The sequence below is a fragment of the Acipenser ruthenus genome, chromosome 4, assembly GCF_902713425.1.
Source record: "Acipenser ruthenus chromosome 4, fAciRut3.2 maternal haplotype, whole genome shotgun sequence".
NCBI classification, from domain to species: domain Eukaryota; kingdom Metazoa; phylum Chordata; class Actinopteri; order Acipenseriformes; family Acipenseridae; genus Acipenser; species Acipenser ruthenus.
Genome location: NC_081192.1, coordinates 93616235 through 93677182, shown reverse-complemented (window position 1 = coordinate 93677182; position 60948 = coordinate 93616235). Strand labels below are relative to the sequence as shown.

The 60948-nt window shown below is 37.5% G+C and overlaps 3 protein-coding genes across 3 annotated transcripts; all 3 read right to left on the bottom strand.

The window, feature by feature from the left end:
• Positions 1 to 1152: 1152 nt before the first annotated feature.
• Positions 1153 to 20635, bottom strand: LOC117400566 (inactive ubiquitin thioesterase OTULINL-like). The gene is made up of 8 exons (XM_034000711.3): positions 20395 to 20635; positions 12085 to 12241; positions 6526 to 6557; positions 6335 to 6426; positions 5589 to 5738; positions 5184 to 5312; positions 3731 to 4000; positions 1153 to 3135 (listed from the first exon to the last, which is right to left on the bottom strand). Exons 1-8 carry the CDS (start codon positions 20465 to 20467, stop codon positions 2956 to 2958), a joined length of 1083 nt encoding a protein of 360 aa, XP_033856602.1. The 5' UTR covers positions 20468 to 20635; the 3' UTR covers positions 1153 to 2955.
• Positions 20636 to 24472: 3837 nt separating this feature from the next.
• Positions 24473 to 39563, bottom strand: LOC117399284 (E3 ubiquitin-protein ligase MARCHF11-like). The gene is made up of 4 exons (XM_033998374.3): positions 38705 to 39563; positions 29962 to 30117; positions 28435 to 28627; positions 24473 to 25156 (listed from the first exon to the last, which is right to left on the bottom strand). The coding sequence occupies exons 1-4, from the start codon at positions 39077 to 39079 to the stop codon at positions 24831 to 24833; spliced, it is 1050 nt and encodes a 349-aa protein (XP_033854265.1). The 5' UTR covers positions 39080 to 39563; the 3' UTR covers positions 24473 to 24830.
• Positions 39564 to 52092: 12529 nt separating this feature from the next.
• On the bottom strand, positions 52093 to 58216 carry LOC117399517 (cytoplasmic 60S subunit biogenesis factor ZNF622-like). Its single transcript, XM_033998754.3, has 7 exons — positions 58066 to 58216; positions 55857 to 56462; positions 54557 to 54799; positions 53933 to 54095; positions 53614 to 53729; positions 53019 to 53162; positions 52093 to 52749 (listed from the first exon to the last, which is right to left on the bottom strand). The coding sequence occupies exons 2-7, from the start codon at positions 56458 to 56460 to the stop codon at positions 52616 to 52618; spliced, it is 1404 nt and encodes a 467-aa protein (XP_033854645.2). The 5' UTR covers positions 56461 to 56462; positions 58066 to 58216; the 3' UTR covers positions 52093 to 52615.
• Positions 58217 to 60948: the final 2732 nt, after the last annotated feature.

Here is a 60948-nt window from a genome sequence, read left to right as displayed (position 1 = left end):
AGGGTTTCCAAACCGAATGCAATTTGGAAGCACTGTATGTGGCTTTGGTGACCTACTTCAAAAAGCTCTACATCTAATTTTTTTTTTTTTTTGCATCAACAGTTTAATTTAAAGAACATAATCTGTTTTGCCCTTTATAAATTGCCCTAAGCTACTGTACAGTATTAAAACAGACCTTCTTATTAGTTTAAGACATGAACTCCAAAATTGCATTAATTAATAAAATCATATTGTTTCATGCAGTACAAACAGAGGCAACATACATATTTCCTTATCATGGCATTTACTACAAGTTGGAAAACTTGAAAAATAGAAAATGTGTTTTATTGGAAAGCCAAACACACATTTTCTATTATTATTATGACTATTATTACTACTACTCCAAGGGTACTCCCATCTGGTACATAATGTTGTATCTTAGGATACCAGAGGAAGGACATTTTAAAAACAACTACATCTTACATCAACATTGGGAAAATAAAGCAGACTTGAATCTTCCCATTGTTATCAATGGCTTTATTCCAGCCTTGTAAATGCTGGACTAAATCTGACACTACTGAACACAGGTACAGCACAGAATATCATGATATAAGTAAACCCCAGAAAGCATTATGAATGTCATAAGCATCTCCAGGTATTAAACGATAGAAGTCCTTTCAGGAACAGTACATTGCTTTAGAATTAATCACTTTGTATCTAAGAAATATGTAGCTGCCACAGTACCCTAGAATTCAATACCCAGGACCACTGCTGTGATAAGCTTCTAAAATTAAATGGAAATCTTGACGGCATATAAGATGTATTTCCCTGAAGGCTGAGATACCTTGCACCAGTATTTCATTATGTGTGACATGTGTTGCAGTTTTGGTGGATTCAAATTCATGGCATAATCCTGCTATGCTTGGTATAAATAGCATTGATTTACAGTTTACAGTTGAGGTTAGGGAATACTAATACCCAAACCCTTTCTCCAGGCTTCCCTGGTACTCAAATTGACATGATTTATTTCTGATAAGTTGTCAATAGAGAATGATGGTCTGTTTTTTTGTGGAATGCTGGGCTGTGTGTAAATAAGGTACTGCTTCTGCCACCAACATCATATGCCTTAGAGACAAACACTTGATGTGTTACTATTGAAAACACACACAGCAGTGAGCAATACAGCACACATTTATTCTGTTACCAAGCGTGAAAGCAAACAGTTGTAATATATTACATCTGATTAAATGCAGTTGGTAAAAAAAGAAACAATACAGTGACATGCACTATAGGAACATTTACATAAACATTCAAATGTGTGCTAACGTGTCAATAAAGGGTAAACATGGTTTTAATGTACACTAGTAAAAAAAAAAAAAAAAGTAAATGTATGTTTTGGTAATGTAGTAGATTTGGTCTCTAATGAGACAAAAATGTCATGGAGTGTATTTAATGAGCGATTTTTAGTTTCAGAAAAGCTGGAACTTTCAGTTTCTTTTTTTCTGACACAAGATGAAATTAGAAAATACATGAAAATAACTAAAATCATTAAAAAAAAAAAGAAAATCTTGAAAACAGTAGCAATTAGCTAATAAAAGACGTGCATTGTTGTAAATTATAAACCAGAATTATTTTTATGACCATCTGACCATCTGACATCGCAAGCCTGTAAAAATCTCTCAATTTGGCACTCTGTAGTTTAAGGCATGTGGGCATGTGGGCCTCACAGCCTCACAGGGCACCAAGACACACCCTTAATCGCAACAATGCACGCCATGTTGCGGTTTATATTTTTCATATTATTCCCTTATATGATTAAAATTAATTAACATTAAAAAAAGAAAACATTTTTTACAGAAAATAAAATAAAATACCATCCGCCACTTCCACAGTGCACAGAGTAAGCACTGGTCTATAACCCCAAGAAAATTTATGGGCTGATGAATTCCAATTAAAAGCTTCAAAGTCTATTAACCTGTCACTGGGATTAAATGCCTTGTGGCCCCTGAGATTTTTTTTTTTTTTTTTGCATATTTAAATGTAAAAGTCAAATATGGACCATTAACATTTATAAAGGGGATTGGAAGCTTTCCACCACAGAACTCTTCGAATAAAATCTCAAATAATATTCATGCGTGATGCAACATATTGGGCTCCATTCAAATGATCTAAATTGTGGCAGATCTACCGCTATCCATTAAACAACTAAATGCTGTGTGACCCTCCCTGCTATTGTACATATTTTTACAGACAGAGAAGCACATGCACTGTTAGCCGTTTGATTTTCAAAACTAATGTCAGTAACTTGAGTAGCAGTTTTTTAGATACGCCACTGTTTAGATAAATTGAATGGACCCAGTTGTCTAAAACTCCAATCATATATCCGACTGTTTTTCTCCCTCACTACAGCACCTAAGCAGGAGGCTGATAGGAAAGGTTAATTAGTACCTGTTCTTTATGGCTCTCTGAGTAGTGTGCCTCACACTATAATATACTGCATCACAGCAGACCTTCTGACCAAAAGATCATTCCCATTAGAGATGCTTTTAACAGCAAGGGCTTGGATTCAATGACACACTCACTGCTGGAGTATGTGACACTCAGTTGTAGTTATTAGATCAAAAAAAAGTTCAAATCAAATTGGACACTATTAATTTAGTATTACTACCCTTAACTCAAGTGCATCACCTGTGTTTTATTTAAAATATTTAACAATTTTTGTACACTCTCCTTTCCAAATATATACATTATAACTTCATAGTCCTATGAAGATTTGTCAAAAAAAGATTCATACATTATGTGGTTGCTACTGTACCTAGCAGGAAGTGCTGTCCCCAAGGAAATGTTTATAGAACCAGAATATTAAACAACTCAAAAAACAAACAGGGCTGTGACCCACTCCGACATGACTCAATATTGATTATCACCGGCACCAAACCTGACTTACTCAGAGGCTCTTGTGGTTTCAATTTCTACCTATTGGTGGGTAACAGGTATGTTATAATGTCTGTCATCCTCTGTCAGGAGGGTGATCTTGTGCCAGTCCCTCCCACATACATCAGTGAAACTAACTTCAAATTCCTCTGTGCCATACTTGTACAGTCTGAAGGTTTGGATTTGCAGCTCTAATGTGTATCCAAGAAGAAACATCTCAATCTGTAACAAAAAAAGGCCACATTCGCAACTTTAAACATTACATTAATAGATTTGAACATTGACATGTTTTTCAAGGGTTTTTTTTGTACTTTATAAAGACAGTGAGTTGGGGGGGGCAAATGGGTACAGCACCTGTTTCTAAGCAGCAAGGGTTAATGCTCTATACTGAGATTTCAATTGCGAGGACTGGCAGCTTTTTCATGATTTGATTGTAATAAAGTACATGAATTGTCGTGCATTTCAAGCAAGTGGAAGTAGTTTCCAATTTCACTGATGTTACCTTTCCAGGGATTGTGTAAACACTAGTCAGGTTTTAACTAAACAGGTCCTTTCAAATTTACATCGACAGAACGCAAACTTAGGTGAAGCCTTAGTGCTACAGCTGGAAATAAACCTTACTAACACATTTAAAGGTGAGTGTAAAAAAACATCCATACAGCCAAAAAATGTTATGATCCTATGAAACAAGAAAAACTGGTATTAATGAAGCTTTTAAAGTACAGTTAAACCCCAAAACAACTACCTGTATGCCAAGTCACTCAATCACTTTGGAATTATAAATGGATTTTCTGCCTTATTTCAAAGCTTAGTTTACCTGCTCAAGTCCACCAGAGTCACCAATGGTGTTCAAGTGGTTTAGCATGAAGCTAAAAGGGTCTAAAGATGTGTCCCTTGAGAAAAGGACTGCACAGAAATTGGGGACATCTTGCCCATGCCTCATCCCCTCAAACATCTCAATGGCCAGGTAGAGCATGAGGAATTTCACTGCCTCGTACATCTTGTACTCGCTTGCTTCATCCATGAACAGGAGGTTGCAGGCCTTTTCACGTGCCTTCTTATCCTTGAGTCCATAAATATCACCCCACTATGGAAATATTAAAACATTACAACAATCCCATGAAATATGTAGGGGAAATCCAGCTACATACAGGTAGTAACCCTTTCTTTGGATTTGAATCCCCCTTACAGGAAAATGTTCAACTAACATCATTTGTAAATGGGTGTTATTGTAAATGGGTTTTATTTCCCACTAATACAAAACAAAGCTGTATTTAGTAAACATATATTCTATATAGTTAAAATAAACAAAACAAAAAGCACACAACAATACATACATTGACTTCAACTTGCTGAAATGCAAATAAACTGAAAACACAAGTACACTTCTACAGTATGCATGTGCATTTCTGTGGAAGTGTCCAAAGATGCAGTAACATGTGAATCTATCTACAATGTAGTGTACATTTTACAAATAAAGTGCCTTAATTATCACAACTGCATGGGAAATGTAAAGTTACTTGCTACACTTGTGACTGTTTAGAACAACCGTTCAGTGTTTCTCAAGGACAAACCTTTTCAAAATATTTACACACAATAGGATTTGTCACAAAATAAACAATTCTTTGTAGATTTAACCATTTACTTCTAAAACAACAACAATGGTGATAGAGGGCTTGGTGAATGCCATGATGTCTTCCAGAACAGGGATTCTCAAACTGGGGCCCGGGGGATCCCTGTGGGTAGGCAAACATTACCCAGGGGGTTCCCAGAAAATTCTGGAAACTGCTTCTTTTGTACAAGAATATACAAATGTTCTCTCACTGTAGTCGTGAAAGACCAGCCTTGGGATTTTATGCAGAAGCTACTGAACACAAAACACAGACTTGAATTTTGTCAATTTATTGACTTTATTCTACAGTGGTCTGACTGTTGTGTAATATTGTCTGTTAGGCCTTATGACTCTAACAGACAATATTACACTCAAAACATTTAGATTCACTGCAGTTCAGTATGTCTTTCTTGTTTGTGATTAGCCTTGTCCTCAGTTTTCAGTTGGGGTCCCTCCCTATTCAAAATAGGTTTTAAAAAGGATGTCCCCTAAACAAAAACATTTGAGAGCCTCTACTGTAGACCATTAAATGTCTGAAAGGTATAGTTTCTGGTTGTCTCTATTTTAGAATGAGCTTAGTTTGCTTTAAATCTGTAACATTTGCTTTAAAACTGTAACACCTACCAACACAACTTTAGTAAAATGCCATATAGATTACCTGAAACTTCAACATGTCTACGCATTTACGTAGCTTATAAAAAGCTTTTGGTCCTGTGTATTTTTCTGGTCCGAAGCTGTACTGCTGTATCCAGTTGCATCCTTGTGAGTAAAACAGCTTCTCAGGGAGCTACACAGCACCAATAAAACACGAAAAAAGAAAAAACACTACAGTGAAAAAAGGAATACTTCATGCTAGCTACATTTTCATTAATGTCTCAGATAATAATTCCAAAAACTAAAGTTTGGTTGTGGTTGAAAAATGACAAAAAAATCAAATCAGAAACTGCTGTCCAAAATTATTCAAAACACATATAATAGTTATAAAAACAGGTATGAATAAAAAAATATATATAGGAATATGACTATGTACCAATGTACAGCCACCTCTATTTTAAAAAGGTACCTTTGTGATATCTTGCTCTTTCATCCAGGATGGAAAGGGTATGCCATTGCTGAGCACCTGAAACAGTGTCGCTCTCAATGCACAGTAGTTGTCTCCACGAACTCTGCAAATGTACCTAATATTATGTACCCTGTAGATTTCTCCATAGGCCTGAAAACAAATCATGGAAACCACAATGATAAACAAATGACCATGCATCTAAAGCTGTATTAAAGGGGTTCAATACAACAACAAGTTGCAGGAAATTCCCCAATGAATATGTCACGAATTACATTAACATGCATACTAACTGCTATACTAAGATTACTTCCAAGCACCACTGGAAAAATGCTCAAATGTTTGGTGAGTTCTTGTATTTATCATCGACTCCCTCAGATACATTTATGGTAAAAACACTGCCCCCATTCGCCCCTAATTAATTCCAGTTTGTGTTGGGTACTAAAGCCAAGTTGATATTGGGCTATTTTTTACTGTGGAAACTTAGGTTGACATCCCTGATTATTGACAAGAGACACGACTCATCTGAAAAATGTTAGTTACATTGTACTTGTTAAATAAACAAACTCCCCCATGAACGTTCATAGAGTGCTGTGTTTATACTACTGAAGATGTCCGTAAACAACTAACTCACCCGATTAATTGGCCATCCACATTCATGAAATAACAACAGTGAACTTTTAGATAGTAATGTATTTAATGGATTATAATTGAGTAGCATGGGGAGGATTCTGTAGGATTGTTTATACCTTCTTTATTTGATCAGCATGAGGTGTCAATCCTTTCCATTCCAGTTCACAGTATTCTAGTAGGTCCATTGCTGGGGTTACACTAAGACTTTCTGACACCAGAGGAGAGAAATAAAAAACACTAAAGTACTACACAGCATAAATGCAGACACAGATATACAATTCTGAATCATACATGAAAGAATTCTTACTTTTGGTCATCCCTGGGAAACATCCTTTGTAACTGAAATGAAAGAGGAAAGGCTAAGTCAATATATCCCCATACTTTAAAATGAACATACAATTTTTTGTGGTGAGCAAAGATGTTCTTGGACTTGGGTGGTTCGGGATAACACATTTTTTGGAGGTTCAGGACCCTGGCTTACTTAAGATATGTTGTGAAGTATCTTGTTTGGTTATAAAACATTGTATGTTTCCTGCCCTTGGTGTCTATTGTAATTAACTAAATAGCATCAGATATAACATATTTTAAAAATGTATTTGTACAACAAATATATACCAGTAATCTTACAGAGTACAGTGCCAATATGAAAACAGCAATCCCAGTAAATATTGCCAATTATGCACAAACACCCATCAAAACCCAAAAGGTCTATAAAAGGAATTTTGTTTTTTTAATTATGTCACTACAACGATTTGTTTTGCTTCATATATCATCCAGGATCTAAGAGGAATGGTCATAAAGTGGAATGTCGCAAGTAATAAAACACTGCTGTAAATGTTCAGTTTTTAATTTACTGCACTGAAATACCAGTGTTGTCTGTGACACAGCTCCCGAGTGCCTTCTGATAAATCCTAGTAGCACACACATAAGACATGGCAATAAATCAAAAGGAAATTTGTTGTGTATTGATGATGTTGTCTGGCTATGTGTTAGGATTAGGATCTACTGTAACATGTGGAATACATTATTAATGTAAAATAACAGGATTTAAGTTGCAGATATTAATTAAATGGAATAAAGTGTTCCCTCATTTGCCCTTGTCTACACAATTATTGAGTGCCAATAAATAACAACCAGACAGTGATTTAATTTAGAAACTCAAACTAATCAAACTAACTAAAACCACTCATATGATATACTGTGTATGTAACACTTCATTATACATTTATAGGAGAGGATGAGGTGTGTAAAGACCGTTTCCCAGACAAGCAGGGAGAATGGATGAGATGGGAGAGTGTGGAGCAACGCAAGATCAGCTGGCAAGACCTATGGTCAATGGAACAGAGCAGGATCAGTTTCATCATCAGATCAACATATGATGTTCTCCCATCACCACAGAACCTAAACCTCTGGGTGGATGAGGATCCCTCATGTCCTTTGTGTTCATCACCTGCAACATTAAGGCACATTTTGACAGGATGTAAGGTGGGTCTTAGCAAAGGACGGTTTACTTGGCGCCATGACCAGGTACTGCGATGCACTGGAAGACAAGCGTAACATGACCAATAAGTTTCCACCAGTTCCATCAAAGCATTACACACAGAAGACAATATTCCTCCGTCCAGGAGAGCAACCACCAAGAAAAGGTGTTAAAACCAAGCCTCGCCTAGGACAACTGGAAGCTGCTAGAGACTGGAAAATGCTGGCAGATGTTGGTCAACAGCTTATTTTTCCACCTGAGATTGCCACCACTAACCTTCAACCAGACATTGTCTTGTGGTCTGGATCAGCACACCTTGTTCATCTGATAGAGTTAACAGTGCCATTGGAGGATGCTGTGATTGAGGCATATGAGAGGAAGAAACTTCGGTATGCTCAACTAGCTGCTGAAGCGGAACAGCGAGGATGGAGTGTCCGGGTTTACCCAGTGGAGGTGGGTTGTTGAGCATTTGTGGCACGCTCTACAACCCGGTTTCTCAGAGATGTCGGGTTCAGTGGCCAAGAGTTGCGTTGCACAGTGAAGAACTTATCTGAAGCAGCAGAAAGAAGCAGCAACGGGTTGTGGTTGAGATGGAAAGATTCAGGCTGGGGATCTCAAGTACAATAGAAAGAAAGAAACGCTGATGTACGGGTAAGTGAGCTGGGCTGAGTTGAGTGGGGGATGGAGGGGGTGATGCTGGGACGCCAGAACCACTGTCGAGCCCTCTTGAGGTGTCATGGGCTAGTCGACGAAACACCGAGGATGGAAAGTGCCCACTTGAAGACCCCAGAGATGTAACCTACTTAGCTCAGTCCAGATGGTTGTCATGTTGCTGCGCTGGGGAGACAGCACCGTGGTTGATTCCCGGAGCCAGCATCGCAGCAGTTGTGTGTGCTGATGCGCTGGGGAGGCAAAATAAGCTGATCCCTGGAAACAGCATTACACTTCAGCCATCAACACCAGACAGAAGGATATCTACATCATCAGATGGAAAGAAACGCAAATGGATGGAGATGCAGATGGATCACATTAGTTTACTGTAAAGCTACGTCTTAGTTGATGCTTATCGTGGCGAGAGCCAAGTTCAAATCAGCATGAAGTTTTAACATCTACTCTCATGTAATGGAAATCATTTTATTAAGCTTTTAAAATTACAACAGAACACCCAAACCCAATACATAATTTGTTTACAGTTAATTGTTTGGTGAATTCCTCTAATCATGCATTTTCTCATTACATTACAAATACGTTAGGCAAAATCCACATCAATGATCTCGATCACATTAGGTATTCCATTCATGTCCGTGGCAATATCTTTTGAAAGCAAGCCCCATACTGCACTTTTTAACTATTAGATGAAATGTTTATAGAATACTTAACAACTGCTATTAGGACCATGCTGTATGACTTGTTTATTATTAATAGCGTTAAAATTTAACTATACCAAATCACGTTTTTATTTACAATGAAGGGAAAACATGTTTGGCTGATTTTATAAGTATTTGGGCAACACAGTATAGGTTGCCTTCATTGTAAATAAAAAACGTGATTTGGTATAAAGTAATGATAACGCTATTATTAATAAATTAATCATGATTATAGCAGCAGTTTTTAAGTATTCTGTAAATATTTTGTCTAATAGTTAAAAAGTACAATGTGGGGCTGTCAGGTCTTGTTTTCAAAAAAATATCAGCACAGACATTATATACAAACCAATGGAATACTGTGTGTATGTATGTATGTATTTAAGTATGTATGTTTAACAGAGAGAGAGAATACATGCATGTCTCCAGTCATATGTGGTGTTCACGGTCATGTCGTATTAAGTTCTAGCCAAAATTGTAGATAGTTATTACTGCCATAGCCTTATCTTTTCGCCTATTGATTCACACCATTGCCACTGTACTTTATGCATCCATGCATCCCTTCATGTGATGTCATCGGGCCGTGTGTTCAGGGCTTAAGGTTACAAATTGTTAAAACAAGTGAACAAATCTTATTCATAACCACGAGTATATAAAAGTCTAAAATATTTCCATAACTACAAATATTGAATTGTCTAGGTAGTCTCTGTATTGTCGGCGTCACAGACGCGGTCTGTTCAATTTAATTTTCAAGGTGAGTTATAGTCTTTCATTAATTAAAACCCTCCTTTTCCAAGTGCAGATTAACTCCTGATAAATGATGACAACTAACACGGATTTGGTTTTAAATTTCCACACAAGGAAAAGAAATAGTCGCAAGAAGCACGGCTCGTTAAGATATTAACATTATTTTGTAAATCAACATAATTTCAGAAATCACGTTAGCATAATTATTTAACAATGAGATAAGCATAAAGACTTCTTGAAAATGTCCAAATCAGTGCTACATAACTATTTGTTGATTAACACTGGAGTTATTATTTACAAACTTTTGAAAATCCTACCTATTATCTCTTAAAGTGATTGCAGCTTGAAACATAATTTCACAAATGTCCCCTTCAATGTACATCCATTCATCATATGGGGCTCAAATGGTAGTTTAGAATGAAATCTATATTTTAAACAAATGTACAGGTATTTTCATATTAAAACATGCTTTCCGGAAGTACAATAAGATAAATCAATCTCAGTTTGCAGCCTTGCTTTCTGATTGTCTTGCGCTTTTATAGTCATTTCACCTACAGTAACCAACCGCTGCTTTTCCTAATGACGGACAATGTTTTGCATCCAGTAAGATGCTTGACTCAAAGACACTGATGAGGTCAAACGACCCAGGAAGTACAAGTGTAACAGATTTCCCTAGAAGGGAAGACAAGCCAACTGAGAACTTATGTTTACCTACTGTAGTACCAGATGCTATACTTTAAAATGAAAATACAGGCTTGAGATATTATGTTTCTTTTGCATGACAGGTAAGATTTATTAAAGCATTTTGTTAGCTACAACCACTTTAAGGTAGTGCCAAGGAAAGGTCATGTATATGTAATGAATCATGCCACCACTAGCAGTGCAGCAGTAAAACTGTCAGCACCATAGATGAGAGGAAAATTTGTTTCCAAACGGGTTTTAATTCACTCAATGCTGAAGTTCATTGCCATGGATTGGTACTCTATTGTACAGATGAGGACAAACAAGAGAAAGGCAGCTATTCTTGTTGAGAAATAACACATTTTTAAAAGGCTTGTTTTGGTTTCATTGAATATTGCCATCAGAAAACATGGTAAAGGAAATTACTCATATTTTCCCAGTATCGGCACAGCTAACTATAATTTTTTTCTGCTTATGGATTCTTGTTGTACATGTAGCAATTTTGGGAATGTTCAAGAAAGTTATTTTCCTTAGTGCCATTTTCAGGCTAAACCCACTTTCACAAAACCATTTGAAACACATTTTATAAAACACTTTTTATACCAATTTCTCTAAAAGATTGCTGTGTAAATTTAGTACATTTCATGAGATAGCGACAACTTGTTCTTTTGATGAAGGGGTGACGTTGTTTATATTGGTATTTCCATAAATCCACTGATGCATGTTGAGATATACAATGTAAATAGAAAACAAATGTTGTGCTAAAATGCTCTTCTAATAAGAGACCCTGTGAATTTGAGAAAATGAAATTCAAACTAACTAAAAAGTATTGTTTTAAATGCCTCTAATTTCTTCTTGCAACAGGGAGAACCCTGTCGCTGGTTCTTGCGCAAATGTGTGCAGCTGGGATGCGGAATAGGAGACACGTTGCTAGGCGACCAATTGAGCAGTTAGGCTCGTCCAATGCTGAGCTGATCGGGAGGTCCAGATTGGCTGGGGGGGGGCGTGCCCAGGGGAGGCTGCATGCAGCTCAAAAGGCGTCTGCAGGATTAACTACTACGGAACCCTTCAACTGCAAGACGGTGCCTGTAAAGCCTCTGTCCAGCCAGGACCGTCGCAACGACCCGGAGTCATTGAGAGGCCGGGACTTTGGGAGCAACAGCAGTAGGTTAGTTTAGGGAATGTTGATCCCGACCAATACAGAGAGGGTTACCGTAGTGTAGCTGGTTCCTGGAGCGGTCTCTTTTAATGAGGCTAGCACTCGCCTTGTGTGGCAAACATTTATTTTTAGCTTTGTTTTCTTTTGTTTTCTTTATTAAATCTGACACTAGGGCTACCATTGCTGGTACCCTAGTGAGAGCCTGTGTGTTAAATAAAATCTGCGCGCTTGTGCGGCGTGTCAACACCCAGTGCTCTTGTCTGTCTCAGTATTATTCAGTGACGACCCACACATATCTAACACTTCCCCCGTTACACTCCTATTTCTCACCAAAGAATCAATGATATCTTGATATTATTTATATTTAAAAAAAAAACATTGTTAACATAAATCAGTCATAAAGGTAAGCCACCAATGAAAAACAAATGTACTTACTGTTTCAAAAACCGCCCTATGTAAACATATGGCTTTCGGATAAAAAACAGACCAAGTACAAATCCAACTCCTAGTATTAGCCGTCCTTCCAATGTCTGCCACAAAAATCCAGACAACCAGTAGACTGTTTGCCTCACGGACTGGAATCCACTTTTATCTAAAGTATTAAGGAAAGAAGGATCAGATTACAGGACTCTTACATATTACACATTATATTAATAGTCTATTTTTCACTGCATACATATAAATCTTGTTGGGTTATTTATTGCGGTGTCAATATATTCACTATTGAGTTTTTTACCATACCCCAGGGCCACTCTACTCCATGCCTGTGTTATAATGGCAGACTCATAAAACAGCAATTAACAAAAACAATGTGGAGAAAACTATGTGGAGAATGAATACAGTAAATGAACAGTAGGGTAGAAAATATGACCAAAGTCAGCCGCCTTTGATCAAATAATATGAAAAATCTGATCAGCCCACCTTTCTACGGGGGATCACCTCTCAATAAAGTCAAGAATCCACTCAGCCATATTGGGGGAATAGTGGTAGAGATAGAAAACCCTAAGATGGTTTCCATACAGCCAGATTAGATTGTAGGTCAAAGACAAGGGCACTCAAAACATTCCTCAATAAATAAAGTATCTGGTGACCTTTCCAGTCGCAAAGATCCATAATGTTAAAAGTACCTGATGCAGTGGGGAAACTGCTTTGTTTTTCACTGTATATGCCAAGTGGATTAGTTCAGCCTCTAAATACTCATCCAGCTTTTGTTCTCTCTTCAAAATCAAATATTTGTTTGAAATCCAGTAAATATCCATATTCAAAATACTACAGTAAATAAAAGAAAGCAGCATACTCCACCGGTAACCCAGCTTCTACCCAGGTTCAACTACTCTGTTCTTTACTGTCTGTTCTTGTATGCAAGCCACTCTAAATGTGTTTAATTAACTCAGCTCTTTGAATGTCTAATATTTGCCATCTAGGAGGATGGAGTTCCTGTTACACCCACGCATTTTTACAAAGAAATGAAATCAACAGCAGAATCTAGAAAATGGCAGCCCTTTTCCTCTTTATGTTGAATAAATGTGAACGTACAGTACACAGAGTTCCACATGCAATTGCAATGTCTTTCTGTAACTTATAATTAGGGCTCCTAGTTTTCGGTTTTTATTTCCATCTCTCTCCCTCCCTTTAAACCTTAATTAATAGTTGTTAAGCCTTAACTGAATATCAGATTGTTTAAATTAGCGACGAGCTACTAGAAACTAACGCAGTGGAAATTAATAAACTGAATTCGGCGATTAGAGCCAGAACGAAATGCAGGTTCAAATAGAATCAGGTGAGATCAATGCACATTGTTTGTTAACTCAATCAAGATATGAGGGTCAAAAGAAACAACTTCCTTTGGTAATTAGTGTTTGATTAGGAAAGCGAATCGGCTCAAAATATATTTAAAGGGACATCACATGACCGAAAATAAAACCCGAAAACTAGAAGCCCTACTTATAATGTGTACTGTGTTAGTCCTGCATAAATACTTTAACCCCAAATATGACATGAATATAAAGTGCATGTGTGAGCAGTAAGATGTTACAGTATGCATGGTGAAAGATAAAACACAATTATTCAACTTGATACATACTGAACATTATTCCCAACAATAGTTTCCAAACCCTTTTAGAAAACCACAAGGTGAAAGTGGTTTAAAATAATTGAAAAATTTTAAAATAATTGAAAAATGTCACCAAGTTCTCAAGGTTTAACAAGTTTGATATACTGTACAGATAAGTATACAGATAGATATGTATAGATATGTAAGAATGAATACCAAACTATGTAATTCACCAAACTTGGTAAAATGCAACATTCGATTTTCATTCAATACTATATAAATGCAATACTTACTGTACTAAAATAACTGCACAGACACTGAATACAGTTGAGGGAAAATAAATGAATCATGAAGACAACAAGCACTCTAGCTACACTGTGGAGCTAATATAGCCAGTACAGTCAGACGTTTAAGACATTCTTTAACAGATTTTAGAATATATTTAATTGTGCACAAATCTCCCGAATGATACAAACCCTCTGATTTAACCACCGTGCATTAACAGAGTGTTTCAAACACCTGCTTTATTTCTAACATTACAAGTTCATTTTTAGATTACATATAGAATAATACACTCACCCATGTGTTTGAGGTAGTTATTCAAGCAGTACAGTTACTGTACAGTACTGAACATGATCTCACCTCTCTACTGGGATGCATTCTTAAAAGGGCAGATTTAGCTGATTTGTTTGCAATTCAAATGAAAGCAAACTTGGCTGTTCACTGACAAAACCAGCTGTGAACAGTACTTCCTCTGTAATGCCAGCCCGCCATCTGCCCCATTTACAAATATAGGACATAACTTGAACATTTTATATTATATGGATATTTAAAACCAAATACAGTATACTGCATTACATTTGGTGGATTATGGCAAAAAGTGTATAGTCTCTGCTCAATGCCCATACTCTCAAACTAGCAGATGAAAAGAACTACAGGCTTATAAACCTGTATGGATTTTTATTGTATTTTATTAAATGCCACTCTAGACTCATTTACAATGTTCAGACTAGCAAAAAGCATGGATTTTTTGGGATACAACATAAAAGGATGGTTTTGTCGTTCATAACTGGGGACTTTTAACACCATTTGGACAGATGCTGTAAACAGAAATGCATCTCCACATATGTGCCGATTCATATTCTAAATAACTTGTGCTAAAGAATGTTCTTACTGAGCTTTACAACAATTGGATAGGTGAAGAAACAGTATGTTAAAATATGTGATATGCATACGTGCAAACTTACAGCACCTTCATACTTTCTCCCATTGCAGGGGCATACTGTACACCCCACTGAGGGTAATGCAAAGCCATCTGCAAAAGGAGTGATTTCCATTAATGAAATTGCCAACAGTAACACACATCTCCTGCCACGGCTCTCAGTCACACTTTAAAATGTAGATGTATTATATTCATAGGCATATGTACTGCATGGGAACTTCAATATAAAGGGCAACAATCGTCTAACGGTCAAAATAAATGTGTCACTCGTCAGTGTTGCATACTTCATATGATGGATGATTTGGGATCTAAAGACTTTAAAAAGGCAAAAGGGAAGCACATACCATTTACCAAAAATGTGATATTAACAAAAAGCCGCACAGACAGAAAAACATACAGACAGATCAACAAACACTATCAGCTTATTGTATAAGGGTCCCGATATTTTGAACGAGGACCCTAAAAACATCAAATGTATCAGATTATAGCCTTAAGCAATCTGAAATAGGAGGCTAGGGGAGTGTATTTTTAGTGAAATACTGTGTTCTCCATGTAGTGTGACAGACAGACATGCATACAGACGGAAAGACTGATGGGCAGACACGATCAGTGCATGAAGGTCCACGTTTTTTTCAGCAAGGGCTCTAAAAATAACTCCACTTAATGCAGCACATACAGTTAACCAGTCTCAATGTTGGGTTCACTCCTATAATTTATAATGTCTGAACACCTTAGAAGACACTGTGTTCTTTCCCAATGTGCTGTAAAGGCAAGGCATGACTTTTTAAAATGTATTTAAAATTAAAAAAAATAATAATAATAATACATTCTATAAATTTGCCTACGAGTCTTAATAAAATAGAAAGAGAATTTAATCAGGATGAGGATTAAAAAATGCAAATAAACCTTCCAAATAACTGCTTAGAAAATCCCTTACCAACAGTGTTAGACTAAACTACCAACAGCATTTAGCCCCCGCTTTCAACTGGAGATTCCCTCCCTACACATCCATATTGAATGTTTCAACTTCTGAACATCATTCAACCTGTAACTCAGACTCCCACATTAAAACATGTTTATTATTATTATTCTTATACTGGAAATCAACACGGCTTTAAATTTAAGGTTCCACAACTGTGTGTGACAATATGATGTTCTGGAGGCAAACTGGAGATTTCCATTGAAAACATTTAATTGTCAGGGTAGCGAAGTGACTTCAGAAGCAGTGATCTTCCAGTGGATACAGAGGCAGCAACAGTAAATTGTGATAAGAAATTTACATAGTGTTTTTCATGAACTGAAGTCTCAGTGTACTGTTTATACCAGAGAACCACAGCTGAAATATTGCGGAGATCAAAAAATTAGAAACTGCAACACAATATAAAGATGGCCATGGTCACACATCAGTCAATCCGAATCACAGTATGAAGCCATGAGCTGCAGACTATATGGAACAGAAGATGTGAATGGCACACACAAAGATCTATTTTAGTCAAAAATGTTAAGGTACAATAAAATGCATCTGATATGGAACTTATTTTTGGCATGTCCTAGTTTATTTGATGTGTTTGTATATGTTAACTGTGGATCTAAACTATTGCTAGACAGGTGAGATTTTTAGTCTGACTCCACAACCTTCTGACAACATCAGAGGTTATCTGTAATTTAAGATCTTGGAACCACCCATAACATCTGAATGCAGTCAAATGAGCACTAAGCCTCTTCACAAAGTAGTACTCTCTCCCCTTGATCATCGTGGAATAGAAACCATTTGGAGGACGTCGGTTTCCCCAGAAACAGCACGCATGTATTACAAAATTCAAATTAGACATTTAGATAATGATCTGGTATAAGGCTATCTGGAAGATAAACAAATAAGGATATGCGGTAAACAAATGTGATAAATAACCCAGTTAAACCGTTAAGAACGCAAATAACATAATATTTTATATTTTTACAATGTTAACATGTCCAAAAACAACTAAAGTCCAGGTCAACCTTTTAACCTAGCATTTACAGTACCAGAAGAGAGACTATTATTTAACATTATTATGTGATTTTTAAATGTGTGTGTGTATCCAGCTAACTGTCGTATAACTTCTTAATGTGTTTATCATTGAAATTGTGGAGAACTGGAGACTACTTAAATAACAGACCAGTTGACAGTGATCAGGTAAACTACACAACCATGTATGCCTGCTCTGTTACATATTGTTCCTGTAGCATCGCACTGTCACTCTGTAAATTGGAATCTAACATCTGGCATCTAATTTATTTAATAATTCATCGATGAAAATCAGCAAACGTTATGTTGAAAAAAACAAAAAAAACAAAGACAAAGACAGGCTTTTAAATCTTAAAATGTTAACATTGCATATACCGGTACAGTGGTTCGAGTTTAAAAACTTTGTGTTTGCTAATGATTTAGTGTATCTCCTAAAGTATAAAATGTTAATTTAATGCCAAAAAAGCTGCTCCACAATAATTAAAAAAACAAACAAAAAAAAAAAAAAAACACAGATTCAGATGTTTGTGAAAATCTTTCCGTTTGAAATACAAAGTGGCTGTGATGAGAATTTTTTTTTTTTTAAATTAAACCTCTAGAGACATGGTCTAAGTTAAAATTGTAAACAGAGCTCAATTAAGCCACTGCTAGTTTATTATTATTTGCTTATTTAGCAGACGCCTTTATCCAAGGCGACTTACAGAGACTAGGGTGTGTGAACTACGCATCAGCTGCAGAGTCACTTACAATTACATCTCACCCGAAAGACGGAGCACAAGGAGGTTAAGTGACTTGCTCAGGGTCACACAATGAGTCAGTGGCTGAGGTGGGATTTGAACTGGGGACCTTCCGGTTACAAGCCTGTTTCTTTAAACGCTGGACTTGGTTCAATCTGACTCCATAAAGCAGTCTTTCTTAAGACTTCTCTTCAGGTTGAAGCCTCAGCTAACCAGTTTAAGTGGAACGCTACAATTGACTCTTATAGATTCTGTTTGTTCCCTTTTCTCACCTAACATTTCAACCCGAGATGGCTTCATGGAAAATGATGCAAGCTTTTGGAGAACTCCACCACCCAGATTGACAGCACTTATGCAGAACCTACTGCAGTAGGAACTGAAATCAAACTTGAACTTTGCTAATCAAATGAACCAAATTAATTTCATGTGAATGTGAACAAAAAAAGACAAGGGTTACTACAGAAAACATAAGCATAGCCTAAGCCTATCAAGACAGTCATTGCTTGGTAAAGGAAGTGGATACATATTCAAAATATGCACACACAGTATTAGACTTACAGTATAATAACGTATCCTGTTCTCAAGATACATGTAAAAAAGTGTAACGTTCACATGGGCGGATGTACAAACTACACAAAATAATAATGTCAATATAGTACCAAGATTTAGCACAATTTACTAAGCAGTTTTCAAGATACCATGTGCAAAATGTCATATACAGATGGACAAATGTACAGGGCAGCAGTGTGGAGTAGTGGTTAGGACTCTGGACTCTTGACCCGAGGGTCGTGGGTTCAATCCCAGGTGGGGGACACTGCTGCTGTACCCTTGAGCAAGGTACTTTACCTAGATTGCTCCAGTAAAAACCCAACTGTATAAATGGGTAATTGTATATAAAAATAATGTGATATCTTGTAACAATTGTAAGTCGCCCTGGATAAGGGTGTCTGCTAAGAAATAAATAATAATTATGCATTAAAGACCAATATTCACCCCCATATTGTAGGCCTATATTGTAGACCTTAGAGTCTAAGACATTCAATAACTAATGCTAAACTATTTTAACTAGTATATGGCAGGTTTACAGAAGCACATTCCATCTTTAAAAAAAAAAAAAAAAAAAAAAAACACAGCTTTAAAGAAGGGTCTGAAAGAAGCTTTCAGCAGCCAAAATATATTTTTTCATTTGTCAGTAAAGAGTAAAAGTCTGCTAACAGAAATGTAGAGCCTATGTGCGACACCACTTCCACAGCAGTAACCTGTGATTGACATCTGGGTAATTATGTAATAGTTAGTATGACAGCAGCACCTATCAGCCAGTTTCCCATACCACTGCACTATCAAGCTCTGCAGCTAGGCCTAATACTGTAGACTTGTTGGTTTCATCCCAAGTCTCCAACAACTGCTGAAGTCTGTCTGCCCAGAACTCCAATCACCCAAACTCTCTCAGGCTTCTTTCTAGCTGTACTGTCTGCCTATACAGCATATACAATGTAATACACACCCCTGAAAAGTGTTTAACAGCTTGTCAGCTTTGTAGACATGGACTCAAACTTAAGATAAGTCTCATTTTATTATAAGACTGTGTAATCCACAATAAACATTAAGCACTGTACCACTTTTAACTTAAAAAAAGGCCATATCCCCTCTGCCAAGTGGGATTTTCATGTGACAATTTGGTCATGTCAAACAAACAAAAAAATGTATGTGTAACCTTCAGTTTATCTGCAAGCTGGCATATAAATGGAAACCACCCTTACATGATTTGAGCCACTTAGGGACATTTACTTAAAATGTCCCCTACAAGAAGTTTCTTGAATGTTTCCTGAAAAATCTGCAAGAAGTTCCCTGGTGATAGGTGGGCTTTATACTTCCTTACCAGACAATTTTTAAACAGCATCCTTCATGTACTAGCAACCCAGGGTTCTTACAAGGTGAACTATAATATTGCTACACTGCTGGATAATGTCCACTTACATTCAATAAGGTTATTCTGCTGGGATCTGAATAAAATTCAGGCAAGTTATTTGCCTACCACATAGTTCAGGCCCATTCCCTAAAATGAGCCTTCACATACTCTGCTGCAGCTCATTCTGAACTGAGGGCTGACGTGTTCAAGCTCCAGTGATTTAGAGACTAATGTAGCTGAAATCCTTGTATTCTCCAAAGAAAAAATAATGTCTATAGTCATTTCAGAAGTCCAGACTAACTTTAATTTAGTTGACTTATTATTACTGCCACAAATAAAAATAAAGAAATACTGCTAATACCAACAAGGAAATGTACTAGTAATTCAAATAAATACCCAAATACATATATCAATAAAGCACAACCCAGTACACTTCCCTCCAATATGTGATACATCAGTGCATTATTTTGGTAAAAAACATAAATAATTTGAAGGATATTTTTTGTCAAATCAGGACTGTCTGGAAAGATTTGATTGCATTACTTCTGCTTTCTGCATTTACAGCACAGGCGCACTGCATCGGTTGTGCCTTAGATGATGTCAACAGAAGTATTGAAACCGTGTATACATTAACTTTAACGTATTAGAAATTACATTTGGACACCCTAGTTGTGTATAAACCACTAGTTGTGTATAATTTAGTAAAATTAGATATGTGTTTCCACGGTATAGAGATGCTACGGTACTACAGTACTGTAACCTGTAACCAAAACTAACTTTGTAAATGAAGTATTTATTTTTCACAGCGTTCATGCTTACCTGTCAGTGCAGATGGAAACTTATCATTGTTGCCTTTGGTGTGACTTTCCATTTTGCTGCCAGACTGCCCCATACCACCATATTCTGTTTTTACAAAAGATTAAGTTTCGCTTTACACGGCTATTGTTTCTGACAGCTCAGTCGGATCCAATCAAATTGGTCGATTCAGAACTGAACACGGAAGGGCAGGTCCTCTCTGTAGTAAACGAGGAAACACGGGTGAACCAGGCGAGCGGTGGCAACCTTTTTTTTTTTTTTTTTTTTAAGGCGGATGTAAGTTCCTGTGCACAGCTTCATTGTTTTCCAAAACGTATTGCTTCGAATGAAACATTTCGCAAGTTCTTATTAATATTGTATTGTTATGAAATGTGTTCGCTTATATTATATCATTTACTGTGAAACTTGGGTACATTTAAAATGAGAAAGGTTCCTGTTTCTTTTTTTAATTTCGCAGAACAACTTAATATAATTGACTCTTGTTTGTTAAATTAAGAAGGCTGTATCGTACATTATAATATACCATGGGCAAGAAATGTTTGTCCAACATTCCCCCTGGTACAGAATGTTTTAATAATATCCATGGAAATGCACAAACAAACAGGAAGTGGTTTACAATTATACAGAGAATCCTGGAAGTTGTAGTTTAAAGCGCTTAAATAACGGTGTTTTTTAACGCTTTAAACTACAATTTCCAGGATTCTCAGTAATATTATAATTGAAGGTAAGGGCTGTAGGTTCAGATTTATACATGTATGAATGATAGTTATATATTTGAGAACATGTTTGTACAATAAGATTGGGTGTAAGTTATTTTAAATTTTAGAGAGAGATAGAGAGAGAAACAACAACGTTAATAAGAGCTGATATTGAGACTGAAAAATAGAACATAATTGCGATTTAAATGATTTTTTTTATCAATTGATAGAAAGTCTGTACACAAATAATATATAAAATAGTGCACTGTACATCAATCCTCGTGACCCCCTCTATGGTCAGGCTCAGTACAACAAAGGTGAATACCAGTTGTTGGAAACCCTATATGTAATCATATAGATTCAAACGAATTAGATTGCTATAAATATACAAATTGAATTAACAATTTTGAACAACTATCTGTTTGTTTATTGCATGCTTGTGTCTCCCATAAAACTGCCCAAGACTGTTATCTAGGTTTCTTTAATAGCAGTCTGGAACAGTTCAATACCAAACTGTATTTTTTCATTAAAAAAAACACATTATTTTAAACTCATGAATTACAGCTTTGTGATTAGAGGTCAGTATATCTTCAGAACTGATGGAATCTTACTGGTATGATCCTTTGCAAAGCAGAATTATATTTGACTAAAATATAAAAATGATTATTTTTTTAATACCCAATCAACGTGTTAGGCTTATTAAACTTCAGCAGTCAGGGTGTAGAGTTACAGTATGTTTTCTAAATTATGTTTAATTCAGACTTGGAAATGAATGGAAATCATCCCCCGTTGGCAACGCATCTGCTTACATTATTTGCTTTTAAGCATGTTTGTGAAAAAGCTTAACGGTTGACTGCTCCTCCCCCGTCCTTAAAATAAAAACAGAAATTCATAATCTCAATCTATCTTGAATATATGAGGCTCAGGCTGTGAACTGCTGCAGCTCTTGGAAGCTAATTGAAAACTAGCTGCCACTTGCTCTGCCTGTGCCTGTTTAATACACATATTTATCTCTCAGCTTCATCACAGGAAATGAAGACACAGAAACAGCCTCTATTCTAATAAGTGCTAGTTTACAAGGTCTCAGGTGCTGTGTATCTGTTCAATTTATATTTTGATATATTACATAGTTTTAATCCAGATCGCTCAGATAGTTTGCCAATGTAATGTACTCTGTGGCACTGTGTCAACTAGAAAAAGATGCTGATATTGTGAAACTGTCACAAAGTCAACTGATTAATGGTGTCCATATTTTGACAGGCATTCTGTCAACAGATACTAGTCGTAAGTGAGACCTGTTAGAAAGAGCATTCACAGACATGACTAGAAATGGGAGTTTCAGTGAACAAAAACAAAGCATCTTGGGGGCATACTCTAGGGGCATGTAATTTCAGATTGAATGGTTTATAAACATGAAGTAAAATGAATATGTCAAAAGGTAATGGATTTTTCATGTGTTCTGTGGCACTGAAGTGGTTAATGTTTAGTGGACTCCATCAGTAATTGTATTAGGAAAATTAAAGAATACAGATGTGTACAAAACATTAAGATAAGTGTACAGTCGCTTTATCTTAAAAAGTCAGCCATATTAGGTCAGGTTAACCGAATCACATTAGGCATGGATGGTTTCTATAACCTTGCAAATATTAAGTCATTACCTCAAATGGTTTCTGAGATGTAAGACTTTGACACTGTGGCTACAGAAGCTTTATAAAATAACTGACATGATATCCATGCTCAAACTTCACCAATAGAATCACAGAATACAGCTGTGTACCGACTATGAAGCCTATAACTGGAAACGCTAGTTTTTTGGGTTTTTTTATCATCAGGAAAGCAAATTTACATAATTACAATATGGCATCTAGGGGTTGATCTTGTTGGGACTGGATGACCATTGCACTTGAACAATCTGTTTCTATTCCACTATCCTTCCATCTTGGATGAGGACAAATAGCTAACTCAGAATGGCTGAAAAATGAAAAGGCACATTTACACAACAGGCAGTGTCTGTGGCTGTGGCTGTGGCTGATAAACAGGCCTTGAACAAATAATCCTAAATACATTTAGAATGGACTTTGTGCATACAGATACCATTCCACACATATGCAGCCTTGGATTTATTTTATTTTAATATACAACATAAATGTAGTTATTGTTTTGCCTTAAGCCTACAACTGCGTTTTTACTGTTGAAATTTTGTACTTTGAGTTGGCTTGCAGTTGTGACAGTTTGGTTTTGCTATAAAGTTTTGCTATAAAGACTATAAACCTCAGTATCATCAGACTGGAAATATACTGTATACTAATAATCCCTTCTTTCTAGAAGAAAGGCTACCTGCTGATTGTAACATGGTAATGATTTGCTTTAATGGAATAAAGGGGTTATTTACTGAAACATATTCTTCTGGTTAACATGGACTAGAATGAGGACATTTCCCAATTTAAAAATTGTCTCAAGTGCTACTGAACATGTAGCTTTTTTATTCCTAGAAATTGTGGTTTTATTTCTGAGAAAAGGGAAAAAGACCCGAACTTAATCAACCCCTTAGTTCATATTTTTATCTGAAGATTTATTTTGAAGGGTTGCGGCAGAAGTTGGACTCATCTTCGTTTTATTTTTTTCCAGCTGTGTCTTGTAAGCACCAGATTCTCAATTGATGATTTAAACTGTTTTTCAGTGTCATGCTGTAACACAGCAGTGCTGACCTGCTTCTGGGTAGTCTATTTAGTAATTCTACTTGGGAAGAGAACTAGCCATGGGGAGCAAAGTCTGCTGTTGTGCTATATTTATATATTTCTCTTCTTTAAAAGATTCAGGTATTGCCTATACTGATGGGCACAAAATCAAAATACAGTATTATTAAACTCAATCCTTTTAACCCTGTATTTAATTTAGACTCCTAACTACACTGAACCATGGTGATATATTTAGTGTATAAACAAAATAAATACATGGCTGAATAAATTATATCCTAATTAAACACTGGATTCTATTTTCAATTTGAGGAATATTATTGCTCAGTATATATAGGGTGTCTCTTATTGTATATGACATGTCACCTTGTGTTATTTTGGGGGCGAGAGGACATAAAAGTGAAGCTGAGTGCTTCCGGCTGCTCACTGTGCACAATGACGTCTCTTATACAATAAGACATTGTGCACATGGTGTATTAACTTACTATACATCACACACATGAAGATTGCACTCAGGAATAGCTTTAAAATGAAACATATTTTTTTTATTTTTGTAAAACATAACTTTCAGTAGTGTATGAAATGGAACTATGGGCAGTGTACTATCTTTACTCCATATTTGTATGTTCTTGGTTAATCTTTGGTTGTCAGAATCTGATTTGTTAGTATTATATATATATATATATATATATATATATACACACACACACACACACACACACACACATACATACATATACTGTATGGGTCAGTTACAAACCTGTATGTAGGATAAGTTTGTGATATTTGGTGTGTATACTAAATCCTATAAAGAATACACTTAACACTACGCCCCAATCATACAAAAATGTACATTCACTGTAGTAATTTTTATAAAATGTATTTGGAATTCAATGACAATATAAAAGAAATCTCTTCATATAAAATGTATTAGCTTGTATCCCTCCCCATCCCAAATGGATCCACTTGTTTAATAATGTCAAAACACATTCACTGTAAGCATTGATAAAGGCATTCACTTTTAAATGTAGTAATGGCAACATCTTCATACTGAAGTTACTCTTATCACCACCTCCCCTGAACTGTTATCTTCACTGTTGACTTCCTGGCTTGTCGACCTGGAGCACAGGTGCAGTATGGAGTATCCACAGTGATGTCGATGAGACCTTATTTGAGTCGGGGGGATGGAACTTCTGGGCCTGAAGCTAGTGAGGGGTAACCACAGAGTCCTGCTGGCAGAGGATTCTCCGTGACTGCTATTTTCCTCCACGTCTGTAGTCTTATCATAGTTCTGCACGTCCCAGTGCAGATTAACAGCTCTCCATCGCTTGAATACATTGTAAACTGCAGTTCCTTCATGAATAATTAAACCTGAAAGAAATCAATAGGTTAAAAAAAAAAGTTTTAGATGCACACAATTTAAATCAAACGCACGTCCTTCTTCAGCTGGATCAATTCTAAACTCTTTAACCTTGTTGTTGAAATGTAATTCATGGTCTTTTATTGACAATCCCTGGACCCGTAAAAACACCTTGACAACCTACAGATCAGAACCCAATACAAAACACTGACTAATAACAAGGAGAGGTTCTATCTGGTGTTAGCAAGGATACCTGTGCTGGTTTACTTTGCACTTTGTGGCCCCATGATTGCAAACATTGGTACAAAGTGATGGTATTACATGTTTGTATTGTTAGTTAGATCATATTACAGACGTAGTTTGTATTTAAGATTTTCATATTACACACGTTGGATGACCTCACTCTACCTTCTCATGAGACAGCTTAGGTGGATATTGCATTACTTTTGCAATTGATCAAGATTTTCATCAAAAAGGAGCTGTGCTATTTATTGAATAGATGATTTGTTAATATACAGTTTCACCTGTGGAAAATGATGCAGAATAATAATAAAAAAAAAGGTTTTGTGAAAATTTGGTCACTCCATGTGTGTTTGCACATAATCAGCACTAAGTTCAGTGGCTCAGAGACAAATTAGATGTTGGTTAAGGAGGACATGAACAGAGGGAAAAATGGGGCAACTCAATGACATGTCGCTCCATTTTTTAATGTGTCCCAAAGTGTAGTCTTCTGTATGTGGAGTCGATACCAAACCAGTTGCAATGTCATGAGAATGTTAATTTTATTTGCAGGATGTGGCACTTTCTGTTATTACAGTGCCTTGCGAAAGTATTCGGCCCCCTTGAACTTTGCGACCTTTTGCCACATTTCAGGCTTCAAACATAAAGATATGAAACTGTAATTTTTTGTGAAGAATCAACAACAAGTGGGACACAATCATGAAGTGGAACGAAATTTATTGGATATTTCAAACTTTTTTAACAAATAAAAAACTGAAAAATTGGGCGTGCAAAATTATTCAGCCCCCTTAAGTTAATACTTTGTAGCGCCACCTTTTGCTGCGATTACAGCTGTAAGTCGCTTGGGGTATGTCTCTATCAGTTTTGCACATCGAGAGACTGAAATTTTTGCCCATTCCTCCTTGCAAAACAGCTCGAGCTCAGTGAGGTTGGATGGAGAGCATTTGTGAACAGCAGTTTTCAGTTCTTTCCACAGATTCTCGATTGGATTCAGGTCTGGACTTTGACTTGGCCATTCTAACACCTGGATATGTTTATTTGTGAACCATTCCATTGTAGATTTTGCTTTATGTTTTGGATCATTGTCTTGTTGGAAGACAAATCTCCGTCCCAGTCTCAGGTCTTTTGCAGACTCCATCAGGTTTTCTTCCAGAATGGTCCTGTATTTGGCTCCATCCATCTTCCCATCAATTTTAACCATCTTCCCTGTCCCTGCTGAAGAAAAGCAGGCCCAAACCATGATGCTGCCACCACCATGTTTGACAGTGGGGATGGTGTGTTCAGGGTGATGAGCTGTGTTGCTTTTACGCCAAACATAACGTTTTGCATTGTTGCCAAAAAGTTCAATTTTGGTTTCATCTGACCAGAGCACCTTCTTCCACATGTTTGGTGTGTCTCCCAGGTGGCTTGTGGCAAACTGTAAACAACACTTTTTATGGATATCTTTAAGAAATGGCTTTCTTCTTGCCACTCTTCCATAAAGGCCAGATTTGTGCAGTATACGACTGATTGTTGTCCTATGGACAGAGTCCCCCACCTCAGCTGTAGATCTCTGCAGTTCATCCAGAGTGATCATGGGCCTCTTGGCTGCATCTCTGATCAGTCTTCTCCTTGTATGAGCTGAAGGTTTAGAGGGACGGCCAGGTCTTGGTAGATTTGCAGTGGTCTGATACTCCTTCCATTTCAATATTATCGCTTGCACAGTGCTCCTTGGGATGTTTAAAGCTTGGGAAATCTTTTTGTATCCAAATCCGGCTTTAAACTTCTCCACAACAGTATCTCGGACCTGCCTGGTGTGTTCCTTGTTCTTCATGATGCTCTCTGCGCTTTAAACGGACCTCTGAGACTATCACAGTGCAGGTGCATTTATACGGAGACTTGATTACACACAGGTGGATTCTATTTATCATCATTAGTCATTTAGGTCAACATTGGATCATTCAGAGATCCTCACTGAACTTCTGGAGAGAGTTTGCTGCACTGAAAGTAAAGGGGCTGAATAATTTTGCACGCCCAATTTTTCAGTTTTTTATTTGTTAAAAAAGTTTGAAATATCCAATAAATTTCGTTCCACTTCATGATTGTGTCCCACTTGTTGTTGATTCTTCACAAAAAATTACAGTTTCATATCTTTATGTTTGAAGCCTGAAATGTGGCAAAAGGTCGCAAAGTTCAAGGGGGCCGAATACTTTCGCAAGGCACTGTATCAGTTTAATTAATGGCTTTAGGACCCTTCTTTTTGTTATGTATAGTTTCCCACAGAATAAACTGCATATTAGCACAACCAGCCATTCAATAAATGGCAAAGTATGGTTTCAAATCGTGTTCCCTATTCACATTTAATACCAGTACATGAGAATATTTTCAGACAAGTGACTGTCTAAAATGCAACATCTCATTTTCATTGGATTTTTATTGTCCACATATCAAAGGTAACATAAAGCGGTTCTTGTAAACTGCCAACCGCATTACACTACCTTTGCTCTGTCCATTGTTGTAAGTATCACAGCATTACACTTTTAAATATATTAATGACTCTTTTTATATTTTTTAATTACATATGCTGGTTAATAAATCAACTGAGCGATACATTTCTCAGGATTTACTCGGGAGCGTTTTCCTAGTGAAAAACAGAATGTCTTCTAAGGCCGCAGTGTATCCAGATCACGCTCCCTCCTGCTGCAGTGCAGGTTTTCTGTTCCCACAATACACCGCTCATTTCAATTACCGCACCAGCACTATTGCAGGAGGGAGCATAAACTGGATACTGTGATGTTAGGAGAGATTATGGGAATATGTTTTTTAAAAAATGCTGCGATATGGAAAATAGTTCTTGTTAATACTGCAAGGAGTTTTATAACACGTTAATGTCTCTTCTAAAAGCTTTCAACAGTGCACTGCCAGGTGCCAACTGCTGATCAAGGCCAGTCTTTCTGAAAACAGATAAGATCTACCTACAGAGTGGTATGGCTGCAGACATTTCTAGAGGAAACCTCTGATTACAGCAAAAATGGCCATAGCAAAACTTATCATCAACCTATATTCTTACCTATACACACTAAATCCATAAACCCATACATTCCATAGCAGATCTGAAACAGGACGTCCCTCCTTTGCCACACTGCATTCGGACTGAAAGCAGACCACAGGAGCCAAGTCACGCTTGCTACCAGGAACAGGGAACCCAGGAAGACAGCAATGATCTGAACCTTCTCAACCAGGGTTATTGTGATAGCCTGCCACTGAAGAAACAGGAAGCAGTCAATAGGCATCCGATGTGGCCTGCCAGAAAATGTTACATCTCTGCTGGTGTCTTGTGTGGGTGGGGAGGAGAGAAACATGGGGAATTTTACTTATACATTTTTTTCTAGCAATACAACAATTGGGCATGCTGGTAAACCACTAGGTTTTTCAAACATCTGGCCATTGAAACAACCGTCAGGTGATCAGTATTGAACACCACTGATGTTTTTCGTTTCTAAAGTTTAAAATGAATGTAATAAAAACAGTATTATCTGCAGTGAAGTTGATGGATCTGTTTACATGTTGATTTTCAGTTTTTTTTTATTTAGTTGTTCCAACCAAATCAGTTCAGTTCAATTTCAGCAAGCCAGCATTACTTAAAAGGTCAATTTTCCTGATGTGTTGAAATTAACAGTTGTCATTTCAAATTTTGTACTGTGTTTTTAATAATATAGCGATGCTGGGGATTGCAGTATGGAGCGAGTGGCTTTTAAAATTTAAAAGGACAGTTCCAAAATTCTAGGCTTGTAATGTGGAATAATGACCACTGTATTCAGAACCTGGCTGGCTGAGACAAACGGTGAGGGTTGTTATATGCAATAATCCAAAGTTAAAATATTTGGATACTTATACAAATGAATGTGATATGTTTTTTTAAACAAACATGCAGCCAATATAATCATGTTATATTAGTACAAATATTTAATCTCTCAACTTTCTGAAATTAATTATGTATATTCTACTTCTGTGAATACTTTAAGAAGCACCAATGATATTTGGATTGCTCCAGGTGAAAATACATGTGTGGAATGTACATAGACTACGCTGTCACAAAGGTCAGCTTTTTGATAAAATCCACTGAAGCCCAAACTATGTGGTTTTCAACCCTGGTCCTGAAGTACACCCAACAGTTCAGAAGTTTGCTTCAACCACACTAAATCTTTGTTGTCCAGTACATTACAAAGCACAAAAACAGCCTCTTTAAGGCTTTAGAGTTTCTTTAAGGTTCTGTTCACAAGACTGCATTAAAAAAAAAAAAAAGCTTAAGGCATTTCATAATAATAGCTTTGGCTCCCTACCATTATCAATTTGGTGGTCTGTGGTCATTCTTAAAATGGCAAGTCTGAAGTCATACTGAGGACAGTAGCCATCACCATGCACTTGGTTTAAACATGAGAACTTTAACATTTTCAGATCAATACTTTCATAAACAATGAGGATTGTTTTGCTATCACGTAAGCAAGCAGCAGAGCATTTTGTTCATTGCGCTTATGTGTTTTAGTAATGTTAGGATTACAGTGGATTAAATGTGACAGAACCACACTTTGGTTACCTGACATGGCCTTTTCATTTTGATTGCGATTACTTGGTATCTGTAACAGCACAGCTCACATGTCCATGACCCCCTTTCACTGATCCATTTTAAAAGGCATTGCTGATGAGTGTATCTCACCGACCCATCACAGCGGCAAGGATTCAGCAATTCTCCCTGAAGACAGAAAGACAAATTAGTGAAAACAAAAAACAGACGTCTAGAATAAGAACATCAAATTGTATCTCTAGAACCTCTCACTCTGCAACGGTTCCAATTTTTGTAAACTGTATCTGGTCTCTATTGAGTGTAAATCAACCCTAACTTTAGCAACCTCCACACCTCGCCCTCTCTCAACAGGAGTCCCCCAGGGGTCAGTCTTGGGTCCTCTCCTGTTCTCTCTCTACACCCTGGGCCCCCTCATCGCATCCTATAGTTTCTCATACCATTTCTATGCTGATGATGCTCTGATTTTCCTCTCCTTCCCCCCCTCTGACTCCACCATCCCCTCCCGTATCTCTACCTGTCTGTCTGCTGTCTCCTCCTGGATGCACTCGCATCACCTCAAACTCAACCTCTCTAAATCTGAACTCCTTTTCTTTCCCTCCTCCTCCCCCTCCTCTGATCTCTCTATCTCCATTCCTCTGGAATCTACCACACTCTCTCCCTCCTCCTCAGCTAAGAACCTCGGAGTCACCCTGGACCCCTGCCTCTCGTATTCCCAGCACATCTCCACTCTGGCACGCACTTGCCGATTCTTCCTGAGCAACATATGAAGAATCCGACCCTTCCTCACCAACTACGCCACCCAGCTCCTTGTCCAGACCCTGGTACTCTCCCACCTAGGCTACTGCAACTCCCTCCTGGCTGGCCTCCCTGCGTCCGCTCCAGCTCATCCAGAACTCCGCTGCTTGCCTGGTGTTCTCTCTGCCTCACTTCTCCCACACAACACCACTGATTGTACTCTTGTACTCGCCTACAGATGCCTTGACCAGACTGCACCCAGCTACCTCCAGACCCTCATCTCTCCCTACACCCCCACTCGACCTCTCTGCTCCTCCTGCACTAGAAGACTGGCTGTACCTCCTCTACGCTCCCCTGCCTCCAGAGCCTGCTCCTTCTCCACCCTCACCCCGCAGTGGTGGAATGACCTTCCTACAGATGTCAGGATTGCCCAGTCCCTGACCACCTTCCGGCAGCCTCCTCAAAACTCACTTCTTCAGTCATCACCTGTAGAACTCCTCTTTTCCCTCTGGACACTTTATCAATCTTCCTTAATGCGCTTTACTTGCACTTATCTGTTCCCTATTTTACTGCATTTAATCCTGTACTTTAGAGTACTGTACTGTAATCTGCCACAAGTGTTATTCAATCTGTAGTATTTTGTATTTAATCGTATTCTGATGTAACTATCACTGACACTGTTATCTGCTCCAATATTGATTCGTATTTTGTAATATACTTGTACATACTAGAACTGAAGTCATTGTATTTTATCTTGCTATTAATTGTATTAATACTTGTACTGTGATTCTTGAAATGTATTTTTTGTTTACGACTGTAAGTCGCCCTGGATAAGGGCGTCTGCTAAGAAATTAATAATAATAATAATAATAATAATAATAATAATAATAATAATAATAATAATAATAATAATAATAACTTTAAACAATCTGGATACAACTGTAGAAAAGGTAGCAGTTTCTTTAGGCAAACATGTTTGCTTTTTGCCTTTATTTGTGAAGCTATACATTGATTCAATGTGACTGCATAGCACATATTGCCCATTTCTCAAACAAAAAAGAAAAAAAAAAACTCAATTAGTCAGTAAGTGCGGGATCTGCCAAGTCTCACAATTTTGGAGCAATGACCACAGCAGCTTGATCGGAGAATAATACAAATCCCACTGCGAGGAAGAGCTCACCATGCATTGCAGATCTGTATTGAAAGCACTTACCCCTGAAATCTCAGTCTTGTAAAACTGACAGCTACCTTTTTATAAATGTATTATAAATATATTGTTAGTGACAAAGCTCAAAGCTCGTTACCAAGAATTCAATTAACTGTTTTAAAGAGGGTTTATTAATGTATTCTCATTTCTCATGGTGCTGCTTAAATAAAGAGAATATCTTTTTAAAAAAAGTCCTTGAAGTTTTGTGAATGGGGCCCATTATTATTTCTGCAGTTATTATACACTATACACTGTGACAGCCTTTACAACCAATGAGACCGCTCTGTTGCCGTAGGATATGTCACAATACACTTCAGCTTTTGATTCCTGTAGTATATGAAATGGAAGTAGTTTGAACTGAAAAAAAAAGGATTCAATCACGACTGCAAACTACAGATGAGAGCAAAGTAAAAACAACATGTTTTAATAATCTATTTTCTTTATAAAGTAATAGTGTATAATAGCGATGATTTGTTTTTAAGAGCAGTGAGGTAAACACCCTTGTCGTTTATTCAAATTCAGATTGTTTATCTCTTCCTAAACTACACTTAAAAAAAAATGATTGCTTATTAGAAAACGTTTCAGTACCATCATCAAATCAGCTTCCAGCTCTAGCGGGCTTCTATCAGACAGAAACATTTTTATGCAAAGTGTGTTAGTAACGTGGTCTTGAAATCGAAATGCTATATTAATGTTGTATACAGTGCATTTTTAAACATACGCTGGCAGTGTGTAACATGATGAGCTACTGTTTTCTCTGTTGGCTAGTGGAGAAAATGCGTTTAACAGCCAAATAATAATAATAAGATTCTACTGCTGCTGGGGGCTTAAGGGACCCCTAGACCTCTGCCTTTATTCTCCCTCCCCATTTTTTTGGCCAGCCACCACTGCATAAGCTATAATGAGATATTTTGAGGAGGTCTCTCTTTCACCCCTCACGGTTCACCCTACTGTACAATGTGTTCCGATGTTCAGTGAAATATATTCACTTTGTACATTGAGGAATCTCTACTCTGTTAATGGAGCCTTCTCTCCCTCCGACCTAAGATTTCGCCCCCCCGGTGCTTTTGGAATATAGGGAGGCAGAATTTGCGTAAACCGAGTTCTCAGCTTCAAGCAATACCAAATACTGTACCTATTTCTTGGTACACATGTACAAAATAATAAAACATACATAGGTATATTGAAAAAATGTTGTCCACTATTGACTAAACTATATAAAATGAGATTATGTTAAAAAAAAAAACTAAATTTGATGTAAAGCTGGTACATTCGTAGCTCAGGAAAACGGGAAATTAAAGACATTCCTGTCAATGACTTAAAAAAATTCAATCACTCGACAACACCTACAATTCATTATTTTTTTAGGCACTTTTAACAAATCTGTCTCTGTGAAGAACAATCATCCTCCCAACGGGAGCACAGACCAAGTGAGCAACACAAATCTTCCACTCTGACAGAGACTAATAATAATAATAATAATAATAATAATAATAATAATAATAATAATAATAATAATAAAAACATTGAAACACATTTTCCTTAAAAAAATACGTTATTTTTTGCAGTTCATTATCTACCCAGTTTAATTCTCCGTTCCTGAATTATAAAAAAGGAAATTATATTTATGATTCTTTAATACTGACTTAATGCACGTTATTATTATTCATTAAATTCACTTGCAAATAATAATAATAATAGATTGGCGTCAGTAAATTAAAGGAAAATAATTCCATCTCGGCTGGTTTGAATTATTTTCCTGTAACTCACTGAAGCCCATCTATATATATATATACACACACACACACACAGAAGGTAAAATAATAATGGAAGCAGACTTTGACAATATTACACTGCCGATATCTTTTTCTAAACAAGTAGCCTGTGTCCCGACTGAAGTGCTCTGTTCAACCCATTTTAGCGAAAAACCTAATCAACTGTGTTGGTTTTCATACAAACTAGGGTGCTTTTAAGGCAGTCGACATGTTACGCACCCTTCATTTATGAAGGTGGAGAAAAGGCTTTTGATTGGCAATTTAAAAAAAAAAATGATGATTCGCTCCCCATAATAGGAAAAAATGTAAACAAAAGCATTTTCGAAAGCATACTGACACTTGATAAATAGGGGGCAGTGTCTTCTACAGTATTTAATCATTGAATTTATAGATTATTTGAATTGAATATATATATATATATATATATATATATATAATTAATTTCTTAGCAGACGCCCTTATGCAGTTGGGGTTTTTACTGGAGCAATCTAGGTAAAGTACCTTGCTGAAGGGTACAGCAGCAGTGTCCCCCACCTGGGATTGAACCCATGACCCTCCGGTCAAGAGTCCAGAGCCCTAACCACTACTCCACACTGCTGCCCCTATATTTATACATGCTACTTTAAGGATGCACTTGCCAAAATACATCTCTATCCATATGATGCAACACATTTTTGGCACAAAAAATGAGGATGATGTTGGCAGCTAAGTCACCCGCAGACAGACCACAAGATCACACTGACAGTCTAAAAATGTCATGGTCTCTGTTGACAAAAATGCTGTCTTTGATTCAATAGAATCAAGGTTACCCGCTCTACAGTGACATTTTTAGATAACCTTGTGTAACTGTCAGTCCCCAAGCAAGCACTATACAAAAGCATCAGATGCACTTGAATGAGTAGTTAATAGCCTCCAATTCCAATTACCACATGCATGGTTCAACGTTTTCTGTAACAGAAGTGGCATTACTGAACACAATTTGTTACCCTTCAGACCAATCTTTGAGCATCTGAGTCACTGCCCCTGTTGCAGAAACCAGAAAATAAACACGTGTTTTTTTATCCTGATTTTTTATTTGTCGGCTTGTTCTTGTTGTTTCTTTTTGAAAACATTATCAACCTAACCCCCCCCCCCCCCCCCATACTGGAAATTATCTGGAATATAACCCAGTCAGGAACCAAGCTTTTCAAATAGTTTGTTCTGATTTTGTCAGTGGCTGGATAGAACTGCGACGAGAGACTGGTTGTAACCATAGACCTAAACAAAATGAGGACTTTGATCCTTTACAGATATAAGAACATAAGAACATAAGAAAGTTTACAAACGAGAGGAGACCATTAGGCCCATCTTGCTTGTTTGGTTGTTAGTAGCTTATTGATCCCAGAATCTCATCAAGCAGCTTCTTGAAGTATCCCAAGGTGTCAGACTCAACAACATCACTGGGGAGTTGGTTCCAGATTCTCACAATTCTCTGTGTAAAAAAGTGGCTCCTATTTTCTGTTCTGAATGCCCCTTTATCTAATCTCCACTTGTGACCCCTGGTCCTTATTTCTTTTTTCACGTCGAAAAAGTCCTTTGGGTTGACATTGTCAATACCTTTTAGAATTTTGAATGCTTGAATCACATCGCTGCATAGTCTTCTTTGTTCAAGACTGAATAGATTCAATTATTTTAGCATGTCTGCATATGACATGCCTTTTAAGCCCAGAATAATTCTGGTCGCTCTTTTGCACTCTTTCTACAGTAGCAATATCCTTTTTATAGCGAGGTGACCAGAACTGAACACAATATTCTAGATGAGGTCTTACTAATGCATTGTAAAGTTTTAACATTACTTCCCTTGATTTAAATTCAACACTTTTCACTATATATCTGAGCATCTTGTTGGCCTTTTTATAGCTTCCCCACCTTGAAGACATTTCTGAGTCAACATAAACTCCAAGGTCTTTTTCACAGATTTCTTCTTCAATTTCAGTAGTTATATATTAACATGAAAATATTATTATTATTAAAGTAATCTTTAATAAGAATGTTTAAAAAACGTTATTATTCTCCACTTGTTCTGTAATTACCTTTTCTTGTCCATGAACCACATGATGTATTATACATTGTTCCATGACTTTATCGATTAAGTAGATGCTGAGAAAAATATCCCTTTGTAATGAAGTATCCCATTAAGGCTGAAGAAAATGGATTTTCCATCCAAGCACTATTTCTCTTGGAGATCTAATGACAGCAGTTTAACTTCCTCCTCCCCATTGAATAGCTTATTTCAAAGTCATTAACAAACAAGGATGTTTTATTTATCATTTGTAGTACGGTACTTCTAACATCAATTAAACTCAGTTGCAAGACAAGAGTAGTTCAATCTTAAGATAAATCCTCTGAATTCATTATCAGTGCTGGTGCAATGTGTCAACAGGCTTTAGGTCAACTTCCAGCTGCCCAAGTCTTGTCTCTCATGGGCAGTGATTAAGTGCAGTTTCATCACAAAGCAGTCAGTTCAGTTTTCTTTTTTACACCTTCCTTGAAACCAGCCCTTCACTATTGTCATCCTTCTACTGCAGTGCTGAATCATGAGGGCCCCAAGCCATACCAGAAACAAACCACAAAACTCAAAACACATCTGAATCTGGCCTTATAGTCCTTGTATTTCATATTAACTAAATCAGAAGTCACTTGCCCATTCCTGCATGATCTTAAAAAAAAACACTATTGAGAAACTCAGGATATCTTTTGCAGATATTATTATTACAAATACAATAAACATCAAATAAAGCATCAGGCTACATAAATAACCATAGGATTCCCAAGATATTGTATTGTCATTGAGTTATGCCAACACAACATCCAAATAGCTATACAATTCTAAAGAAATACCCAGTACAAAGAAAATAAACCTGGAAGTATTTTCTTATTTATAGTCCACAAATGCAGTTTACTTTTACATGTTATACTGGCATAGAAATGTCATACAAATTACAATTGGTAAAGTAATACATAGGCCTAGTTAAAACAATAAGCAAACCTGAGTGAAAATCTTCAAATAAAATATAGGATAGAAATTAGCAGGAGGACATAAAACAATGATGCAAATAATCACTCAGCCAGCTCCTTTATACTTTATAAATAGCACATTTTATAAAACAAAACAAAGCATATTGAATTAATAAATGAAAGGCTCTTTGTGCTTTTTGGTACACTTATGGTGTTCACAGTTTTAGTCAAAAAGGCTTCTCCTGTGCCATACCAGGCCAGCTCCACAGTGGAAAAGAGGTTTAAGCAGTAAAATGAGACACCTGGCAGGAGCAGATTGTATTCCTAAGACTGTATCACTCTGAGTGGTTTTATATTTCTGGATACAGTAAAGTCTGTGTTAAGGTGCTTTTATCTGAGTACAGGAGCTGCTCTTCATTTATAGTTGTCTGGCATCAATACATGTAACACTAACAAGATCTTTTTAGATATAAGTTTCTTTTTAGAAGTACCAACAGTTAGTTTATCTACAATATTTGGTTCATAATGTTGGATCAATGATACTGGGCAAACATAATCCTAGTGAGTTAAATTACGTTGGTCCACGGTTCAAGCCCTTATTTGCACCAGGCCAATTCCAGTGTTATGGATGTGACAGTTGAACTTTTAATTCATTTAATGAATTTAAACAAACATTGTTGATGATAAAGTACGCTTTTAACCATATCTTGATAAAATCTCACAGTTCATAGTCTCACAGTTATTATTATTATTATTTTTTTGTAGCTGCCCAATTATAGTCATGTATCGATGTTGTTGACAAGCATTGTTGCATCACTTGCCATGTTCTCAGATTTATTTTGTTATATCTCTCCAGCTTTACGGATGTGGTGGCATTATGCCCTGTCTGACCTGCAATAAAGTACTGTAATTCAAAATGATGTTTTTTATATAAATGTTCCAGTGTAGCATCAATTTCAGGTACACCCTTTAGTGACACATGTATATGTATATTTTAAAACACAACCAATACATTTATTAAACTTTCCTGTTTCAAACAATATTGGAAAGCTTCCAAAATATACTATCATCAAAACTGCTAATAACATAAAAGCATCCCTAGGGCGTCACCTAAGGTGAATGACTAAATGTTTTGTATAGATGTGAAAAATGTCTGTATTGTCCAGTTAAAACAAAATAACAGTGAAATAGTTCATTTCTACTGGACACGTAATGAAACTTGACAGTGAACATCACAGAATAGAGTTGTGGTTTTTTTTCTTCGTATGAAGCTAATTTCTCAAAGTGTTATTAAGCCCTGGGAGCACAAATCCACTCACACAGTTGATTTGGCCCCTTAGCAGGCTCTTTCTACTTTTATTCATTAACAAATTGACTGCAAATCCAAAGAGCATGCTCTTTCATTGTAAAGTAATACTTCGGATTGGTTTATGGACAATACATTACAGGCTTTTAGTCCTTTTATGATTTGGAATAGTGCAACAAGTGAAAGGCTTCAACTGATTATCCATCGAGACAATCAGTGGAATCTGGCCAGTTAACTTGGGTTCATTGTAATGGAAAATAAATGAAGAAGACACTTTAAATCAAGTTATGGGTAAATAACTTTTATAGCTTAAGAAAAAGAAAAATGTAAGGATAATGTCTGATTAGGTGCTACAGGATGTGATGTTGTGGCCTCAGCAGTCTACTTTGTGGACCAAAAAAAAAATCATATGGTGTCAGCTTCCTTGTTTAAAACAAGTGTTTTTTAAACATTAGAATTAAGTGTAAAATAACCTAAAATAGTTCTATACAGTGACGTTTGAACATATGACGTAGAAATTAATCCATCTGTTATGATTCAAACAATATGAAACCGATGTATTCGTTAGTTAGGAGCTAATTAAAGTGAACGTTAAACCGTAAGCTTTTAATAGGTGCTGTCTAAGGTACTGAAAAACTCCGCACTCTAAATACTCGACTATCAGACTCTCTCTGAGTGTTTAACTAAATTGTATAACAGACAACCGCCCCCGTATCAAAAAGAATGAAAGAATACCTGCTCTGCGCCTTGAAAGCAAATTCTGCAGCTTGGAGTTGGGCTGCTGTTCTCACTGCTGCAGTCAGAGTGTGATGTGTCCGCCTTACTGGGACTCTCCCCACTTTCCTCTTGCACCTTTTCACCACTGTCTACACAGCGACACTTGTCTTTCGCGTCACCGCATCCACTGCGCCCCTCTCCCGGGTTTTGATCTACACCAGACCCTTCTCTGGCATCTTTCTCGTTCTCTTGGGTAGCCCCGGTGTGGTACTCTCCTTTCAAACCACTTGTGCTGTGCTTTCGTATGCTACTTTGATTTGAAATTGTAGCGCCTCCCTGCGGGTCTGGTTCTGTAGCGCTGCAGACCGGATCCGCCTCTGCCTCAAAGCTCATATTAGTACGAATACGGTTAAAAATTAGCACATCCCAGGGTTGCAGAATCCAACAGAAAAGCCTTTGACCGTTACAGCAGTTCGTCAAAGTTAGACAAACCGACTCTCACGTGAGCAGTCAGTCTTGTTATTAGACGGCTGATATCCTGGCAGGTTCATATCCAAACAGACTGCAGAGTGCAATGAAACCGACATCCTTTGGAACGCTAGTGTCCTCACCGGGGTCGCGTTTCCAAGGAAACATGGAATTTAATAAACGCAGAAACTTTCCAAGCACGGGCACACGAGCCTGTCACACAAGATCAAAATGAGCAGACCAGCCTTCTGCTAGGTTCACATTGCTGTGAAACGGTATGAGAAAGGCAACAGATTGAGCTGGGAAGCGCGCATACTGGGTACATTTTGCGGGAACCATCTATGATTGCAAGGGGAGGGATAGATTCTGGACAACTCCCGGGACTGCTACAGACCCACTGACACTTAAGGGAGCGATGTGTTTCCGTCTGTGTGCGTGGGTGTGTGTGTAGAGGGAGAGGGAGAGAGAATATTAAGAAACAGAGAGAGAGAGAGAGAGAGAGAGAGAGAGAGAGAGAGAGAGAGAGAGAGAGAGTCTGTGTGCATGTGGTTAGGAGGGGCGGGGTGATTGATCTTGGATATACTTTGAAAAGCAATCTATTTAATTTACGTTATATGGATACAGAGACTGGTTAAATCAAGCACAGAGGGAAAGAAAATATGCATCTAGCATACTGTTATTGTCTGTGACTGACCATAGCGAGCATGTAATTTCCATTAGAAAGCCAAGATAATTATAGAAATCGATATGCCTTTATAAAAAATACAGTAAACTAAAAATATGTATACAAACTAAAATATGTACAGTCATTTTGAGGAGGAAAAAAAACAGCTCTTTAAAAAATAGTCTACAGAGACGTCAACCATAACTGAATTTGTCAAGATATATTTAATACAGAAGCCTAAACAAGTTGCTATACCTCTTTGCATGACAAGATATTATATATATATATATATATATATATATATATATATATATATATATATATATATATATATATATATATATATATAACATATTTATGTAATGCCTTCAGATATCTGTAGTTTTCTTCAATTGGATTTCTAAACAGCTTGCAAAGCTAAATCTATAAAAACATCACTTGGAAAATGGAGAAAATTCTACAGGTTTTTTGTTCCACCTATTGTGAGTTTTAAAGGAATTAGAGACTAATTATTGTATAACCTAATGTGGTCCCTTCTCATACATTTCCCAGATACATTCACTTGGAAAAAGCCTTTAAATAAACCAGGATCACGGTATTACTTCCCCTTCAATCCCATTAAAGAAACATATGTTTCAAATTGAACATTAGAGTTAAAAGTCTGGGCATCAGCTGAATGGATGTTCTTCAATGTAATCATCCGGGGTCAGGTAATAAATATATCTAAGAGTGGGAGACTGCTGAATCATTCACATCCATTTAAAGCAAGGTATGATGTCAGCATCTCCCTGCAAAGATGCCAGAAGACGCATTGATGCAGCAGGGCACACATTCTGTTACCAGCAGGTGACAGACACCCGGGTATTCACTGTGGATATAATGTGCGGCGTTTAGATTTAACAGAAACCTTTACAATAAGAGATATACATATTTCCAATTTTCAAAATGGCAGTCTTGAACATTAAATAATCGGTGGATATTGGAACCTTGATCACTGTTAGCCCAGCTGTGAACTCATAGGACACAAATTCACAATGAATTCAAGTGGTGCACGTAATGCATTGGGATTCATACTATAGACAAACCCAATCGTGCATTCATTTAAATGTGGTCCCAATCATAATTCCGTATTCTGAAGACATTAACATTCAGGTCTGCTGTTTAACTGTTGTTAAATTAATACAGTCCTTTTGAAAAGTTCTCTTCATGAAGCCAAAAGGCATCGGGTAACAAAATGAGTCTGCAGTCCTCTGTGGACGACTGCCATTTCCTGTCAAAGTACTGCTAGAATACCTAGGCCTTGCCAGATGACTTCATATTAATCTTAGCTTATTATAGCTACTTGCTTTGTTTTCAAATTGCACTCAAGTTTATAAAAGTCAATGGCTGTTCATTTGTGCACATTATACTAATTTACATTTCTATCACTACATTTTAACTCATTTTATTTACAGGGAATTAAACCAAATACTTTCCAGCTTAAATGTCTACGCTGTCCGGAAATACATTGTATGTCATTTAACAAGAACTTAGCGTGAACCCGGCCCATGTGGACGTGTGTACAGCACAGAAGAACACATTAGTCAAATGTTTTTTGAGCTGTGTGCTATTTTATTAAAACAAATAAAAGCATTCCATTCTTCAAATCAATCATTTTAGTAATTACATATCCCAGCTGAATCATCTTGATTATTCACATTAGCATTTTCTAGTCCGTCTGAAATCATGAAAAAATAGGGAAAAAAAAACTTAATTAATTTGTTGTGCAGACCATATCCTCTGTGTGATGTTGTAAAATGCTGTTTTATTTTTATGAATTAGAACATAACTGCAAATAGTAAAAAAATATATATATATATATATATATATATATATATATATATATATATATATATATATATATATAACAATTACTGTACCTTTAATAATGTATAGGGTAAAGTTATCATACACAAGTACCTACTGATGATATATAGCAAGTAACCTATTCTATCACATTAAGCATACAAAATTACAAAGCTTTACAAATCATTAAATTCATGCTATTCAGTAAAACCTTAACACCTACAGTTAAGGTAATGAAATGCGGTACTTAAACATACCATATACCAAACTTTGAAAATCACCAATGAATAAAATTCAGTACAACTTTGACACATTACAGAACTATAGGAATCATTAAACTTCAAAAATTCAGTAAAATGTTTCTATACTTTGATACTTGCTGTTAAGGCATTGTAATAACGTGCAATTGAAATGAATAAAAGTTCTTAGCTGCTCAATAACATAGACATGATCTCCAGCCCTAACTGACAAAATAGAAGAAAAATCTAGAACGAGGAGACTGTTTTAATTTGCTTAACTGCAACAATTTAAATCACACAATGCTCCCTCTAAGGTTTTGGTGGTCTGAATAATTCTGTAACTTTCATTTGCCTCAGTCTGCTGGCCCTTTTTTTTGACAGCTAAATCACGTAGCCGTTTTAGCAGCAGAAGCTGTGTGTGTAATACACACACATCTTATATATTTAGGCCATCATAAGTAAATATCTTGTTTGTATTAATATTTGTAAAATAAAAAAGCAATTGCTAGTTTACAGTTATCCAATGCTGTAGATATTTGGTAGCTGCAATACATCTTTAGCAAAATCAGCATCTACGCTGGCTATTTCTACAGTATATATCAATATACAACAAACAGGGGTTCATTTTGAAATACAAAAGACTTACCAGACACAAACATCCAAAGAGCTTATAAAAAAAGAAATACAAAAAAAAAATGGCATGTCTAGGATAAAGTCATTCAACTCAGTTTTTTTTCCATAGCTGGTTAATTGGCTTAAGTATTTAGCCAGTTATGAATACCCAGGAATGGCAAATTATTGATGACACAGGTACTATGGCAATGCACATTTATTTCAACACCTAGAGGATAAATGGTTAAATGGACATGTGCAACCACACATCTCTAACTCTCAACCCCTTGGTTTTCAGTTTGAGGATCCAAAAAAACATTTTAGTACAGCAATGTATAGAGATCTCTTACAGTTTGTACTTTGTAAAGCGGATGTGGAATATTGATTACATTATGCTTTTTAAGAGGATTTTTATTGCCAGAGTAGTTTGTCTGACTGTAACCCACAACTGACAGAGGTCATATCCTGAGCTAATAGTAATACCATCAAGCTCTATATTATTATGATTAGGGTTTCACCATGTTAATTCAGTTACTGCATTTTTTTAAATTATTTTATTCATAGATATAATAGGGCCTTGAGTTTGTTCATTGAACTGTACTGCAGCTGATAATTAGTGAATGAGATGCTGTTGCATTTATTTCTGGTGGCAATTATTTAACTAAACAGTATCTCATTTTGAAATGATATAAAATTAGCTTGCAAGGCTGTCCCTAGTTGAGACTAGGGCTTGGCTAAGTATAAGGTTAGTTTAGTTCACTGTGGTCTCAATTAAAATAAGCTGAGACTCCCTGTGCCTCCTTGGGAATCACCTGAGGAAAGACTGGGATTGAATAAAACAGGAAATTGGATTGCCCACTCATCCTGAGGAAGTCTGGGACTCACAGGTTATTGTTAATGTACATCGTTATAGTCTGGAAAGTGAATTACTGCTCTTGTCCACATAGTACCTGATCTAAAGATCGATACAGGTCTTCATTCTCTAAGGTTTTCAGTAAAGCCCCCAGAAAAAACCCCACTTAAATCCATTGCAGCAGCAAAGGTCATTCAAAATGATCTAAAAAGCATTCAGAACTGGGCAGACACATGGCAAATGACATTTAGAATAGAAAAGTGTAAGGTACTGTATGCAGGCAATAAAAAAGTGCATTATAAATACCATATGGGAGATACTGAAATTGAAGAAGGAATCTATGAAAAAGATCTAGGAGTTTATGTTGACTCAGAAATGTCTTCATCTAGACAATGTGGGGAAGCTATAAAAAAGGGCAACAAAATGCTTGGATATATAGTGAAAAGTGTTGAATTTAAATCAAGGAAAGTAATGTTAAGACTTTACAGTGCATTGTGTTCAGTTCTGGTCACCTTGCTACAAAAAGGATATTGCTACTCTAGAAAGAGTGCAAAGAAGAATGAACAGAATTATTCCTGGCTTAAAAGGCATGTCATATGCAGACAGGCTAAAATAATTTAATCTATTCAGTCTTGAAAAAAGAAGACTATGCGGCGATCTGATTCAAGCATTCCAAATTCTAAAAGGTATTGACCCAGGGGACTGGACGTCCCCAGTTCAAATCCCACCTCAGCCACTGACTCATTGTGTGACCCTGAGCAAGTCACTTGACCTCCTTGTGCTCCGTCTTTCAGGTGAGACGTAATTGTAAGTGACTCTGCAGCTGATGCATAGTTCACACACCCTAGTCTCTGTAAGTCGTCTTGGATAAAGGCATCTGTTAAATAAACAAATAATAAGCTACAAACAAGCAAGATGGGCCGAATGGCCTCCTCTCCTTTGTAACCTTTCTTATGTTCTTAAGTACGGTTTTATCTTGATATAGTAGTTTTTCAAACATTGCTGCTCCAAAAAAAAAAAAAATCCTTGGCTTAAAATGAAATGCATTTTATGGATTTGTTAGCCATGGCATTAAAGGTTTCCAGACATCAGTATCTAAAGCAATGCACTATTGTCAAGTTGTCTAGTACAAGAAGGCAGAAGATATGGTCAAAGTCTATCCATATACTTATGCATTTTATTGGCCAGGGCATAGCGACATCCTGGCTTAGTTTAACAAATTATATTAAGGCTGTAGTTGGGAAAGTACTGTATGAAGAAAACAAAATGTGAATAGAAAACAAGATTTCTAATTACACAATTCCGTTCCATGCCATCTATGTGCACACCTTAGCACCCAATTATATTTATAGGCATAAAAAGCAACTTAGATACTTGAGGATAGGATGCATTATTCCCCCCCCCCCCCCCCCCCCCCCGGTTTACAGTATTAATGGGAACTGTCATTTTAAGCTTCTGTGGGATTTCTTAGCCAGAGAATCAATTAACGCATTGCCCTTTTAGCTGCATCATCTGTCTGCATTATTTCCCCTGCTAAATATTCAAGTGATGTAAGACTGTATTTGCAGACTTTTCCTGGCTGAGTGCCTAACCAATATTTAGAAATACATTGATCTGTTAAGGAAGTGGAAACCCTGCCAAAGACAAAGAGGCCATAACCAAATAGATTGATTCATTTGTTCTCTTTCTATTGTGTGGCAGGCAAGTAACAGCACATCAGTTACTGCTCCCACCACAAGTTGCAGTATTCCATTTCCTCCACTCATTTTTTTTTCTTGTCATGTGTTATTGCTTTAAAGAGGCCATTCTGTTTTGAGATTCAGAATGTGTAGATCTGGCCCCATTCATGGCCTCGCAATACAACAATGCCACTGTACAAGCTTCCAGTAAAACTCAGTTCTGTGTTTATCATCGTTCAAAAGCAGGGATTTCAAAATGGGTATGGGGAAGACAAGTGGGCTCAGGTCAAAAAACGTGCAGTAGCATTTTGAACTAATTTCTGTGAGCCTTGGTACCTGTAAATCCAGCATAGAGGGAGTTACAATAATCAGTTCCTAAAGATATAAAATCCCAACTTCAAAAGCCAGACACTTTCTTCTCCTTATCAACTGAGAAAAAATATATACAGTAATATAGCTTCTATTGTCATTGTCCTTCTTTTATTTCCCAGATCCTTTTTTTAAAAGACATACTGTATGATTTCAAAATCAGCTACTTTGCATCTAAATCCTCCCAGTGCTATCATTAAAATTGGGCAGCAGCATGCTGTCATAATCACTCAGGGTAAGTGCAGACATCATAATCCATACCATAAAGTCTAGCTGTAGCCGATCCTGTACTTATATTCAGTTGGGAAGCGATAGTCTTTCCAGTAACTCTTTTTTTTTTTTTACTGTGCCATGCAATGCTATCCCCACTGTAGCTTTGCAGTTGATCCAATGATTGCCTAAGAGTATTATTTTGAAGTCACAAACTGAATAGTGACAGCTAACAAAGCGTTTTTGGTAACATGCTGTTCAAGGAAGAGAAGGGGAGAGCTGTTTGGACAAGCTGTCTGAGATTAAATGTTTGCAATTATTTATCGCTCTTTTTCGGTTTTTTTCTAAATGTAATTATGTTTTTCAAATTGAATACTCAATAAAATAAACCAATAATATTGAACTGCCTGTTTTTATTGGCAGTATATACCAAGCACACAACCATAGCACAGAACTACATTTTCAGGTTTACATAGAGAGGCACAGAGGACCCCAAAGCAACCTGAGCAGGTCTTTGGTTTATCTACAAGTAACAGGAATATTTAGCATGTGGGTAAAGTCTTTGTAGTCATAGCTCTACTAAATTCAATCTAATTTTTTAGCATCAGACACCGGAAACACGTTTGCCAACAGTCTTGTTTGCCTCCTTGAGTCCCGGTTTTAATCCTGGACAGCTTGGTTCCAGTATAAATGTTCTAAGTTATATTTTTACAATGCAATTATAAAAATGTTTTTTTCTATGTTTAGATTTCATGTGTGCTAGTGTTTTAATAGAAGTCATTGAGATCAGTACTGACATATCTACTATACAGGGCTGGTATAATGTATGTCCACATATCCTTTGGTTTATCTGGGGTGCTGGAAAATAACTTCATTGGCATATGTGAAAGATACCTTAAAATTGAGAGCGTTTTGAAATGATTATTTGATAAGGATTGGAGACACTGGACAGTAATTTACTGAAGATCTTTGGCTTAATAAAAATGTTTACTTCCAGTGATGATCAACCAGGTTCTGCAGGAGAATGGGATTATTTTACAGTGCTGCCTTTTTGGTATTCATGAGAAACTCTCTACAAACAAGATTACCTGAGGACAATAACACGGGCCTGGAAAATGTGACAGTTGAAATAGACAACTGCAAAAAAAACCCCACATATTTTATTAGGAAATAATGTTTCACAAAGGAAATGAACCACGTGACTTGTCAGTTTGTTTACTACCTGATGTCATTACCCTCTGCAGCCACTGCCTTCCACCACTATTTGTCAGCTGTGACACAGTGATCCGTAATTTCACAGTTGTAGAATGGAATGTATATGCTTTGCACAAGTCAGGCATTCACGATTATGGCTCTTTCAAACTATTTCATCTTTGCTTCTATCCAGACATCTCACAATCAACTAACAAATGAATAACCTTCATACATTTATTATTTCATAAGTTTTCTGTGCTATCGATTGCCCTTTCCATTACACATTTTGGCATCTTATGAATTTGATGAATGTGTTCATAATAAATCCTATTCATGGCTTGTAATAAAAAGTGTAACAAAAGGCAGATCCAGTAATTCCAGAAGTAATATCATGGATGGATTTATAAATAAGTGGTGCCCACATTTCCATCTTGAAAGATTTTGAGAATGTTTGACCAGAGAACAATGGATCACATTGAGCCAGATGAGAATATGCAGCACTAAAAATACATATTTTGACATCACTATAAAATATAACTTTTTTTAAATTACAGGAAAAAAAAAAAAAAAAAATCAACCAAAATGTCATCAATGCACTCTAGAGTTGTATTGACAGCAGGAACATGTCAATTCGACCTGTGATTTACTTTAACATCTATGTGTTTTAGTCCACCTTACACAGACTGCTAAAGCATCTTTGACTGTAATAAGCAGTATTATTATTTAGAAAAGAAGCCAATTCTGTCAGCTTTATATCATCTCAATGTAAAGTGACAGCCGCAGAACAAAAAAAGCTCCCAGAAACAGAAGCATTTTCATGAATTACTGAACTGCTAAAACGACTTGTTTTATAATTAGTATTTTCAATTGTGTCCTGCTGCCCCTTCTCCATCCACCAATATTTATATTTCATTTTTTGATTAGATTGATTAGGTGAGAACTATATCGAGTTATCTTAAAATGTATCTTAACTTATTTTTTACTTTCAATGTACCTTCTAGATTCTCTTATCAATTGCTCATTTGCATTCTGGGAGCTGAATATATTATTGGATTCAGCCTCAGGGTTTGGTTCCAAAGTTCTCCACACATAAAATCCAGGATCGCATTTATATAACTTGATTATTTTATTTGAATCTGAATTCCACTCCTGAAGCATAAAGTTTTGGAAAAATCACAATGGGTACATATTTGGATCGAAATCTTGCATATCAGCCCTAACCAATTAATTCCTAAAATATCAGGGACAGCAGTGTTAACACTTCCATACAGGTCCCAACAATATTCTCTCCAAGCACAACATTAAGTGTCAATTAAGTGTCATCATCTTCCATATATTATATACTTCATTTATCCTGGAATGGTAGCTGTTTCTGCTTGGCAATTATTTCTCCAGATTCATGGCATAAACAATGGCATGTTTTACTTTTTATAACTGGCCTATTATTATTATTATTATTATTTATTTCTTAGCAGACGCCCTTATCCAGGGCGACTTACAATCGCAAGCAAATACAAATACATTCAAGTGTTACAATATAAGTCATACAATAAGAACAAGAAATACAATAATTCTCAAGTGTGACAAACCACAATTCAATAATACAGCAGATAATAGTGAAAGTTACATCAGGATATGATTAAGTAGTGATAGTTACATCAGGATATGATTAAGTACAAAATACTACAGATTAAACACTTGGGAGATTACAATATTCTGAGGTACAGGATTAAATGCAGTAAAATAGGGGGCAGATAAGAGCAAAATAAAGCATATTTAAATGAAGGGTGATAGTGTCCCAGGATACAACAGAGGAGTTCTACAGGTGCTGTTTGAAGAGGTGAGTCTTAAGGAGGCGCCGGAATGTGGTCAGGGACTGGGCAGTCCTGACATCTGTAGGAAGGTCGTTCCACCACTGCGGAGCAAGGGTGGAGAAGGAGCGGGCTCGGGAGGCAGGGGAGCGTAGCGGAGGTAGAGCCAGTCTTCTAGTGCAGGCGGAGCGGAGAGGTCGAGTTGGGGTGTAGGGAGAGATGAGGGTCTGGAGGTAGCTGGGTGCAGTCTGATCAAGGCATCTGTAGGCTAGTACAAGAGTCTTGAACTGGATGCGAGCGGTGATCGGGAGCCAGTGGAGCGAGCGGAGTAGTGGAGTAGCGTGGGCGAAGCGAGGTAGAGAGAACACCAGGCGAGCAGCAGAGTTCTGGATGAGCTGGAGCGGACGGGTGGCGGACGCAGGGAGGCCAGCCAGGAGGGAGTTGCAGTAGTCTAGGCGGGAGAGTACCAGGGCCTGGACCAGGAGCTGGGTAGCATAGTTGGTGAGGAAGGGTCGGATTCTTCGGATGTTGCTCAGGAAGAATCTGCAAGTGCGTGCCAGAGTGGAGATGTGCTGGGAATAAGAGAGGCAGGGGTCCAGGGTGACTCCAAGGTTTTTAGCTGAGGAAGAGGGAGAGAGTGTGGTAGATTCCAGAGGAACAGAGATAGAGAGATCAGAGGAGGGGGAGGAGGAGGGAAAGAAAAGGAGGTCAGATTTAGAGAGGTTGAGTTTGAGGTGATGCGAGTGCATCCAGGAGGAAATAGCAGACAGACAGGTAGAGATACGGGAGGAGATGGTGGAGTCAGAGGTGGGGAAGGAGAGGAAAATCTGAGCATCATCAGCATAGAAATGGTATGAGAAACCATAGGATGCGATGAGGGGGCCCAGGGAGCGGGTGTAGAGAGAGAACAGGAGAGGACCCAAGACTGACCCTTGGGGGACTCCAGTCAAGAGAGGGTGAGGTGTGGAGGTTGCTCCACGCCAGGTTACCTGGTAAGTGCGGTTGGAGAGGTAGGAGGAGAACCAGGCCAGAGCAGTGCCAGAGATCCCCAGGTCAGCAAGAGATGATAGTAGAATAGAGTGATCAACAGTGTCAAAGGCAGCAGAGAGGTCGAGGAGAATTAGGACAGAGGAGAGAGAGGCAGCTCGGGCACACTTAAGTGAGTTGGTGACAGAGAGAAGGGCGGTTTCAGTGGAGTGAGCAGAGCGGAAGCCAGATTGGAGAGGGTCAAGCAGAGAGTGGTTGGACAGGAAAGCAGAGAGCTGGCGGTGTACAGTCCGCTCGAGGGTTTTGGAGAGGAAGGGTAGGAGGGAGACAGGACGGTAGCTCTGGAGGGAGGTGGGGTCGAGGGTAGGTTTTTTGAGGAGGGGAGTGATAGAGGCTTTTTTGAAGGCAGAGGGGAAGATGCCAGAAAGTAGAGAGGTGTTGAGGAGGGAGGAGATGAAGGGGAGTAGAGCAGGAGCAGCAGCTTGAAAGAGGTGAGTGGGGAGGGGGTCCAAGGCACACGTGGTGGGTTTGTGACCCTGGAGCAGGGAGGAGAGGTCAGAGTCTGAGAGGGGCAAGAAGGTGGAGAGGGAGGGCGAGTTAGTAGGGGATGTAGTGGGTGTAGGGGTTGGAGCAGGAGGGGGTGCGGGGGAGGGAGAGGTGTTAAAGAGTTTGCGGATATCTGAGATTTTAGAAGAGAAGAAGGAGGCAAAGTCGTCAGGGGAGATAGAGGAGGGAGGAGGAGGGGGGGGAGGGTTTAGGAGGGAGGAGAAGGTAGAGAATAGTTTACGTGGGTTGTTAGTGGAGGCTTGGATTACAGATTGGAAATAAGCACATTTAGCAGAGGAGAGAGTAGAGGAGAAGGAGGAGAGAAGAGTGCGGTAAAGGTCTAGGGCAGCAGGGAGTTTGGTTCTCTTCCATTTCTTTTCAGCAGATCGCAGTGTGATTCTTGCCGAGCGGAGCACAGAGGAGAGCCAGGGATGGGGAGGGGAGGGGCGAGCGGGTCGGGAGGTGAGGGGACAGAGGGAGTCGAGGGAGGAGGTGAGTGAGGAGAAGAGGGTGGAGGTAGCAGAGTCTACGGAGAGTTGTGAAAAGGAGTCGATAGGAGGGAGGTGAGAGAGAGCAGTGGAGGCAAGGACAGAGGGGGAGAGAGAGCGGAGGTTACGGCGAGAGGTGACAGTGGGGGTAGGAGGAGCAGGGAGAGGGGGGAGAGACAGAGAAAAAGAGATAAAGTACTAATCTAAATATACTACTTTATTATTGTGACTCCCCGCTTTTCAAAACCAAATCATTTTAATGGATAGTGGCACTGCAATGGTTAGCAGAATTAAATGTTGGCACAAAGGCAAAATGTTTGTCTCATGCATTGTCGATGCTAATGTAAATATATGTATACATATATATTTACTTTTCAGGTAATAAGCAGACATTGCAATGTTGGTATATATAGCACATCAAACTTAGTGGCACTATGTTCATACTAAGAGCAGATTAATTTACATATTGCTTGTTTTGTTTTTTTAGCTGAGACAAGACAGCACACATACCAGTACTGTCTTGACATCAATCAATTTTAACAAACAGACAATCTTCCATTCAACAGTCACACCTTTGCTTATCCAATGCCTTGGATAGAAATCATAATTGATCTCTTTGACATTTAATATTAACAGCAATGGGGTTTGTCAACCAAATTCATCAAGCTTTGCAAAGGAAGCTGTGAACTGAATTTGCCATTGAAATACGTGTCCCTTTTTGTATACCTCTGGCACACTTCTGTACTGTGTATCAACGCAAAATCATGGACAGAAAATAGGATGATATTGCCCTGCAAGCTGGTTTGGGAGCTAATCAATAGTTAATAGATAATGTTTGATATTAAAGACTGAACTGGTAGGAATTAATGGATCACTGTGTATACAAACACTGCATTCATTTGTTGAAAATAAGAAAGGAATTAAATACATTGAGAAAATATGTAATTCTCTATGTACTCTTCTTTCTGAATACACTTGTCCCATTGTTTGTACAAGTGGCTGGATGGCAACAGAATAGTATTTCGATACACCTCCCTGCAGATCCTCAGATCCACACATCCAGACTTGATGGCTGATACAATACACTACTACCACATGCTGCCCACTTGATGTTCACCCTTCAGAACATGACATAGGAGGTTCTGCCACATCTGTATTACAGTTCAGACCTTGCCAGTTTAAATCAAGTATACATACAGTATACTGCATTAGATGCAGTTCCACATTCAATGAAACCACAACCATGTACTCTACTTATACATTTTTAAGGCCAACTACTTGGCAATAGGCATGAAAATATAATTTTAGTGGATTCGATATCTTAGCTGACATTGCAAATTCTGAGAGGTCTAATATTACATGGCCACAGGCTGCTAAATTGCCAAATACATACTTTATATTAAATGGGTATTTTTTTCTTCTTCATGTGTACAAAAGGAGCTTTGCTTTTAAAGTAGTTTATTTGGTATTCAACCCTTGAATTTGAACATTGTTTCCTTAATTACAAACATTAGACGTATAATAAATTGTAACCCACAAGGTCTCAATTAAGAATGACCACTGGAATCCAAAAGTGTTATCTTTGTAATGGTAAACTGGATATATATTACACTGAAAATATTACTGCAAGCAATTACACAATTTCAACTTAACATCAAGGATTCTACAAGATGTGCACCTAATCAATATTGGGATGTAAATCCATTTATAAACAGAGCAGGTTTATACAAAAGGTATGCTTAGTTTTTGTAATGACTAGTGTGATAAAACTATACTGTACAACTTTTTTCCCCATCACTTAGAATTTACAAAACAGTTATGTACTCTCAAAAGTCGTACTGCATTATTGATCTGCAGAACTTGTCACTATCATTTTTATTAACCAATTTGCAGTGTGAACAGCACTTTTATGAGTGTGCACATGTGCAACTTGCATGCAGTTGGTTTCAGTGCGAGTCACAAGCTTAGAATCTGACTTGTGCTCTGAAGTGCATCTGTTTGGTGGAGTTATTGCTCATTCCCGTCTTCAACATCCACTTGGACTTCATCCTCTGAACGTACTGCATGTCTCTTTGTCTTGACAGCGATGCATCTTTAGCTGAGGGGGAAATCCATTTAAAGTTTTTACTCTTCACATACAAACTCCAAGTAGTATTATGCCCAAAAGTTATTTTGTTTAAAACTGATCTCTATTTAGAATAATCAGTTACTATTAAAGGGGACTAGCGGAGCAAATTTCAAGTATTTCATTTTTTAAGTTAAAACATTTTATAATCTCTTCTCTCAATCTTGACCAATGCCTTGGGACCAGGCTTCAATTTTCTAAACTGAGCAATCCACACTAAGTAACAGTAATACCACACTCACCCATATCACTGCTCCAACCCAAGGCTTTGTACTGGCGCAATACCCTACCCACTGCATTCCTGTTGCCGGCAACAGCTACGACTCTTGATATACCAAATCGTTGCTTGTAGTACCTCATCAGAGAGCGGTGGCCAATTTTTGCACCTGGTACAAACAAATAACTTGTCACACATTGACTCAACATGCAGGATTGTGAACTCATGAAATTGTATGGCATAAATAACAACCTCATACAAACTCACATTGATCTGCTTGTTCTTTTCTCCCATTCAAAGCAGTGCATTTCCTGCCACAGAGCTGTTAGAAGCCATGTCTATAAGGCTTTTTTTTTTTTTTTTTTTTTTTTTTTTAAATCTGTGGCAGAAGTCATATTTATTAAATGGCCGATTCATAGGTTCTCAAAAGTGATGGTTACCACACATCAGGTATCAGCAGAATCATACATTCTTCCACTGTTCATTTCAAGCACATAGTCTCTTGAGGAATGTGTTCAGAATCATACAGACGCATTGGGAAGCTAGCTCCAACTATAGGCAGAAGACACTAAAGAGGGTGCTCATGGGTTTCCACAAGGACTGCTACAGTATATGCCTACCTGATGGGAGGATCAGCTCCAATGTTTCATCATCATATTCAAGATTATTTTCATCTGGCAATTCCTCATCCTGCATTTCAACATCACCTCCCTCTTTCTGGTCAGGATAACTACTCCTGTATAAACACAATACAGATACATTTAGATTCGTACTTGGAGGACACATATCAAGTTAGTGGCAACACAAAAGTAACTCAACACTTCCAGATGTTCTGCTGGATATGACAAAGCACATTTTTTCCTGTATTTATTTCATGTTCTGCACTACAATTCCATGCCAATGAATTCTGTACAACAATCTATTTAAGATCTTTCTTACCTGAAATCAAAGAAATCTGCGAATTCCAGAGCTGCATCTCCATCTGTGAAAAGTTTACAGTGGCTCTTGTCAGTCATATGAGCCTGAACTGCCTCAGTTGAGTAGAATGACCTACCCTTCTCATTGCACCAAAGGCAGACATTTCCCACTCCAACTTTTTCTCCTACAAAAAATAAATAAAAGGATCATACTTTTCACTTCGTGAACACACAGTAAATGACTAATAAAAACATTTTATTTTGCTAAGGACATACACTGGTTGGGGAAAAAAAGTGTTTTAATCTTTGTTTGATCTTTTTAAACACTGTGGTTAACTAATTATATAAGAATGGTGTCTCACACACTCTTGTGACTGGTCACACAAAGAGTGCATGATATCAGTTTTCCTAATGATTCGAGTCATTTTGAAAGGATGCTAAAAGTTCACTTTTTAAAACAGTAACTTTACTAGCCGAGTAATGTGTTTTGTTTAAGCTTCTAAAACAGAATGCTCAACATATTAAATGTAAAGACATTCCAACACCACTGTCTGCAAAATCAGGTGTGTGCTGTTCATGAAATAAAAAGCAACACATTCAAATCAGAACTTGATGAATGAAAGAAAGAGCCAGATTTGTTACTTACCAAGGTACTTGAGCAGTGCCCTTAGATCCACCAGGAATTCTATATCAGGGATGAAGAAACTGTGGACCTTGGTCATGTGGGCCAGGTTTTTCATGAGGGAGCGAGAGTGATGGGAACAGAAGAGACAGTCTGTAACTGCTATGACACCAGGAGGCGTGCCTTCTGAATGTGTTGTCTCACCCTGCTCAGACTCCTCTTCCATTTCCTCATCTTCCAGGTCTTCTTCCAAATCCTCCCACGCTTCTGTAATGCAAAAGTGAAACACTACCATTGCATTTCAGAACTACAATATCCAAGTTCTGCTTTGTGACAAATTCCCTGCCAAGGATGTACAGTTATGGCCAATTTTAAAGTCATTAACATATTGAATTACAATCCTCTTTGTAGCTTTCCTTATGCTAAATGAAAAACTGACAAATTGAAAAATGTGGCATTTTGAAATCGAACATAAAATACTGTACCACTATTATGGCTTTTGGTAGACTTTTACAATATCATTTTGTGGATCTAAATTTCACATATATATAAATTATGTCTCAATCCTAAAATTCTAGGTGATGCAAGAGCTGTATATACAAACACAGCGCCATTAGTACTGTGCAGAAAAAAAAAACATCACATCACCATGACATGTGACATAAGAATAGAGGTTCTTTAGTATATCCACAGATTCTGGTTCTCTGAATAACTTATACTAAAGAATGTCCAAAGCAAGTCTGATCAGAATTGGATAAGCAATGTAAAACTCTGGTATACAGAAGTTTTTTTTTAAATGTTACAGCATTACATTACAAATTGTTGATTAATCAGTTAAATTAATAAATCAATGACACTACTGAATTCTACATATACTCCCAGAGTATGTAAAGGTAGGTCTACCGTTTCCCATAGAGTACAACTAATCAAATGCTTAGTAGAAGGATTTTGTAGTATAAAAATGTATATCCAAATGTTTTATATCTTCAGAATGTCCATCAGTAAAATGGATATGCCTGGTAATCATTTTGTTACCAAAAAAGATTTTTACAAAGATGAGATTTGTAGTTGTGGATCAGAATCAAAACTAAGGAAACAAATTGAACACAGCGAATTATAATGAAAGTGCACTTAAAAACAAAATCTTGCATCCTACAGTACGTGATAGCTTAATCTTTTTAGTGTATCATTGCATCCACAATATAAAAACATATTATCCACCGACTGGCTGCACAACCTGTGCTGGGTATCACCTAGATGTTATAGCTCAAACTGTGGAGTGGGTCCTGGAAAAAAAATCCTGAAGTTCTGAAACGCCCCTTACCTTCCTCTTCAGGGACATCTTCCATGGCTGCCTCCTCCTCCCCCTCAATGTGCTCTTTCCCTAGTTTCTTAGCCTGTTCCTCAAACCACTGAAGCCTGGGTGGCTTGTCTGGACGTTTCTTTTCCTGGGACGAGGGCTGATTCTGGCTGGCAGCTCCTGATGCCTGAGCAGGCTTACTCTTGGGCGAACCCGCCTGTTGGGCCTTGATGGCCTGCTGGATGGCAGCGTTCATGGCGTCATGATCCAGCCCCTTCTCCAGGTTCTTCTCATTCAGTCTCTCCACTTCCTTCTGGGTGGCCTGCGATGCCTTCTTCTCAGCGTCCTGGTGCCTCCGGGACTTTATGTGGTTGTCAAAGGCGTTGGCCGTGGAGAATCTCTTCGCGCAGGTGCTACACTGGGAGCTTGTGCCCTGGCCCTGGCTCTGCACCTCCACCGCTGCTCGCTGCGCCATAACCCTCTCCTGGAAGTTTTCGGCTGTGACAGGGGGCATGTCTGCCACCTTGCGTTTCAGGTTGTACCTGTGCCAGTCGGTCTTGTAGTGGGCACGCTGTATGTCGCCATCAGCAAACACCACCCGGCAGCTGATGCAGGTGTAAGAGGACATGGCTGCAAATTAAAAGGATGATGTGTTACTGAAGTGAAGCCCTGTTTAATAGTTAATTCTTTAACATTCAAAGATACTAGCCTTGGCATTATTGTGACCCAATTAAGTAAACGCAGTCTGGTGTACAATATTTTGTATATTGTAGTTGATTGTTAATCACTAGAAAACACATCTCTCTCTCTCTCTCTCTCTCTACACACACACATATATATATATACACATAGAGATATATAGATATACATAGATATCTATATATATATCTATATATATCTATATATATATATCTATCTATCTATATCTATATATATATATCTATCTATATATATCTATATATATCTATATCTATATATATATATATATCTATATAGATAGATATATATATAGATATATATAGAAAAACTGCATTTACTAACAGTTTCAATTCCGATAGCATCATTATTCATAACAAACGTTGCCTTCATTATTAAATTACTGATATCAAAAGCAGTCAAGTTGTATGTCATATGTTATCTTGCAATTAAACCTCGATCACATTTCCTATTGTAGAACTCTCCAAACATTAAAAGGCTGGTGTGTTGCATAAAAATAAATAACAGGCTATTTTTTTGTTCTTTATAGATTTACAAAACTGTACTTCTCTTTTCCTTTTTTAATTATAGTCGTGGGCCAAAGCGTGGCCTATTGAATAACAATGACTCAGAGGCTGCAGCCTGAGCTTTTCTGTAAGGCCTGTCACTCTAACTCAAAAACAATTGTGAACTTATACATCTCTCACAGATCACTTAAAAAAACAACAAGATCTATCATCATATCAACTCCGAAAACCCATCCCCACAAACTATGTTATTTCAATCTTTTTTTTTTTTTTTTTTTTTTTTTTTAAACTCTTGTCATCAAATTTATATTTTAAATTCAAACAAATAGGGGACTGGACGCTGGAGTCAAACACCTGGGAAATAACAGGAAAATAGTTGCAAGGTCTTATTAAATATTTATTTCAACAACTTTGAGTATGACGTCAGCGGACATTAACCTTCATATTTGCCTACCAGCTAGTATTACTTCAGTGGTCTGCAAACTTACAGTACACCTGGCATGACCAGTGAATCATAGTGGTACAGAAAGCATTTATAATAATAGGGATAACAGTACCACCAGTGATTTTATTATCCTGGCCTGATCAAACAGATTCCATGGTTAACCTTTACGTCTGCCTCTCCCTGCTTCATTCATAACAGATCGGATGGTCAATAAAACATACCACTTCACATCATATAAAACCACATAGTTTAAAATGTAATACTGTAAATTATATATATATATATATATATATATATATATATATATATATATATATATATATATATATAAATCACTTTAGTATCAATCGTTTTGGAAATGTAAAAGAAAACAAATCTGTTAATTTAGCATATACTTACATATTCTCGTGCTATCGAGCCCCTGTAATAACAATTAACAATAACCCCAAAACAAAAACATGGCAAAGACGATTAGCTACGTACTAATCGCTTTTTTAATCATGACATGTCAATGCTTAATTACAACTTATAGTACAGTATTGCTAACAAACGAAACAATACTCACCAACTGTAAAAGTTCTCAACCCTGTAAGCACACAAATTTGTGTTGTCAAGTTATATAACCACAACACTCACAAACACCACGTTTTGCAGTCTCCGTTTATCACATAAAATGTCTTCCGGGTGGTAACCCTAGATCCAACTCAAGGCCCTTTGCAAGAAAAGTGACTTCAACTACGGAAAGATTGCCCCCTACTGGTGAGGATGATCTTCAACAGACTTCGCTGGTCTGAGAGAAAAAGGAATGACACACCTTGGTGGTCTGAGCTTCAGCGCCTGCACAGCTTACATTTGTGTCAGCCACATAGACTGCCAAGCAAGATAATATGCAAACACATGGAATATACTATGCTGTTCTAAGGTACAGTTGTTTTCTTCTCCCATTAGAAAACCATATTATCTGACCTCATACAATATTACTCTATATTGAAAGGTCTGGCACTGCAGGTATTTTTAACAATAGATATGAGGTACAGCATAATGAATGAGGTATAGTGACTCCCATTTAAGTGCTAAACAGAAAATAATACATACGTTGTTTTTGTAATTAATTGAATCCTTTTTTTGTCAGTTCAGTGTGTTTTGAAATGGAAGCATGTGTAACTTGTTTTGCTCCAATTTCAGCAAAGAGCAATCCTTCAAAATAAGCATCAGGAGGTTATTGATTTATACATGCTCAGATTTCCACTAACCTACAGTGAGGACAGTGATGAAGCTAGCAGCCTATTTACACATTTGTAATTAAATATGTATAGAGACCTTCCTTGTGTGTGGGCAAGTTTATAGCCCCGCTGTTACATTGCCCTCCTGCTTAAACATTTTCTGGCCCAGGAAGAACTAACCTGGATCTTAGTGGGGACTGGAGGGTCAGGGAGAGTGGAACAAGTCCCCCCTTGTTAGGGGGTGACAAGGTGGTTCTGAGGCAGCGGCGGGATCGCAATACAGAGGGGGGACAACCCGGGAGGTGGCAGTATATCCATGGCGACCAGAGTGGGAGATGCAGCTCGACGATCTCTGTGTAGTACAACGTGGCAGCCAGTGGGAGGCAATGTTACTCTGTAGACCACTTCCCCCAGATGGTCAAGTACTTTACATGGCCCACCGTTACATTATGTTATTTAACATACTGTACAGTATATTGTCTGAAGTAGAAACTGATAGAAGTTTGAATACAAGAAGTAAAATGGGTACATGAAAAAGATCTATATCATTAATATGGATGATTTAATGTATCAATCTATTAATATTGTAATTTTGCTCCTCCCTTTATTAATTTATTGTATGTTTTTCGTTCACTGTATTGTTGTTGCTTTTAATTATTGGGCTGTTGCTTAATAAATGCTATTTTACTCCTCTCTTTTTATCAATCTTACTAATTTTTCTGTACTCTGTGTTCTTGTTGTTGATATTGTAAAGCGTTTTGGGACACTGTGTAAAAGGTGCTATATAAATAAATAAACTATAAACTATAAACTATAAAACCCATTTGCCTGATGCAGTATATACAATGTAATTAGAAATACACAAATAGCTTTTTTGATATGCATTTCACTCAACAGTTGTGGGTATTTCCATAATATTTTAATTAATGGAAATGTATACTACACACAGATTATTATGATAACTATTAGGATACACTGAAACTCGGATTGAGACTATATTATTCCTACCCCAGCAATTAGTCCCCCAAATCCTTCCCTTTCATTATTATCACCATCTTCCCCTTCCTCAGGGCTTCTGTGTGTTCAGGTCACATCAGGTAGGTGCTGCAGCAGACAAGCTGAATCTCTTCAAGGAAGACCAGCAGGAGAACGTCACTCTGCTCACACAGCCAGCTGAACCTTCAGGGCACATCACTCCACAGACTCTGCTGTTTATGCGAAGGGTCCAACTTGAGCTGTAGATTGCTGTCTCGATGTTTTCCAGGATAGCAGACCCCGGGCAGGCACAATCGAAAGCCCCCTCCTGTAGAGCCTTCTGGATGGAGCACCAGCTCATCAACAACCCAGGACATATCCTTGGAGCTGTAAGAGATAAAAGTATCATAGAAGGACACTGTATCATAGCCTACTGCTTGAGCCAGGCAAAGCTAAAAGCAAGTCAAAATAGATCCAGAAGGGAGGTTGACCAAATAAAACAGTATTGAGCCATTTAGACAGTTTGTGATGTCAAACTCCCAAAAGAGGGCAGGTGGTGGTAGGTTCGCACAGCCGTAGTTGTAGATGAACCCTACCTGGAATCCCAGGCTATTGACAGACCAGTTACTGAACAGGCAGTAGAGCAGAAACAGTAGGTGGGATATCCACGGGCATCCAGGTAGCGGAGTGAGACCTACTTTCCCAGCAGGGACTCCTCTAAAATATGCAAGTGGTTGTTCTGAACATTCACATACTCCATCCCCATTGGTACCTTGGTATCAGAGCACCTCAGAGGTACCTCAAGGACCTCAGTCCTAGAAAGGAGCCGGTGCTTATACTACACATTTACTATGCCTTTTAATTTTTTTTTATACCATACTGTATATAAAATATAGTTAAGTAAAACATCAAACTACTTTTTTTAGTATCTATTAAATTCCAAATTAAACTCCATTTGCATATAGGGCTGCAAAACTAAAATGTGCCCCATTCACAAAAAGGTTAATGTATTTTCCAAGTGATTTAATGTTGTTTTTTTAAGTATGTTTTTAATGAAGAAAATACATCTTTAACAACACTATACAATAGCATTTCATGAAAATCAAATTTAAAACAAATTTGCTTGTTTAAACTTGTGTTAAAACTATGTAAATAGGAGCATGTACCTCTGTCTCAAACCCTTAACCAAAAATATTTATTTTCAAAAGTAAGTATTTAAAATGCTGTACCTTCTTAACAGAGGCACAGTG

Excerpts from the sequence above, each read along its gene's own strand:
- LOC117399284 (XM_033998374.3), bottom strand. The coding sequence starts at position 39,079 with ATGAGCTTTGAGGCAGAGGCGGATCCGGTCTGCAGCGCTACAGAACCA. Across the intron at positions 30,118-38,704 it reads GCTTTCAAGGCGCAGAGCAG|GGAGAATTGCTGAATCCTTG; the intron begins GTATTCTTTCAT and ends TTCTGTCTTCAG. Across the intron at positions 28,628-29,961 it reads AAATGAAAAGGCCATGTCAG|TGGCAGGCTATCACAATAAC; the intron begins GTAACCAAAGTG and ends CTGTTTCTTCAG.
- LOC117400566 (XM_034000711.3), bottom strand. The coding sequence starts at position 20,467 with ATGGGGCAGTCTGGCAGCAAAATGGAAAGTCACACCAAAGGCAACAAT. Across the intron at positions 12,242-20,394 it reads GTTTCCATCTGCACTGACAG|ATAAAAGTGGATTCCAGTCC; the intron begins GTAAGCATGAAC and ends TTAATACTTTAG. Across the intron at positions 5,739-6,334 it reads ATGCTGATCAAATAAAGAAG|GCCTATGGAGAAATCTACAG; the intron begins GTATAAACAATC and ends ATTTGTTTTCAG.
- LOC117399517 (XM_033998754.3), bottom strand. The coding sequence starts at position 56,460 with ATGTCCTCTTACACCTGCATCAGCTGCCGGGTGGTGTTTGCTGATGGC. Across the intron at positions 54,096-54,556 it reads GGCACTGCTCAAGTACCTTG|GAGAAAAAGTTGGAGTGGGA; the intron begins GTAAGTAACAAA and ends TATTTTTTGTAG. Across the intron at positions 52,750-53,018 it reads GGGTTGGAGCAGTGATATGG|CTAAAGATGCATCGCTGTCA; the intron begins GTGAGTGTGGTA and ends TTTCCCCCTCAG.